The sequence below is a fragment of the Oncorhynchus gorbuscha genome, linkage group LG08 (assembly GCF_021184085.1).
Source record: "Oncorhynchus gorbuscha isolate QuinsamMale2020 ecotype Even-year linkage group LG08, OgorEven_v1.0, whole genome shotgun sequence".
Lineage (NCBI taxonomy): Eukaryota > Metazoa > Chordata > Actinopteri > Salmoniformes > Salmonidae > Oncorhynchus > Oncorhynchus gorbuscha.
In genome coordinates, this window is record NC_060180.1 from 16,641,628 (window position 1) to 16,695,674 (window position 54,047).

General features: G+C 44.2%; 1 protein-coding gene across 2 annotated transcripts; it reads right to left on the bottom strand.

Moving 5' to 3' along the window:
- Window positions 1-30,669: 30,669 nt before the first annotated feature.
- On the bottom strand, window positions 30,670-36,189 carry LOC124041258. 2 transcript variants are annotated; one of them, XM_046358634.1, is made up of 3 exons: window positions 36,155-36,189; window positions 32,225-35,997; window positions 30,670-32,116 (listed from the first exon to the last, which is right to left on the bottom strand). In XM_046358634.1, exons 2-3 carry the CDS (start codon window positions 35,269-35,271, stop codon window positions 30,961-30,963), a joined length of 4,203 nt encoding a protein of 1,400 aa, XP_046214590.1. In that variant the 5' UTR covers window positions 35,272-35,997; window positions 36,155-36,189; the 3' UTR covers window positions 30,670-30,960. The 2 variants fall into 2 exon arrangements, with proteins under 2 accessions (XP_046214590.1, XP_046214589.1); XM_046358633.1 differs by having other exon boundaries at window positions 30,670-35,997.
- Window positions 36,190-54,047: the final 17,858 nt, after the last annotated feature.

Consider the following 54,047-nt stretch of genomic DNA (forward strand, 5'->3'; position numbering starts at 1 on the left):
CATCCAACACCTCCCACACTGCCCCTACTCGGATGGTAAGAGCGTCTGCTAAATGACTTAAATGTAATGTAAATGTAAATGTGGACAGAGTTGGGCCTCTGGGGCTTGAGCTGACAGTTGACTTGGTAATAAAACCTAAAGACTGCATTCAGTTGACAAGGTGTGATGGGTGTAACCGAGATAGAGATAGGCTGGAGGAATAGAACAAAACCCTCATTGTTCCTAATCATCCTGGCACCTGGGCCGTGTTGGGGGTTAAAACAATACCTGGTGCAGATAACCAGGAGATTAACCCAAAGTGGCTTACGATGCCCCCCGATCTGCATGGGGGTGGAACCAGCCATGACTAAGCATTTTTAGTGTCAGCTATATAAGAAACAGGATTCCTCTGGAAGGTTAAGCTCTCGGCAACACAAACTTCTGAGTGTGCGGTCGACCAGCTTCATTGCTTGTTTGAATAATTGTCCAAATCTCTCTCAGTATACATGCCTTTCCACAACACTACTAAAAGGAACATGTTGACTGTAGTGTCTTAACACTTAGTACTTATTTATGTAATAAGAATGACTCGGAATACAAGCAATTGAACTGGAGCTTCACATTTACTCAAACGAGTTAGTACCAAAATAACATAGAACAACACTGCGCATGACCAAGGGTGCTCCATCCTTAAAGGGGACATCAGTAATTAACAGAACATAACATTGACAAAAAACATCATCTTTACTGATGACGTCTTACAGTGCCTTCAGAAAGTATTTAGATTCCTTGACTTTCTAAATGTTAAAGCTTGAATTCAAAATGGATAAAATATGTTGTTTTTGCACCCATCTACACACAGTAACCTATATAGACTATGTGAAAACACGTTTTAGAAATTGTTGCAAAGTTAGTGAAAATAAAATACATTAATATCTATTTTAAGTATTCACACCCCTGAGTCTTTGTAGAAGCATATTTGGCAGCAATTACAGCTGTGAGTCTTTAGGTAGGTCTCTAAAATCATTGCTAGATGACAATGTTCAGGTCTTGCCATATATTTTCAAGCAGATTTAAGTCAAAACTGTAACTCGGCCATTCAGGAACATTGACTGGCTTCTTGGTAAGCAACTCCTATTTAGATTTGGTATTTTAGGTTATTGTCCTGCTGAAAGGTGAATTCATCTCCCAATGTCTAGTGAAAAGTAGACAGAACCAGGTTTTCCTCTAGGATTTTGCCAGTGCTTAGCTCCATTCAATTTATTTTTTTATCCTGAAAAACTCCCCAGTCCTGAACAATTAAAAGCATACCCATAACATGATGAAACCAATGTATGCAGAGCTCCTGCCTTATCAATAGTGGTAAATATATCATTAACATTTGAGGGGCTCTGTCTTCAATATAAAGTACTTCAAATTGCATTGGTCACATAAACATGGTTAGCAGATGTTATTGCGAGTGTAACGAAGTGCTTGTCCTGTAGTTCCGACATTGCAGCAATAACAACAAGTAATCTAAGAATTCTACAACAAATACCTAATACACACAAATCTAAGTAAAGGGATGGAATAAGTATACGGATGAGCGATGACCGAGCGGCATAGGCAAGATGCAATAGATGGTGTAAAATACAGAATATACATATGGGATGAGCAATGGAGGATATGTAAACATCATTATTAAAGTGGCATCAATAAAGTGACTAGTGATCCATTTGTTAGAGCGGCCAATGAATTCCAGTCTGTATGTAGGCAGCAGCCTCTCTGTGTTAGTGATGGCTGTTTAACAATCTGATGGCCTTGAGATAGAAGATATTCTTCAATCTCTCAGTCCCAGCTTTGATGCAACTGTACTGACTTCGCCTTCTGGATAGTGTCATCACGTTGGCCTGGGGGGTTGGTTTATGACAGTCATAAATACCTCTTCCCCCCTTTTTCCTCTCTCTACTCTACTGAGGTTACATTTAACAAAAAACTTGGTTAACATAGAGATTCTGGGAACATCAGTAGGTGGGGGAAAATTAACTATATTCTGGTAATCCGAACAATTGAACATATGTGGTGGTACTTCATGAATATGATGTCAGTTCGGTTGTCATCTGAGAATTTCTCATCAATGACAAGATGACATAAACTCTACAGTGGAAGGTCTACATATCATGCCTGCCTGTCATGTGTATGCCGAAGAACTATCCACCTTCTCCACTGCTGTCCCGTCGATGTGGATAGGGGGGGTGCTCCCTCTGCTGTTTCCTGAAGTCCATGATCATCTCCTTTGCTTTTTTACACTCCGAGTGCCCTCACCTCTTCCCTATAGGTTGTCTCGTCGTTGTTGGTGATCAAGCATACTACTGGTTGTGCCATCTGCAAACTTGATATTCTAGTTGGAGGCGTGCATGGCCACGCAATCGTGGGTGAACAGCAAGTACAGGAGGGGGCTGAGCACGCACCCTAGTGGGGGCCCAGTAGAGATGTTGTTTCCTACCTTCACATTCTGGGAGGCGGCCCGTCAGAAAGTCCAGGACCCAATTGCACAGATCGGGGTTGAGACCCAGGGCCTCCAGCTTGATGATGAGCTTGGAGGGTACTATGGTGTTGAATGCTGAGCTGTAGTCAATGAACAGCATTCTTACATACAGTTGAAATCGAAAGTTTACATACACTTAGGTTTGTGTGTGTTACCTTTATTTAACCAGGCAAGTCAGTTAAGAACAAATTCTTATTTTCAATGACGGCCTAGGAACAGTGGGTTAACTGCCTTGTCAGGGGCAGAATGACAGATTTGTACCTTGTCAGCTCGGGGGTTTGAACTTGCAACCTTCCGGTCCAACGCTCTAACCACTAGGCTACCCTGCCGCCCCAGGTTTGAGTCATTAAAACTAATTTTTCAAACACTCCACAAATGTCTTGTTAATAAAAAACTATAGTTTTGGCAAGTTGGTTAGGACATCTACTTTGTACACGACACAAGTCATGTTTCCAACAATTGTTTACAGACAGATTATTTCATTTCATCACAAATCCAGAGGGTCAGAAGTTTACATACATTTAGTTGACTGTGCCTTTAAACAGCCTGGAAAATTCCCAAAAATTATGTCATGGCTTTAGAAGCTTCCGATAGGCTAATTGACATCATTTGAGTCAATTGGAGGTGTACCTGTGAATGTATTTCAAATCCTACCTTCACAGTCAGTGCCTCTTTGCTTGACATCATGGGAAAATCAAAACAAATCAGCCAAGACAAAACAATTGTAGACCTCCACAAGTCTTGTTCATCCATGGGAGCAATTTCCAAATGCCTGAAGGTGCCACGTTCATCTGTACAAACGATAGTACGCAAGTATAAACACCATGGGACCACGCAGCCGTCATACCGCTCAGGAAGGAGATGCATTCTGTCTCCTAGAAATGAATGTACTTTGGTGCGAAAAGTGCAAATCAATCCCAGAACAACAGCAAAGGACTTTGTGAAGATGCTGGAGGAAACAGGTACAAAAGTATCTATATCCACAGTAAAACGAGTCCTATATCGACTTAACCTGAAAGGCCACTGAGCAAGGCAAAAGCCACTGCTCCAAAATCGCCATAAAAGCCAACCTACGGTTTGCAACTGCACATGGGGACAAAGGTAGTACTTTTTGGAGAAATATCCCCTGGTCTGATGATATGAAAATAGAACTGTTTGGCCATAATTGTTATGCAGGTGAATGAGGACCCAAAAGCGACTTGGCGAAAACAGAGTCTTTAATCCAGTTAAAGGAAATAGCAATACTCCTAGACAAATCGGAGCGGTAAATAAAGCATAAAAAACAATTCCACTCGTAATCACGAGAACTGACTGGAGACTCGATAATAAACTGCAGGTTGCCTCGGGAAGGCACTTGACCGTAGCAGACTCAGACACCTGCTCACCACGCAGCATCTGAGGAAAACACGACACGACAGGGCGATACAAAGACACAGCACGGTGAACAATATACAAGGATCCGACAGGGCAGAAACGGAAAACAAGGGGAGAAATAGGGACTCTAATCAGGGGAAAAGATAGGGAACAGGTGTGGGAAGACTAAATGATTGATTAGGGGAATAGGAACAGCTGGGAGCAGGAACGGAACGATAGAGAGAAGAGAGAGAGGGAGGGAGAGAGAAAAAAGGGGAACGAACCTAAAAAGACCAGCAGGGGGAAAACGAACAGAAGGAAAAGCAAAATGACAAGACAATATAAGACAAAACATGACAGTACCCCCCCACTCACCGAGCGCCTCCTGGCGCACTCGAGGAGGAATCCTGGCGGCAACGGAGGAAATCATCAATCAGTGAACGGTCCAGCACGTCCCGAGACGGAACCCAACTCCTCTCCTCAGGACCGTAACCCTCCCAATCCACTAAGTATTGGTGACCCCGTCCCGAGAACGCATGTCCATGATCCTACGTACCTTGTAAATAGGTGCGCTCTCGACAAGGACGGGAGGGGGAGGGAAGACGAACGGGGGGTGCGAAGAAAGGGCTTGACACAGGAGACATGGAAGACAGGATGGACGCGACGAAGATGTCGCGGAAGAAGCAGTCGCACAGCGACAGGATTGACGACCTGGGAGACACGGAACGGACCAATGAACCGCGGAGTCAACTTACGAGAAGCTGTCGTAAGAGGAAGGTTGCGAGTGGAAAGCCACACTCTCTGGCCGCAACAATACCTTGGACTCTTAATCCTACGTTTATTGGCGGCTCTCACAGTCTGTGCCCTGTAACGGCAAAGTGCAGACCTCACCCTCCTCCAGGTGCGCTCACAAAGTTGGACAAACGCTTGAGCGGAGGGAACGCTGGACTCGGCAAGCTGGGATGAGAACAGAGGAGGCTGGTAACCCAGACTACTCTGAAACGGAGATAACCCGGTAGCAGACGAAGGAAGCGAGTTGTGAGCGTATTCTGCCCAGGGGAGCTGTTCTGCCCAAGACGCAGGGTTTCTGAAAGAAAGGCTGCGTAGTATGCGACCAATCGTCTGATTGGCCCTCTCTGCTTGACCGTTAGACTGGGGATGAAACCCGGAAGAGAGACTGACGGACGCACCAATCAAACGACAGAACTCCCTCCAAAACTGTGACGTGAATTGCGGACCTCTGTCTGAAACGGCGTCTAACGGGAGGCCATGAATTCTGAACACATTCTCGATGATGATTTGTGCCGTCTCCTTAGCGGAAGAAAGTTTAGCGAGAGGAATGAAATGTGCCGCCTTAGAGAACCTATCGACAACCGTAAGAATCACAGTCTTCCCCGCAGACAAAGGCAGACCGGTAATGAAATCTAGGGCGATGTGAGACCATGGTCGAGAAGGAATGGGGAGCGGTCTGAGACGACCGGCAGGAGGAGAGTTACCTGACTTAGTCTGCGCGCAGTCCGAACAAGCAGCCACGAAACGGCGCGTGTCACGCTCCTGAGTCGGCCACCAAAAGCGCTGGCGAATAGAAGCAAGAGTGCCTCGAACACCGGGATGACCAGCTAACTTGGCAGAGTGAGCCCACTGAAGAACAGCCAGGCGAGTGGAAACAGGATGAAAAGAAGGTTACTAGGACAAGCGCGCGACGACGCAGTGTGCGTGAGTGCTTGCTTAACCTGTCTTTCAATTCCCCAGACTGTCAACCCGACAACACACCCATAAGGAAGAATCCCCTCGGGATCAGTAGAAGCCACAGAAGAACTAAAAAGACGGGATAAGGCATCAGGCTTGGTGTTCTTGCTACCCGGACGGTAAGAAATCACAAACTCGAAACGAGCGAAAAATAACGCCCAACGAGCTTGACGAGCATTAAGTCGTTTGGCAGAACGGATGTACTCAAGGTTCTTATGGTCTGTCCAAACGACAAAAGGAACGGTCGCCCCCTCCAACCACTGTCGCCATTCGCCTAGGGCTAAGCGGATGGCGAGCAGTTCGCGGTTACCCACATCATAGTTGCGTTCAGATGGCGACAGGCGATGAGAAAAATAAGCGCAAGGATGAACCTTATCGTCAGACTGGAAGCGCTGGGATAGAATGGCTCCCACGCCTACCTCTGAAGCGTCAACCTCGACAATGAATTGTCTAGTGACGTCAGGAGTAACGAGGATAGGAGCGGACGTAAAACGTTCTTTTAGAAGATCAAAAGCTCCCTGGGCGGAACCGGACCACTTAAAACACGTCTTGACAGAAGTAAGAGCTGTGAGAGGGGCAGCAACTTGACCGAAATTACGAATGAAACGCCGATAGAAATTAGCGAAACCTAAAAAGCGCTGCAACTCGACACGTGACCTTGGAACGGGCCAATCACTGACAGCTTGGACCTTAGCGGAATCCATCTGAATGCCTTCAGCGGAAATAACGGAACCGAGAAAAGTAACGGAGGAGACATGAAAAGAGCACTTCTCAGCCTTGACGTAGAGACAATTCTCTAAAAGGCGCTGGAGAACACGTCGAACGTGCTGAACATGAATCTCGAGTGACGGTGAAAAAAATCAGGATATCGTCAAGGTAGACAAAAACAAAGATGTTCAGCATGTCTCTCAGAACATCATTAACTAATGCCTGAAAAACAGCTGGCGCATTGGCGAGACCAAACGGCAGAACCCGGTCCTCAAAATGCCCTAACGGAGTGTTAAACGCCGTTTTCCACTCGTCCCCCTCTCTGATGCGCACGAGATGGTAAGCGTTACGAAGGTCCAACTTAGTAAAGCACCTGGCTCCCTGCAGAATCTCGAAGGCTGATGACATAAGGGGAAGCGGATAACGATTCTTAACCGTTATGTCATTCAGCCTCGATAATCCACGCAGGGGCGCAGAGTACCGTCCTTTTTCTTAACAAAAACCCCGCCCGGCCGGAGAGGAAGAAGGCACTATGGTACCGGCGTCAAGAGACACAGACAAATAATCCTCGAGAGCCTTACGTTCGGGAGCCGACAGAGAGTATAGTCTACCCCGAGGAGGAGTGGTCCCCGGAAGGAGATCAATACTACAATCATACGACCGGTGAGGAGGAAGGGAGTTGGCTCTGGACCGACTGAAGACCGTGCGCAGATCATGATATTCCTCCGGCACTCCTGTCAAATCGCCAGGTTCCTCCTGAGAAGTGGGGACAGAAGAAATGGGAGGGATGGCAGACATTAAACACTTCACATGACAAGAAACGTTCCAGGATAGGATAGAATTACTAGACCAATTAATAGAAGGATTATGACATACTAGCCAGGGATGACCCAAAACAACAGGTGTAAAAGGTGAACGAAAAATCAAAAAAGAAATAGTCTCACTGTGGTTACCAGATACTGTGAGGGTTAAAGGTAGTGTCTCAAATCTGATACAGGGAAGATGACTACCATCTAAGGCGAACATGGGCGTAGGCTTGTCTAACTGTCTGAAAGGAATGTCATGTTTCCGAGCCCATGCTTCGTCCATGAAACAACCCTCAGCCCCAGAGTCTATCAAGGCACTGCATGTAGCACCCGAACCGGTCCAGCGTAGATGGACCGACATAGTAGTACAGGATCTAGATGGAGAGACCTGAGTAGTAGCGCTCACCAGTAGCCCTCCGCTTACTGATGAGCTCTGGCTTTTACTGGACATGAATTGACAAAATGTCCATCAAATCCGCAATAGAGGCACAGGCGGTTGGTGATCCTCCGTTCCCTCTCCTTAGTCGAGATGCGAATACCTCCCAGCTGCATGGGATCAGTCTCTGAGCCAGAGGAGGGAGATGGTTGCGATGCGGAGCAGGGAAACACTGTTGACGCGAGCTCTCTTCCACGAGCTTGGTGACGAAGATCTACCCGTCGTTCTATGCGGATGGCGAGAGCAATCAAAGAGTCCACACTGGAAGGAACCTCCGGGAGAGAATCTCATCTTTAACCACTGCGTGGAGTCCCTCCAGAAAACGAGCGAGCAGCGCCGGCTCGTTCCAGTCACTAGAGGCAGCAAGAGTGCGAAACTCTATAGAGTAATCCGTTATGGATCGATCACCTTGGCATAGGGAAGCCAGGGCCCTAGAAGCCTCCCTACCAAAAACTGAACGGTCAAAAACCCGAATCATCTCCTCTTTAAAGTTCTGGTAATTGTTTGAACAATCAGCCCTTGCCTCCCAGATAGCTGTGCCCCACTCTCGAGCCCGGCCAGTAAGGAGTGAAATGACGTAAGCAACCCGAGCTCTCTCTCTAGAGTATGTGTTGGGTTGGAGAGAGAACACAATATCACACTGGGTGAGAAAGGAGCGGCACTCCTTGGGCTGCCCGGAGTAGCAAGGTGGGTTATTAACCCTAGGTTCCGGAGGCTCGGCAGACCAGGAAGTAACAGGTGGCACGAGACGAAGACTCTGGAACTGTCCAGAGAGGTCGGAAACCTGAGCGGCCAGGTTCTCCATGGCATGACGAGCAGCAGACAATTCCTGCTCGTGTCTGCCGAGCATGGCTCCTTGGATCTCGACGGTAGTGTTACGAGCGTCTGTAGTCGCTGGGTCCATTCTTTGGTCGGATCCTTCTGTTATGCAGGTGAATGAGGACCCAAAAGCGACTTGGCGAAAACAGAGTCTTTAATCCAGTTAAAGGAAATAGCAATACTCCTAGACAAATCGGAGCGGTAAATAAAGCATAAAAAACAATTCCACTCGTAATCACGAGAACTGACTGGAGACTCGATAATAAACTGCAGGTTGCCTCGGGAAGGCACTTGACCGTAGCAGACTCAGACACCTGCTCACCACGCAGCATCTGAGGAAAACACGACACGACAGGGCGATACAAAGACACAGCACGGTGAACAATATACAAGGATCCGACAGGGCAGAAACGGAAAACAAGGGGAGAAATAGGGACTCTAATCAGGGGAAAAGATAGGGAACAGGTGTGGGAAGACTAAATGATTGATTAGGGGAATAGGAACAGCTGGGAGCAGGAACGGAACGATAGAGAGAAGAGAGAGAGGGAGGGAGAGAGAAAAAGGGGAACGAACCTAAAAAGACCAGCAGGGGGAAAACGAACAGAAGGAAAAGCAAAATGACAAGACAATATAAGACAAAACATGACAATAATGACCATTGTTATGTTTGGAGGATAAAGGGAGAGGCCTGCAAGCAGAAGAACACCATCCCAACCGTGATTTACAGGGGTGGCAGCATCATGTTGTGGGGGTGCTTTGCTGCAGGAGGTTCTGGTTCACTTCACAAAATATATGGCATTATGAGGATAGAAAATTACGTGGATATATTGAAGCAACATCTCAAGACATCAGTCAGGAAGTTCAAGCTTGGTCGCAAATGGGTCTTCCAAATGGACAATGAACCTAAGCATACTTCCAAAGTTGTAGCAAAATGGCTTACGGACAACACAGTCAAGGTATTGGAGTGGCCATCACAAAGCCCTGACCTCAATCCCATAGAAAATGTTTGGGCAGAACTGAAAAAGCGTGTGTGAGCAAGGAGGCCTACAAACCTGACTCAGTTACACCAGCTCTGTCAGGAGGAAAGAGCCAAAAGTCACCCAACTTATTGTGGGAAGCTTGTGGAAGGCTACCTGAAACGTTTGACCCAAGTTAAACAATTTAAAGGCAATGCCAATCAAATAATAATTGAGTGTATGTAATATTGTGGTGAAATCCTGCACGGAATCTTCACCGTGCGCTGCCACTTTAAGAGTACATCAGCAGTAAAGAAGGAGGAAATAAAGATAGCTCGTTCAGCTCTTTGGGGAGGAGCTCTTGGGTGCAGCGACAGTTTGATTGTGTGTGCTATGCTGCAGAAGTTTCATTTGTTTTCAGCGTGTGTAGATTATAAAGTATTTAACTCAATCATCGGTGTGACCGCTCTAGGTCGTGGTTGTTTTTGTTTAGGACCGCGCCGATTATGGATCGCATGGATTAGTAGAAACATTGTTGCAAAGCTTTAACCTCTCTAGGGTATGCTAGCGTCCCACCTGACCAACATCCAGTGAGATTGCAGAGCGCCAAATTCAAATACAGAAATACTCATTATAAAAATTCAGAAAACAAAACATATTTTACAGAGGTTTAAAGATTAACTTCCTGTGAATCCAACCACGCTGTCAGATTTAAAAACTGCTTTACGGCGAAAGCATACCTTACCATTATTTGAGAACATAGCCAAGCAGACAAATAATTAAAAACAGTAACCAGCCAAGAAGAAGAGTTACACAACTCAGAAATAGAGATAAAATGAATCACTTACCTTTGATGATCTTCATATTGTTGCACTCAGAATAGTTTAATTTACTAAACAAATGTTCCTTTCGTTCAATAAAGTCTCTTTATATCCAAAAACCTCCTTTTTGTTTGAGTTTTCTTCAGTAATCCACAGGCTCAAACGCAGTCAAAACAGCCAGACAAAAAAAATCCAAATTGTATCCGTAAAGTTCATAGAAACATGTCATACGATGTTTATATTTAATCCTCAGGTTGTTTATTAGCCTAAATTATCTAGAATATTTCAACCGGACAATAACGTTGTCATTATAAAAGGTAAACAAGAAAGGCACTCTCTCAGGATTGCGCATGAAAAAGCTCTGTGACACATCCACTCATTCAGACTGGTCTTACTCCCTCATTTATCAGAATCCAAGTCTGAAACAATTTCTAAAGCCTGTTGACATCTAGTGGAAGGAATGGGAACTGCAATTTCAGTCCTAAGTCAATGAAAACTGTAATGGCATTGAATATAAAACTAAAATAATAATTTAAAAAACTACTTCCTGAATGGATTTTTCTCAGGTTTTCGCCTGCCAAATCAGTTCTGTTACTCACAGACAATATTTTAACAGTTCTGGAAACTTTTGAGTTTTCTATCCAAATCTACCAGTTATATGCATATCATATATTCTGGTCCCGAGTTGCAGGCTGTTTAATTTGGGCATGGTTTTCATCCAAAATTCCGAATGCTGCCCCCTTCCCTAGAGAAGTTAACATGCATGCCTGAAGACCACAGCTAAGATCTCGCTTGTTCCCTTTCTCTCTTTCTCTTCCCTCTATCGTTCCAGTGCTTTACCCTGCAGCAGACTTTATATTTTCAAATGCACTTCCTATTGAAGTTCATTAGAGCTGGACTATTATTGCCCTACCAGAAGTATTTGGGTGGACATTTTAGTTAAAAGGGAGGCTGCTTGCAAGTTGTGTATTGTTATTTGAACTGTATTGAGGTGGGTTGTACTAATGACATATGGCCGAGAAGATTGTGGACATTTTTAAGGCCTTTGTTGTGTCTATGAACACCACCCCACATTCAAACCCTCTGCACTCCTCCACTGGAAGATAATACATATTACTGCAAATCCTCTGTTGATGACTGGGTTCTTTCTTGTATGAAGTTGCTGTTCAATTGCTCTACCATTATTATTATTATTATTATTATTATTGTATGAGGTATTTTTTTGGGGTTACCCCTGTGCTGTGATGTGGGTTTTATATGGTGTGTATTCTCTTTTCTCTACACTGGCTATCTGGTAAACAGGCCACATTCTAGGCAATCTCTTCTGCTGATGTGTGTGGGTCTGGTAGTGGTACTCTCTCTATTCTACTCTTTTACTTTCGGCATGGTTAATACCTGCCTGGCGTCCAAACAAAATCTTTCTTTACCCCTCTCTAATAAATAGCGCTACAAACTTCTGTCACGATAATTTTTAGTCCCAATGATAATAACTGACAATCAATAGCTCTGACCAATTCCCGAGGTTTGTAAGACCATGTGTATAATAATAATTAGTCAAAGACTCAGTTTATGCAAAAGGTTAGTACAGTTTATTCAGAGAACGTTCTAAAGTCAAGAATACAAAGACATTCATTTTATAGCTGCGCACACACTTCCACACAAACAGTAGGTATCCTACGCACATAGTGTCCTGCTACCCAGCCGACAAAGATTAGGGGAGGCCGTGAGAATCGCTCCCCATCCTCCCTCAAGATAGGGAGACCCCTCCCTCAAGATAGGTCGACACTGAATCTTGCTCAGACAGTCTGTTTTTAAGATACTATAATAGACATATTGTACAGATATATTGTTATACCGTAATTCTGCCTAAAAACTACACTCACGGATGTATAATTCTACTGACTAAAACCACACACATAATTAAAATAGTCTCATGATTCTAATCAATTCCATACAATCATATGGTTTCAGGGTGGAATATTCTAATCATTCATTTAAACATATAAATCCCATTAACAACTTCTGACCCACTGGGAATGTGATGAAAGAAATAAAAGCTGAAATAAATCATTATCTCTACTATTATTCTGACATTTCAGAGTAGAGTGAGTAAAATAAAGTGATGATCCTAACTGACCTAAAACAGGATTAAATGTCAGGAATTGTGAAGAACTGAGTTTAAATGTATTTTCCTAATGTGTATGTAAACTTCCGACTTCAAATATTGGTATTCCTCTTGTCCAGATGGGATAGGGCAATGTGCAGTGTAATTGCGATTGCATCGCCTGTGGCCCTGCAGGGGCGGTATGCAAACTGAAGTTGGTCTAGGGTGGCCGGTAAGGGAGGTGATATGATCCTTGACTAGTCTTTCAAAGCACTTCATGATGACAGAAGTGAGTGCCTCGGGGCTGTAGTCATTTAGTTTAGTTATCTTTGCCTTCTTGGGTAGAGGAACAATGTTGGCCATCTTGAAGCATGTGGGGACAGCAGACTGGGATAGGGAGAGATTGAATATGTCCGTAAACACACCAGCCATCTGGTCTGCGCATGCTCTGAGGACGCGGCTCGGAATGCCGCCTGGGCCAGCAGCCTTGCGAGGATTAACACGTTTAAATGTTTTACTCACGTTGGCTATGTGGAAGGAGAGGGGGGGATTGTTAGTGGGCCGTGACGATGGTACTGTATTATACTCAAAGCGGGCAAAGAAGGTGTGATCCACGTGATCAAAACAGTTTTGAAGCGTGGATTCTGATTGATCAGACCAGCGTTGAATGGTCCTAGTCACTGGTACATCCTGATTGAGTTTCTGCCTATAAGACGGTATGAGCAAGATGGCGTCATGGTCAGATTTGCCGAAGGGATGCGGGGGAGGGCTTTGTATGCATAAGGTCCAGTGAAGTTCCTTGAGGGCCGTCTTGGTGTCTGCTTGAGGGGGAATTTACACCGATGTGACGCTAACTGACGTGAATTCTCTTGGGGATGATATGGCTGGCATCTCTCTGGAAGCCAAACCTTGCTCAAATCTTCATCTACCTTGTTGTAGAGAGAGAGAGAGAGAAAAAGAGAGAAAAAGAGAGGAAAAAGAGAGAAAAAAATACATTTGTCAAAACAGAAACATTTTACTTCTGGCTAGAAATTAATAAGGAAATGATCTCATCAGAGCAAGGTATCCTCATGTGTGCTTTAATCTCCCTAATTGAAAGCCATACTTTAACAATGACAGCTTCTCCATCCTAAAGGGGGAGATCAATCATTTCTAGGCACAGGGACATGTACTATTCTATGGCAACCTAATGCCAGGACTGGAAAATAACCTGACACTCTTAGCACACAGGGGGACAAACAACTAACCGGAGGTGACAGCATTCCATCCCAAATATCCCTTCCTAGACACAACTATGACAAACAACCAACAAAAACAGGTCACAAATCCTGCAGCTCTGTCGCACACTGGGTCTAGGCCAAAATAAAAACAGGTTTTAAGAAATGTTTGCAAAAAAAAAAAAACATAAATATCTTACCTACATAAGCATTCAGACCCTTTGATATGAGACTCGATATATATACATGTATATATACAGCACCAGTCAAAAGTTTGGACACCCAAACTCATTCAAGGGTTTTTCTTCATTCTTACAATTTTCTACTTTGTAGAATAATAGTGAAGACATCAACACTTTGAAATAACACATGGAATCATGTAATAACCAAAACAAGTGTTTAACAAATCCAAATATATTTGAGATTTGAGATTCTTCAAAGTAGCCACCCTTTGCCTTGATCACAACTTTGTAGTTCTTGGCATTATCTCAACCAGATTCACCTGGAATGATTTTCCAACAGGAGTTCCCACATATGCTGAGCACTTGTTGGTTGGTTTTCCTTTACTCTATGGTCCAACTCATCCCAACCCATCTCAATTGGGTTGAGGTCAGGTGATTGTGGAGACCAGTTCATCTGATGCAGCACTCCATCACTCTCCTCCTTGGTCAAATAGCCCGTACACAGCCTGGAGTTGTGTTGGTTCATTGTCCTGTAGAAAAACAAATGATAGTCCCACTAAGCGCAAACCAGATGGAATGTTGTTTCGCTGCAGAATGCTGTGGTAGCCATGGTGGTTAAATGTGCATCTAAATAAATAAATCACTGACAGTGTCACTAGCAATGCACCCCCACACCATCACACCTCCTCCTTCATGCTTCATGGTGGGAACCACACAAGCAGAGATCATCCATTCACCTACTCTGCATCTCACAAAGACAGGGCATTTGTATCCAAACATCTCAAATGTGGACTCATCAGACCAAAGGACAGATTTCCACCGATCTATTGCTCGAGTTTCTTGGTCCAAGCAAGTCTCTTATTATTGGTGTCCTTTAGTAGTAGTTTCTTTGCAGCAATTCGACCATGAAGGCCTGATTCAGTTGAACAGTTGATGTTGAGATGTGTCTGTTACTTGAACTCTATGAAGCATTTATTTGGGCTGCAGTTTCTGAGGCTGGTAACTCTAATGAACATTCTCTGCAGCAGAGGTAACTCTGGGTCTTCCTTTCCTGTGGCGTTCCTCATGAGGGCCAGTTTCATCATGGCGCCTGATGGTTTTTGCGACTGCACTTTAACGTTCTTGAAATGTTAGAAATTCATGTCGTCAAGTAATGATGAACTGATATTTCTCTTTGCTTATTTGAGTTGTTCTTGCCATAATATGGACTTGGTCTTTTACCAAATAGAGATATCTTCTGTATACCACCCATACCTTGTCACAACACAACTGATTGGCTCAAACACATTAAGAAGAAAATAAATTCCACAAATGAACATTTAACAAGGCATACCTGTTAATTGAAATGCATTCCAGGTGACTACTTCCTGAAGCTGGTTGAAATAATTCCAAGAGTCTGCCAAGCTGTCATCAAGGAAAAGAGTGGCTACTTTGAAGAATCTCAAATTTAAAACACTTTTTTTTGTTACTACATTTTTGTTTCTACATGATTCCATTTGTGTTATTAATAGTTTTGATGTCTTCACTATTATTCTATAATCTAGAAAATAGTCAAAATAAAGAAACACTCTGGTATGAGTAGGTGTGTCCAAACTGTTGACTGGTACTGTACATATGTACAACAGCTAGCAATATCTGTACCACAAAGCAGTTGTGAGCATTCTAGACATTCTATATAATACTACAACATCAGTCTAACTGAATATGGATGTTGTAAACACACCTACACACCTACAACAAGCATGTTTATGGCTAGCACATCATGGAGTCCTAGAAAGATTTAGTAGATTTTAGTAAGATTTTAGAAAGAGCTTGATGTTGATGTCTCTGCATATGTTGATGGGATCGGACTAAATTGAACACAGTTACGTTAGTCTCTGCGGTAGTTAGTTGGCTGGCTAAAGGTTAGCTAACGTAACCTAACAAAGCTAACGTTATCTTACAAAGTTACAAATTACATCGCTAAATAGCAGCTGCCTAATTACCTTTATATATTTTTCAGAATGTCTATTCAGCGTATTATGAAAGCTAGTTACATTTTGGTTTAGATTTAAACAAATGTAGTTCACCAGCTAGCTAGTTAGCTATGTAACCTCAGCGTGACTTATTTTCTGCTGCACTGATGTTGGCTGATTGGATATCTACCTTTATGAAGTGCAGGGGAAATCAATGGAATAGCATCCCTTGTCAATGTTCGACAACATGGCAAAAACACATCAGTTGAGACTGCTGAGAAGCAGAAAAGCATGTATTTGCATGTTGTGAAGAAATAAAAAAAATCTATGACACATATGATATGTTAATAACATATTTTTGGCCACATATAGTGAAATAGAGCAGCGGTGAAGTTTCTCTTTAATGGCAGCTGAAAATAAAGGTCTCTCAACCTGGACGGAAAATCCTGTCCAATGTTTCCATACTCCAGTCTCCATACTTCATTCTCACTCAGCACCAAAGCTGCCATGGTCAGAGCCTCTTATTTCTGTCTGTTCGAGTGCAGCATAACCTCAAGGTGTGTGTGTGTGTGTGTGTGTGTGTGTGTGTGTGTGTGTGTGTGTGTGTGTGTGTGTGTGTGTGTGTGTGTGTGTGTGTGTGTGTGTGTGTGTGTGTGTGTGTGTGTGTGTGTGTGTGTGTGTGTGTGTGTGTGTGTGTGTGTGTGTGTGTGTGTTGTGTGTGTGTGTGTGTGTGAGATAATTGTTTGGAAGGTAAGAATACTTTTTTGGAAGGTAATTACGGTTCTACAGAGAATCCTTCTGAATCTGAATCTTTTAATTGGAAAAACATCTGTATTTTTAATAGTGCCTGGGCAATAGTATTTCCTTCAGTGTTTAAACTTTAACATCAGGAGTTTGAGTAATCTGATATTTTTTAAAAGATAGGTGTGGGAATGTTTTAAAACTGTAGCTACAGTCTATGTATAAAGTATTCAGACCCCTTGACTTTTTCCCAATGTTGTTACATTACAGCCTTATTCTAAAATTGATCAAATATATATTTGCTCTAATCAATCTACACACAATACCCAATATTGACAAAGCAACTGTTTTTTGCAAATTTATAAAATATAAAAACAGAAATACCGTATTCAGACCCTTTACTATGAGACTCTAAATTAAGTTCCGGTTCCTCCTTTTTCCAATCATCCTTGATCATCCTTGATGTAAAGGCACACACCTGTCTATTTAAGGTCCCACAGTTGACAGTGCATGTCAGAGCAAAAAAACAAACCATGAGGTCCCACAGTTGACAGTGCATGTCAGAGCAAAAAACCAAGCCATGAGGTCTAATGAATTGTCCTTAGAGTTTCGAGACAGGATTGTGTCGAGGCACAAATCTGTGGAAGGGTGCCAAAAAATGTCTGCAGCATTGAAGGTCCCCAAGAACAAAGTGGCTTCCACCAAGACTCTTCCTAGTGCTGGCCACGCGGCCAAACTGAGCATTCGGGGAGAAGGGACTTGGACAGGGAGGTGACCAAGAACCCGATGGTCAATCTGACAGAGCTCCAGAGGTCCTCTGTTGAGATGAGAGAACCTTCCAGAAGGACAACTATGTCTGCAGCACTCCACCAATAAGCCTGTAAGCCTGTAAAATAACAAAATGTGGAAAACGTCAAGGAGTCTGAATACTTTCCGAATGCACTATATATTTTTACACATATCTGCCATTCCCTTAGTCATTGTACATATACAAGGGGTGGAAGGTAGCCTAGTGGTTAGAGCATTGGGCCAGTAACCGTAAGGTAAAAAGCTGTTGTTCTGTCCCTGAACAAGGTAACCCACTGTTCCTAGCAGTCATTGTAAATAAGAATTTGTTCTTAACTGACTTGCATAGTTAAATAAAACATACAATACTGACATAGATCAAATCAAATGTTATTTGTCACATGAGCCGAATACAACAAGTTTAGACCTTACCGTGATGTGCTTACGTACAAGCCCTTAACCTTTATGGCTGCAGGGGCAGTATTGAGTAGCTTGGATGAAAGGTGCCCATATCAAATGACCTGCTCCTCAGTCATAGTTGCTAATATTTGCATATTATTAGTAGTATTGGATAGAAACACTGAAGTTTCTAAAATTGTTTGAATTATGTCTGTGCGTATAACAGAACTCATATAGCAGGCAAAAACCTGAGAAATTCCCACTCTTGTTTTTTTTCTCGAGATGGCATATTTTCAACCAAGGTCTCATTAAACTTACAGCGAGATATGGATGGGTTTTCACTTCCTACCCTTTCCACTAGATGTCAACAGTCAATAGAACTTTGTCTGATGACTCTAATGTGAAGGGGGGGTCGATTGACACAGGAAATAGTCACCACAGCCATGAGTGGACCATGCTTTCACCAGGCGCGTTCACAGGGGAAGGACTTGCGTTCCACTGCTTATCTGAAATAATTCTAATTCTCCGGTTGGATTGTTATTCAAGATATATGTAAACAACATTCTAAAGATTGATTCAGTACATCGTTTGACATGTTTCTACTGACTGTTACGGAACTTTGGACATTTCATCACGTTATAGTGGACGAGCTTTGTGACTTTGGAATTGTTTACCAAATGCACAAACCAAAGTAGCTAATTGGACATAAATAACAGACATTTTCGAACAAATCAAGCATTTATTGTGGACCTGGGATTTCTAGGACTGCATTCCGATGAAGTTCATCAAAGGTAAGGCAACATTTATCATGCATTTTCTGGTTTCTGTTGACTCCAACATGGAGGCTAATTTGGCTACTGTTCTGAGTGCCATCTCAGATTATTACATGGGTTGCTTTTTCCGTATACTTCATTTGAAATCCGACACAGCGGTTGCATTAAGGAGAGGTCTATCTATAATTTCATGTGTATAACTTGTATTATCATCTACATTTATGATGAGTATTTCTGTTGAACCGATGTGACTATGCAAAATCACTTGATGTTTTTGGAACTAGTGAATCTAAATAGGCAATGTAAACTCAGTTTTTTTAATATAAATATGAACTTTATCAAACAAAACATGCATGTATTGTGTAACAAGAAGTCCTATGAGTGTCATCTGATGAAGATAATTCAAGGTTAGTGCTTAATTTTATCTTTATTTATGCCTTTTGTGAATGCTATATTTTGCTGGAAAATGGCTGTGCTTATTGTGGTTTGGTGGAGACCTAACACAATCATTTGTAGTGCTTTCGCTAAAAAGCCTATTTGAAATCGTTTATATTTGAGTGATGTGGGATTGTGTAATTTTTACTCTGTATTGAGTAAAACACTCAACCATGCCCATCAATATCATATTAATGATAATTTGATTAATCTTGCACTACAAAAAATATATAACAAACACTTTTCTAAACAAATCCAATCTTTTAGATTAATTTCACCCATTATTGTAATAGTTACAGGTGAGATGATTTTGGTAGTCCCATGAATCATTCATCTGTACCCTGGCAGTCATTCTAAATTTAGGAAGTTGACAGTGCATGTCAATAAAACAAAATGTATTTTTGGATATCCTGACTCTGGATGGATTCCAATAGTAATTACACATCACTTTGCAAATCAGCATTATCTGACTTGCAGGCCAGATGTGACATATACAAAGGGAGTTTTCTAATGCTGCTATGTTAAGGTACAACTAGCCCTGCAAAGAAAGGCTTTATGAGATATGTAATGTATTGTCATAAAGAGTTTGATTTGAAAGGCGATACGTCTGCTGGAATCATTCAGAACCCTTAAAAATTGTTATCAGTAGAGCCCATTTTAGAGGTGTCAGGAATTGGTTACGAACCCAGGTCTCCGGAGTGAGAAACAGTCACTAAACCAACTGAGCCACGAATAGTCAGCAGAACCCAGAAGATGAGGCAGACACAGCAGTACTTGAGACGGTGTATTTAATGAAGTAAAAAGTGAAGTTCTTCAGGAAAACATGTAACTCCACAACCTCAAAAGGAATTCCACAAGAACAAAGGTAATCCTCCAAGACAAAAAGGTAAATCCACAAGGTGGAAGGTATAGCACAAAAAAGCCTCAAAAGATACTTAAAAACAAACAAACAAGAACAAAAAACAGAATTCCACAAGAGAGTCCACCGGGATCAACAAGAGTTCACAGAGTACTAGGGCTGGGTGCTAACATACAAACACAGAGCAAAGAACTGAGTAAAACAAAGGGTTTAAATACAATCAGGGGAAACGAGGCACAGGTGCAAATAATAATGGGGATCAAGGGAAAAGAAAAGGTCAAAAGGCACAATGGGGGCATCTAGTGACCAAAAACCGGAACAACCCTGGCCAAATCCTGACAAGAGGAGAACCTTTAGAGGATAAAATAGTTATTGGTAGAATAACTATTCATATAGGGTTCTAGGCATAGATGGTTCTAGGTAGAACTATTTACAGGGTGTTACCTAGCACCAAAAATGTTTCACCTATGGGGACAAATCGAATAACCTTATATGGTTCTACTTTGCACCTTTTTTCAAGAGTGTAACATAACTGGTATCGTAAAAAAAAAGTAACTACAGAAAATTGTTACAGAAGATTGGTATCTTGTCAAGTTCCTCCAATGTGACTAGACAATGAGTTTTGTGATATCCCTCTCCCAAAAAAATATGTTAAACTATACGCGACACAAACAAATCTTGTGAAGGTCTAATTACACAGGACAAACTATGGTTGGCAATTGATTCCTTGCAGACGTGGAAAACCCTTGGCCTTGATGGCATTCAAATAGAGGGACTGATCTCTATCCTACTACAGCAGGAGCCAGGGGGGGGAAAGGCCCAGTATAATACAGGAGGGCCCTCACCCTTCAATGTTGTATTGCAAAAATATTGACTAAATGTATTGCTCATAGAATTCCAAAGTTCCTACCAGACAATTTTCATCACGATCAGACGGGATTCTTAAAGGATATTGTAGACACCATTAGACCTAATTGAAAACTATGAGAATGGAGGGAAACCAGATATCATCTTTAAAGCAGATTTTGAGAAAGCCTGCGTAACAGTACATCTACAATCTATAAGTGCCTGGATTTGTTCAACTTTGGAGAATCTTTCATAAGATGGGTAAAAGTCAAGTACCACAATCCTTTATGTCAAATAATAAATAACAGTTACTTCTTTGGGAACTAAAACAAGGTTGTCCTTTGTCACCTTATTTATTATGTCCATTAAACTGTTAACTATACAAATCTGATGTAATGATATTTTTGATCTATTTAGATTTTTTTCATACCATTGAATTTTAATACCCAATATTTTCATACCCAATGTTGTCTTTTTGCAACATTTCCAGAAATATTTTCTACAAACTAGATTTTACAAACTAGATTTATAGATTCTACAAACTAGATTTTTTCCCCTAGGGGAAGTAGATAAAGGGCATCATTGCCAAAATCCCCAAGTATCCCTTTATCTTTAACGTTTTCAAGACAGGGTAAAGTAATTGAGAATTGTTGAGAAGAGAAACACTGAATGGTAATACACAACACAGAATGTGAAAAACAATGGTGTCTTGCGCTAAAATTTCCCAAACTCTCTCTAGGGCTCATTCCAGAACATAAAAACAGTCTCTAACTGAATCTTTCTACAACAAATTTCGAGTCCTATTTTTTCCATTATTGTATTGTTTCACGCTGCTAAAAGTGTATTTACTATTGGGTAATCTCCCCAGGCCTACCCAAAGTCTCGTATTAGAGACTAATTGGGTAGGGCAAACTATGTTGGCCTACGGCCCCATTTTTATAATGTGAAAATTCTCACGACCCCAACCACAGGAAAAAAGTGATGTAAAGCCCATTATTCAATCAATATAGCCACGCAGCGCACTGAACCCTGTGCCATTTCAAGCTTGGGAAGCGTGAGACTCAACCATATGTCCTGGTGAATAGCATCCCCGGACATGTACCGAACAGAAGTCAATGCATGGCCATCTCGGCCCGCACAGAGCACGTCCGTTTGGAGAGCATAAACTGGGGAATTTCTGAGTCGTTCAGTCAATGTTTCCTTTTGAGTGATAGCAATAGCATCTATATTTCACAGTATTATTTCACAAAGGTGTGAAAGGTATGTACAAAGGTATGTGCCTTTGCCTCCCCATACATTGTTTTTATTATATCAAGCTGCAGGCAGAAATATCAAATCTCTGCAATAGTGTATGGCTTGTCCTGTACTATACAATAGCTAACCTCAAACTATGCTTTCTGGGCTCTCTCAGAAACAATCATGGCCTTTTTTAAATTGTACCTGTTGCTTAAGCATCGATCACAGCTATTGCGTCATTGCTTTTTGGTACACAAGAAGTACATTCATTTCCAATGGAACTATGCATTTTCCTTGCAGCATTGCGTTGCAGAGGCGTTGCAGTTGCATGGCGCACTGTGTGGTGCATACGTTCCAACATATGCATCAAATTTTATGCGGCGATGGCTTGACAGAAATGTTAGCAGAAGGTGAATGTTGAACTTTTGAACTTTTGTTGCACACATATCTAGATGATGCTGCATACCATTTTGAGCCATGACGCTGTAGGTGTGAATAAATTAATCTTACTTTGGGTTTGTTAACATGTTCCTTGTGCATGATGTTAAGGTGCCGTTTAAGCTGGTTAGGCTTCATGCTCTCACGTGAGAGGATATTTCATACAAGATGCATTTTGGCTTCTCTTCATTGTTATCAATTATGCTAGTAAAGCCCTATTCGAGAAAGTTTCGTCATGTTTTCTAGCACATTTTCTGTTTTTGTGCAATTCAGTTGTCTCTGAATTCACTTGATGTACTAGCTACCGAACTTGCCAAGGATGCCGGTCTAAGAAAATTGTCCATTTTGCAGCAGGCATTCAGGTATTTAATGATTCAAGTGCAATGGTCAACTGCAGCCTTTTAACACGATCTAACGGTGCTCCCTCACTGGTGTCAAATTTGAGATGTTTATCATTTTAATTTATAATTTTGGGTAAACCACATTACAACGATTTTGAGATATAAAGAGGATATTATAATTATTTCTTAAATAAAAATAAAGACATTTACCAGGCTTCTGGTGATTCTCTCACAACCCCATATTCATATCAAGCAACCCCACATGGGGGTAGTTTGGGAGCTGCTTGAGAAGAACCTAGTGGTGATGCTGCTACTCTGCAGTCTGTACCCATGCATGCTCCATCTAAACTGTGAATCGTAAATAGACTTATACAAATGACCATTCAGTGTCATACTCGACAGTGCCTTTACACTCGAACCCGTATGTATACGGGTTGAAAATAATGCCTAAATATGGGAATGCAGTGGCTGTCAAGGCTCTGCGCTTCACAGCGCTGTATGGGTTTTGATTGAAAGCCGTTTTGAACTTGAGCACCCCACGCGACAAGAAGTTGCCCCCATCCCTCCCTCTAATCGAGCAATTTTGCTAACAAATTCATGTCTGAGTGAGGGAAAGGCTGTAAATGAAGAGGATTCAATGTATTTGGAAATATGAGAGTATTATAATAAACACAGCTTTGATGTCATACAAGCAAACCAAACACCCTTGAGTCCAAATGTGCACTTCACATTCCATATCATAAAACCCATGCCATATACAGTGACAAAGTTTATGGTCACTGTGTTTGATTGAGTTACAAGATTACATGGTGTCATTGCCTGGGTTGTTCTGAACAGAATGAGCCTGTCTGTCTATTTAAAAGAAAATTCACTGAGGAACACATACCTGAATTCATGCATGACTCCTTTCTATGTGCACCAAAATGATGATCCGGTTCTCTGAATAACCCTGTCAAAGCCTAACACTGTAAGATTGCATTTTAAAACTTAGCTAGTCATGTTGACAATAGAACAAGCTTTCAAATGATGCCTACCTGACCCTGATTGCAATTTATAATGGACCGATTTTGGATTGCATAAACAGCAGTCATTGTGTGATGGGGGGGGGGGGGGGGGTGCAGGGTTGTGTTCCAAACGAAACAACTACAAGTGTGCTTGCTCTAGTTCCTCAATGGCACAGCTAGGGAAGGTAAAAAAATTACTTTATAGTTGAAGACTCTTTTTTGAGTCATAAAGGTGCATTGAAATTACTGTGTGGCCACTTGGAGACACCAGTCCTCTTACTCAGACACTTTTTTTTTGTCTTATGTTGCACCTACCCCACATTTTCCAGAAAATGTATTGTTACTGAATGTATCCAAAAGAAAATCTGATTTCATTATCAACAAATGCAGAGAGAAGTATAGTACATGTAAAATGCACATACAATCTACAGTGTAATGTTTGGATGCAGTCGTGTCAGGTGAACTGTTGTGTCCTCAACTTTTCCTTTCAATTGAAACCATGCTTATGTGTATGATTTTCATATTTCTTCTGTAAGAAACATTTCAATTTAGCCCTATCTGTTACACGGAGTGGAACAGGGGAACCCAAGAGAAGACTCCGATGAGGAAACTGGGATGAAGCAATCAAGGTTTTTATTGAAATACAGGGGGAAGATGGAGTGCAGGCCAGGGGAAGCTTGGGCGGGTTGCAGGAAACCAGGTGTGGAGGCTGAGGCTGAGCGAGAGGGGTTGGGACAGGGTGAGCAGGTCCGGAGGGGAATCCAAGGGAGTAGTAGAGTGGGGATTCCAGGACAGAGTAGGAGGATGACGAGATGTGGGACTGGAGACATGGACCAGTCAGAGTGGGCAGAACTGTAGTGGAGAGGAAAACAGTGTCAGTCAAGGGAAAACAGGGACAACAGGATCTAAACAGGAACAAATGGCTAGAACCATAGACTGACTGAGCAGAGATTACAATCTGGCAGCATGGAAGTGGCAGGGCTGAGTATTTGTAGAGGTCTTGATTATGGAACAGATTGCAGCTGGTGGGGATCTGCTCTGACTCCAGCACACCTGTCTCCGCCCACACAATCACACACACACAGAGAGGGATAGGGAGAGAGTACTGGGGAAGTGGCGGCAGGTCAAGGAGACACAGGATGAACAGTAGAGGGCGTTGCAGGAGCAGATGTGACACTATCCAAATAGGCCAATTTCCATGACTTTAAAGGGTTAACCTCATTATGGCTGTCAGGTAATTTCCTAGCTGCGAAATGTAATCAGAAATAATTGCAGTACTCATTAGGGTATTATAAATGTTTAAAACCATAGTATCGCTACAGCCTCATTCACATCAGATGTACTAAACATATCCCAGATTCAAGATGAGAGGGTTCCTCATGTAGGCCTAACTTGTCACCATTCACATTGACAGTCCTTCAGATTCCTACCTTCATTCCATTAGTGCTGTCATGACGTTGCCCTCTTTGAGTACAGCGAGCACCATCCCCCGCTCTCTGCTTCTACAACCAGAGTGCTGTGGTTAGAGGTTGTAAATTCCTCAGAAGACCCTGCCTCATGGCCTACACAGTATTAGAGATAGGGTAAACTTTCACAGAGGACAAAGGAAATCCTTCCACCTCACAGAACTTGAGGTACGAACAAATTTCATGTTCCAGAGAGTGTAAAGTGTAAAAGATCAATGAAGAATCCAGCTACGAACTAGTCTGTTTGGCACACCTTGGGAAGCTCAAGAGAGATGGTGTGGCCACATTACCATAACACTGTTTATATAATAGCGTCAGATATGAGGTTTACATCTAATTGTTGTATAAGATGAATGAGTGAGTATGATACTGTTTGTATAATTGTGTAATATGATTGTGGACTGTTTAATGAAGAGAAATACAATTCCCTTTTGATTTGAATTAAATCAGAGGACCGTCCCTGAGCCCAGTTAGGGTCAGACATCCAGGGACAGCCCCTTTTCTGCCATTCCAAATAAAACACAACTTTGAGAAGTTATCAGGAGACCAAGCTTACCTCAATTACGAGAGGGCTAAAGGTGTAGACCATTGCTGAATTTTTTTAACCATACCACGCGGTTAAACTCTTAGACTATCGATACCGACAGAATAAGAACAAGTCTTTGATATTGATTACTAATCTGCAACTAGGAATTCGGCATCATTGAATGCGAAGAACGACAACCACCGAAACATCCATTCTATAACGGATGTCACTTTGAACTATCCCCTCTAACCAAGACAGAGAGAGAGAGGGAGAGAGATGGACAATTCTACAAAAGAAAGACTTTTCACCAGCGATTAAGACGACACACTGAGCGTAAATATATATATTGATTGCAGTTGTTCCCGAATGAGTGAGCGTTCATGTGTAAGGGATTAGCATTTTAATTGTTATAATTAACTCTGTAGGGACTTCTTAGTCGACCCCCGTTGACCCTTTGTCTAACAAGCCGCCATGCCGGTTCAGCCCACTAGGGCACATTCTATTATTTCATGTAACCATATTTACTGTTTGTTTATGCATTTCTGTGAATTACTTAATTAGTAATAAATAAATGATTTAAGACAATTGATGTATGGATGACTCATAGTGAAGACTGGATTCGTGCAGATAACCAACAATTTACTAACGTGAGGTAAAATAAATAAATCATTAATCAGAAGACTAATGGTCAGATATGAAAATATCTGAAAGGTTATATTGGGAAATTATAACTTTGTAATCTGAATACTTTCCTTGGTGCCCCAACATCCTAGTTAAGGCAGAGATGATGAAATGGTTGATGTGGGTTGGCTTGTGGTGAAAGTACCACATGGTGTACTCACTCTGAGAGAATCTTCAAGGCCATGATAAAGTCAAGCGTTTAGTGTTTATGTCCATAAAGGGACGAGATGACTTTCTTAAATGCCACTTATAGAACCATTTGGCCAAATTGATAGGGTTCTGAATAGAATGGCTTCATAACAACACTGAGAGCAATACAAAGGAAGAAAGAGAATAGCACTGTCGTGTCCTTACTATCATTAAACTGGAGACTTCATTTTTATCAAAGATTCTCTGTAATTAGTTACTCGATTAAACTGAGTAGTCGTGTAACTGTAATTAAGAGCTACGGATAGAAGGTGTTTATATTTATTTATTTTATGCCAAAGCATTTTCCTACCCCTCTCTGAACTGCAGATTATATCAGTCTGAGGCACCGGGGGGAGAAAAAAGATTCACTAAAATCTTCACTTTAGGGGTATTATGTCCTTACACCAACGCAGGGCTGCCCTGATCAGAGGTAATACCATAATAAAAGCATGCTTCTCGGACACTACAGTGGTAATGCCAGGAAAGGTTAGAGAATTATTCTAAGCCCTGCTGACTAGCAATGGGAGACACACACCAAATTCAGAGCAGCATACACGAGCAACCCTGTAAAACATCATCCCTCAGGTATACAAATTAATTGAGTGTTAAGACAGATGGTGCCTTGCCCCGGCAATCTCATTCTGCACTAAAGGGAGAGAAGGAGCCCATTTCCTTCATAACTGATGGGCAATAACATAAAAAAGGACAGCTTGATGAAATTGATTTACTCAATTGAAATATAAGCATGTTGCACAGCACAGGTCAGCTTCTCAGCAGTTTACGAGAGTGTGGGATAATAAATTGGTCTGTTCAGATAGTCCAGAGGGAGGGGATAACCAGGTTTTGGCTGATTCATGACAGTCATTTGGCGTCCCTCTGATCTTGCTTTCCCGACGAGTCCAGGGTCCTGAGCTTTGGTCTGAGGCTGGTCTGAACTACATTAGCCTCAATAGCTAGGTTTCTATCCAATTGGCGACACATTTTCATGTGAATATGATAAAATACACATAAAAACAATATGCACATTTTCACCAGAGATGTGTTTCCATCAAATTGACTTGATATACTTATTTTGGGAAGCTCAAGAGAGATACTGTTTTCCACCTTAATTTGCAAACAAATAAATAATACATTTTCTGGATTTTTTTTCTCATTTTGTCTGTCATAGTTGAAGTGTACCTATGATGAAAATTACAGGCCTCTCTCATCTTTTTAAGTGGGAGAACTTGCACAATTGGTGGCTGACTAAATACTTTTTTGCCCCACTGTATATACCTTATAGAGTTTAATTTGGGGGATTGTAACTCTTTAAACAACCTCTTCATGGTGCGCAGAATCCTAATGAGTTAATTGTTACATGATTAATTTAATCGGATAACAATTAAAAATAATTAGTGGATTAAATAAATAACAGTCATCAGATTAATGAAAGTAAAGTTACAACACCTTTCATTTGTCTCTGCCTACAAATTGTCCTCCTAAAAGGTAGGCTATATCCTATAGGCCTATGTAAAATGTAGCAAGTGCTATTCTTACTGCTTCAAGTTCAGTAGCCATATCTGCGTGATTAGGTGCACGTGTGGTCTCAATTAAATTGAGTCGTCTATAGAATATGCATAGGCGGAGAAGCACAGGGCAGTTATCTTTCCAAGGAAATGTACTTCCTAAATAGGCCTTTAATTTGGCTATAGTTTACTACATTGCCTAGAAAGGCCTAAATATTGATCACCCGTATTTCTCCATCTGAAAATCTTCACACTCCTAAAATGTAGGCTATAAAATAGAGAGAGTGCAACTCTGCCTTCTTCAAACTACATCTTGTATATTGGCTGATCTAGCCCAGTAATACAGATAGCCTAATATAAGGGCCATGCAAGAATCTCTGGTAATTTAACCTATTTCTTAAGTTATTGTTGCACATTTGATATTGCCTATAGGTCACATATGCCTAGAAAACATTGCGTTTGGGGTGTAGCATATAATGTTTACATACCCTACATTACTCATCTCATATGTATATGTATATACTGTACCCTATATCATCTACTGCATCTTTATGTAATACATGTATCACTAACCACTTTAAACTATGCCACTTTTGTTTACATACCCTACATTACTCATCTCATATGTATATACTGTACTCGATACCATATACTGCATCTTGCCTATGCCGTTATGTACCATCACTCATTCATATATCTTTTTGTACATATTCTTTATCCCTTTACACTTAGTAGTAGTTTTGGAATAGTTAGGTTAGATTACTCGTTGGTTATTACTGCATTGTTGGAACTAGAAGCACAAGCATTTCGCTACACTCGCATTAACATCTGCTAACCATGTGTATGTGATAAATACATTTGATTTGATTTGATTTGATGACGACCTGTACTGTGCACCATGACAATGATGCCTGTAATGTTAATCTATTTATTACTATGTCAGTGTGAAAAGTAGGGAATTAACTAGGAAACTGACAGATCAGTAACATTACATGACCATACTGACAAATAAAAACTCACATTGCAATGTCAAAATATCAATCTTCAGTCCTTTGGCCGTTGTTTGATTCAGGTCTAGTGTGATTGAGGCAAAAAAGAATAGCTAATGTTTGCCAACTTTTGGCCACCTCTCTCTCTAACTGAACATCAACTAGCGAAAGCTAGCCAAGTTCCTTTAATTCTGTTGAAACGGGACAAAACAAAGGCTGCAAAACATGTCCATACAAACAGATATCAGATAGAGATATGAGGTGGCTATGATTACTATCTGTCAGATAGCTAGATGCTAGAGCTGACCTCGCTGTGGCAGCTACTAGTTAGCGTAGATAATTCATTCACCTCAGTCAAGGGGGGATGAAACATTAGCTAACGTTACACATCATTTACAATACTAGCTCAGCTCTGCGAATAAACACTAGTTTAGTTTTTTTCTGTTCAGTTAAACAGCAGTACCTTGCCCACTTATCAGTGAATTAAAGATTAGCCAGTATCTTCGCTTCTTCCTTTTAATACTCGGTGAAAGTGCGCAACACATACACACTGAACTACGCTCAACTATCTTGTGCTGGTCCAGCAAGCCTTCCAGAAGCTTTGCCTTCACTCAGCCTGTCAGCCCTCACTGTGGAGTCCACATAGTCCAAAATCCAAACGTCTGGATTTAGGACCACAGTGAATTAATTATTCAAACAGCCTACCAGACCACTCCGAGGCATCCACATGGTTCTAAAGCACACCGTTGTGGCCTTTTGTATCACACTGTAATGATAAGAATGCAATTTCAGATTATTTTTTTGGGGGGGGGGGGCATGACCCGTCCTGTCCCCAGTGAAAGTTGTGCCCCTGGAGCTATGCACAGGCAAAATCCTAGAGAAAAACCTGGTTCAGTCTGCTTTCCAACAGAAACTGGGAGACAAATTCACCTTTCAGTAGGACAATAACCTAAAACACAAGCCCAAATATACTGTTAACAGGAGTTGCTTACCAAGACGACATTGAACGTTACTGAATGGCCTATGTCTTAAATTGGCTTGAGAATCTATGGCAAGACGTGAAAATGGCTGTGTAGCAATAATCAACAACTAACGTGACAGAGCTTGAATAATTTAAAAAATAATCATGTGCAAATATTGTACAATCCAGATGTGCATAGCTCTTAAAGACTCACAGCTGTTGACTCAGGGGAATGAATACTTATGTAAATTAGATACTTCTGTATTTCATTTTCAATATGTTTGCAAACATTTAAAAAAACAGGTTTTAACTTTTCCATTATGGGGCATTGTATGTAGATAGGGGATCCATTTTGAAATCTGGCAAAATATTGAATAAGTAAAGGGGGTATGAATACTTTCTGAGGGCACTGTATTTGACTGTGATATGTGGTTGTCTCACCTCGCTGTAGCTCCCTTCAGTAACCACGAGCTCAACCGTTCCTTGATTTTAACTGGCGGCTTTATTCTGTAGTTTTAGTCAGAATTATCACCTTCCGTGAGAACTATAAAGTAAATGAAAAATACAGTTAAGCACACTCTTACAACCTTATCTTACGAGTGACTTATTAGCTTGGTATAACTCTGAAGTGCTTACATACATAACAGTTTAACCGGCGTTATAACAGGTTCAGATTAACACATGAATAAAGGAACAAATACCTCATTGGCTGCTTATTACAGAAGGGAGGAAATCAAACTTCACACTTATTATTCCTGGCATGAATTCACACTTCATCCTAACATACTCTTCAACGTTTATGAACTACTCCCGATGACATGAAAACTTAGCTAACGCAGCGCAGGATTGCCTTCCCTCCAAAGGTGTGTTGCTACAATAACGATCCCCGTTACAACAGTATTAGCTACGTAGTTCCGCTTGTATTATCATTTCCCCCGCACAGCGGACACATAAACAATTCAAACAAAAGACAACGAGATATCCTGTAAGTCTAACTGTCAGTTACACTCCCACCAATCACCGGTGATTTCTGTGAAAGAGGTCTGCAGGTTTCTTGATCGGCTTCCAGGAGGGTGACTGTCTTATGGATGGGCCTCTCCAGATAGGTGGGTTTGGTGATGCATTTACCTCCCTCATCTAGGGTTGAGTCGCTGATCAGTAACTTGAATCTTCTCACCCGGCCATCCTGTCCCGGGTACACTTCTGTAACCTTTGCCAATTTCCACTGGTTGCGTGGTGCAGTATCATCTTGCAAAATGACAATGTCATTAATCCTTGTGTTTCTTCTGTCCTGTCTGACTCCATTTCCGTCTGTGTTGGAGGTTTAATTGTTCTGAGGTATGAGCACTCTCCATAACCTGAGGTACTAGCGTCGGAGAAGTGATGGAGCTCATAACTCTGCACCTCCTTGAAACTTGATGGCAAGTAGCTTCGTTGGATCCTTACTTCAGACAAGTTTTGTAGACCTTGGAGCCAGAATTCCCACTGGGAACTTAGGTCATCTGGAAGGGGGTCATCCCAGTCGATTTTGTCACGACACATCCGCTGCAAGATCTGCTTCCCCACCAGGACAAAGGGTGCCACAAACCCAAGCAGATCATATACAGAGGCTACTGTAGACAACACTCCTCTTCTTGTGAGTGGGCGTTCCTTGACAACTACTCTAAACTGGAACTCGTCTGATGCGACACACCACAGTACACCAAGCGCTCTCTCCATGTGTGGTTCACCCAGAGCCATATCCAGGTCTTTGGCACCCTTGGCACGTTCTTCCTTGGGAATTGTGGCTATAACTTCCTTGCTGTTAGAGATAAACTTGTGCAACCGAAGTTTGCCGATGCTGCAAAGCTCTCTTGCTTCTTTCCCCAGCTGGGCCGCTTCAGCTTCAGACGATACGCTCGTCAACCCATCATCAACATAAAAGTTCCTTTCTATGAACTGGATAGACTTCTCGCTGAAGCTTCCTTGTCCTTCGGCAGCAAGATGTTTGAGACCATAGTTGGCGCAACCAGGAGATGAAGCTGCGCCGAACAAGTGGACCATCATACGATACGCTGAGGGTTGAGACTCTAGATCTCCGTTCTCCCACCAAAGGAACCGTAGATAATCTTGGTCTTCTGCTTTCACATGAAACTGGTGGAACATGCACTCTACGTCACACATGATTGCAACTGGACCCTTACGAAAACGACAAAGGACGCCCAGCAATGTGTTTGTCACCTCTGAACCGGTAAGATGATCATTCAAGGACGTCTCTCGAAACTTAGCTGAGCAGTCAAAGACGACTCGTATCTTCCCAGGCTTTTGTGGGTGATAAACTCCATGGTGCGGGATGTACCATGCTGGATGCTTGTTAATTTCCTCTTTAGAGACCTTCTCAGCATCTCCACAAGCTATAGTCTCTTCCATGAATGCTGTGTAGTCCTTGTAGTACTGCTTGTCTCTCCTTAGCCTCCTTTCCAGGCACTTGAGTCGGTGAACTGCACATGTTTTATTGTTCGGCAGATTGGGTCTTTCTTCCTTAAACGGCAGCGGCATCTCATAATGTCCATTGTCCTTGCGTCTGATGCCCTCTTTCATTTTCTTCAGGAACCGGATATCCTCTTGAGATATGAGGTCCTCTTCTGCAGCTCTCTCGTTGAAGTCAGATTCAAGCGTCTTGATAATGTCCAGTGTTGTGATTACCTCTCTTACATGTGTTCTACAAACATGGTGTACTTGATTTGTGAGGTTGGAAGAAGATTGAAGGCTTGGCATCACCTGTCTAACGATAACCCGATGACTCACTCCAATAGGGTCGCCATAGTCGATACATGGATTTCCATAGCCGACTATGCTCCAGCCAAGATCTGTTCTCTGAGCAAAAGGCTGATTTCCCTTACCAGACACAATTTCTCTTGGAAGGAGAGCCTGGGAGCAGTTGTAGCCAATTAAGAGACCGACATCACAGCTCTGTTGAGGAGCAATCTCCTCTGCAATGTGTTCAAGATGAGACCATGCTCTTGCAGTCTCTGGAGTAGGAATATGATCTCTGTTTGCAGGAATAAACTCTCTCGAGTAGGTCGTTGGCAGAGGGATTTTCTTCTCCAAGTAAAACCCTCTAACCTGCAAACCAGACAGCTTCTGGCAGGGCACAGTGGTATTTCTTGAAGCCATTGTAGAGAGTTTCAGTTGGACTGGCTCCTTCCTTGTATTGAGAGCCTTTGTTGTCTCTTCAAGGATAAAAGTGGTGTCACTCTGGGTGTCAAGAAGTGCATACACAAGAACTTCACGATCTGGCTCACTTGTGGTTGACACCCATACTGGAATGATTGTGGAGGTGTGAGTGTTAATGTCCCTTACGACTCTGTTAGATATGGCCTCACTTGACGCTCTTGTCCCCTTATCTCGTGGGGGCTCTGTCTTCCTATCCCTTAACCTTTCTTTACTACGATCTTCGTGCAGGCAGGATGGATGCCTCCTCTGACACGTGTCGCAGGTGTTCCTGTTATCACAATCTTTCGATCGATGCCCAGGCCTTAAACAGCCAAAGCACAATTTATTCTCTTGAACAAACTTCTGTCGCTCTGCGGCGGGCTTATCCATGAACTTCCAGCATTTGTGGAGACTGTGACCTGACTTCTCACAGAAGACACAACTAGTAACAGTATCTTTCTCATCAGAGTTAGTTGCTAATACCCTTGCTCCGGGGTTTTGAATCCTTGGCGTCTTAAGTTTCCCATCTTCACTTGGTTTCAAAGCATGAAGGGATGTTACAGGATTGCAAGCAATCTTGGCTTCTCTCGTGAGAAACTTCACAAACTGACTGAAGCTAGGAAAGATCTCCGTTTCTTCTAAGATGTCTGTGACCTTTCTATTCCATCTTGAAGTTAGCCAATCTGGAAGTTTAGCGAGGATCTTTTGGTTTTCATTACAGTCATTAAGCACCTCCAGGCCCTTATTCTGAGACATAGCAGCTTCACAGCTGCGAAGAAAGTCTACAAGGTCTCTAAGTTCAAGACTGTCCTTGGATCCTATCGTAGGCCATGCATTGAGCTTATCTCTGAAAGACTTGGCGATGAAGAATTTGTTTCCGTACCTTTCTTCAAGAATGGTCCAAGCAGCATGGTAGGCTGATTCTGTTCCTAACATAAAGTAACTTTCGATGGCTTTCTTGGCAGGCCCACCGACATATTTTCTTAAGTAATATATCTTCTCAGTTGTTGGTATGTTCTTCCTGTCTATCAGAGTCTGAAAAGAGACCTTCCAGTCAGTGTACGAGAGAGGCTCTCCATTGAATGTTACTGGTTCTGGTATGGGGAGGCGGCTTTCACTGATTGATTCCGCTAGTAACCTGAACATGGTCTTGGTGCCATCTTCTTGCTGTGTGCTTGTCACAACATGTTGTGGTGAGAGACTGTGAAATGAGCCACGTCTGTGCGTGACTTCTTTCACAGATTTGCAGTTAGAGAGTAGTTCTCTCTTTTCGTCCTCTGAGTTTTCATCTTGCTCATACACTTGCATTCGCGCCTTGGCAGCATTTAGTTTCTTGAGCACTTCTAGGCGCTCTAACTCTCTACGCTTGTCTTCTAGTGTCCTTCGTCTGGCAGCATTTTCTACCTCTAACTTGACTCGCAGCCTAGCTTCTTCTAAGCTGCGTTTCACAGCCTCAGCTTCTTGCTCCGCTGTCCTCTTCTTATCTTCATCTTCGAGTCGCTGAAGCTCTTCTAGTTGGCGTTCTTGCTTAACCATTACTTCTAAAGCTGCTTGATTAGCAGCAACTTCCGCCGCAGCCTCTTGTCTCTTGACAGATGACACGCTTGAGCGTCTGGAGTTGACCTTTGAGTTGCTTTGAGACTGGGAGGAAGCACTTGAGGGCTGATAGTTGAGACTTGACTTATGTGAGAGTTCAGACATGCACAAGGAATTGCTGTCCTTCCAGTGCAACTCTATCTGGTTACTTTGACCTTCTTCCCTGCCTTTTAAATGACACCTTACAGTCTTGATAATAGACATTGTAACTGCTTCACAAGTATCAACTCTGCGTCGTATATCGTTGTCGGGAATGTCGATTTGACGCAAATTTACGTAGACAAGGTTTAGCTCTGTAGAGGTATGGCTAATCTTGTTTAAGAGGTCTTCTAGTAGGTCTTCAGAGCAACAGCCTGTCAGTGACAGTTTTGCTTCCTTTACCAGAGCCTTCCACTTCTCATAGCTGACCCTGAAACGATGTTCGAGCTGTCTCCACCTTTCGTCGCGCAGTTCTCTGCCCTTTTCAGTTAACCTGCGGACCCTCTCACCTTTTCGTGGCTCTTGTTGTGCTATCTCATTAGCAGCCTCTGTATCATCATTCACTGGCCGAAGTGACTCCACACCAGTCTGGGCCTCTTCCTGCTGTTCTGTTTGTTCTGATGAAGGCTCAAAGTTTGCGAGGTGTTGCTGCAGCTGCTCAACTTGACCCACCCCATCTCTATCACCTTTAGTGAAACTACCTCTTTCTGACATTCTAAATCAAGTCAAATCAATTCTAGCTAAGGTTTGGATAAGTGAGTAGGTAATTTATACTCTAATTCACTGTAATTTAAAACTCAGTACGTGGTATAAACATGTATAATGCTTGTAACAAAGGCTTGAACAAACACCTTACCAAACAATTACACTATTAACTTACATGTGAATATATAATTAATAGGTGTACGCTGACCCTTAATGTTTGTGACTATATATATATTTTTAGTAAGTATCAAATAATATTTTTCAGTAATACACATACCAGTGATACATTAAGATAGAAAGAGCAAATGCATAATACCAGAGTATTTATGAAATAGACAACTATCTCCAGTCCTTACGAATTGTAATCTTAAAGTCTCTTATTAGCTGTTCACAAGGCTAGGACCACCTTCAAACACCTTGACTTGTACTTGCGTGTCTGACTTTCCTGTTAGTCTTGACCTTATGTTGCCTCACGATGCTTCCTTATGTGGAGATTTTCTTCTTAGTTTGCAGGTAGGTGCAAAACTCTTATCTGGCAGATGACAGGGTCTACCAGGATTTGGGAATCTTGTAGACGTTTTACAGCTGGATGTGATTCTTCTTTCTCTCTTGCTCGTGAAGAGCATTGAGTTCTCACTGTAGCTCCCTTCAGTAACCACGAGCTCAACCGTTCCTTGATTTTAACTGGCGGCTTTATTCTGTAGTTTTAGTCAGAATTATCACCTTCCGTGAGAACTATAAAGTAAATGAAAAATACAGTTAAGCACACTCTTACAACCTTATCTTACGAGTGACTTATTAGCTTGGTATAACTCTGAAGTGCTTACATACATAACAGTTTAACCGGCGTTATAACAGGTTCAGATTAACACATGAATAAAGGAACAAATACCTCATTGGCTGCTTATTACAGAAGGGAGGAAATCAAACTTCACACTTATTATTCCTGGCATGAATTCACACTTCATCCTAACATACTCTTCAACGTTTATGAACTACTCCCGATGACATGAAAACTTAGCTAACGCAGCGCAGGATTGCCTTCCCTCCAAAGGTGTGTTGCTACAATAACGATCCCCGTTACAACAGTATTAGCTACGTAGTTCCGCTTGTATTATCATTTCCCCCGCACAGCGGACACATAAACAATTCAAACAAAAGACAACGAGATATCCTGTAAGTCTAACTGTCAGTTACACTCGCTATCTTACATTGATTGCATTTACTGTAAGTCACTCTGGATAATAGCTAATAACTCAAATGTTAAAATGATGTTGTTTTTACAGTACGAAAAAGTAAGTATTGATGTCCCAAATGAATAATTTGTACAATTATTTATAAAAAATAAAGACAGTGTAAAACCTAGCAGTACTTGTTATTTCTCTGGGAGAGGCGGCTATATAGAATTTTGCAAAAAACATTCTTATTTTTCTGTCTGAAATGAAAACATCATGTGGAAGACTATAAGCAAATACATCTGTCATTGAACAACCCCATGCCATGATTAGATAGTGTCATGTTTTGTCATTGGTTATCATGTCTTGTCTCTGTGCTTCCCTTCTATTCGTTTCCCTCTGCTGGTCTTATTAGGTTCTTTCCCTCTTTCTATCCCTCTCTCCCCCTCCCTCTCTCCCTCTCTCGCTCTCTCTCTATCGTTCCGTTCCTGCTCCCAGCTGTTCCTCATTCTCCTCCCATGCAGCTGGGAGGTATTCGCATCTCGACTAAGGAGAGGGAACGGAGGATCACCAACCGCCTTGGCCTCTATTGCGGTTCTGCTGGACATTTTGTCATTTCATGTCCAGTAAAAGCCAGAGCTCATCAGTAAGCGGAGGGCTACTGGTGAGCGCTACTACTCAGGTCTCTCCATCAAGATCCTGTACTACCTTGTCGGTCCATTTACGCTGGACCGGTTTGGCTGCTTCATGCAGTGCCTTGATAGACTCTGGGGCTAAGGGTTGTTTTATGGACGAAGCATGGGCTCGGAAACATGACATTCCTCTCAGACAGTTAGGGAAGCCCACGCCCATGTTCGCCTTAGATGGTAGTCTTCTCCCCAGTATCAGATGTGAGACACTACCTTTAACCCTCACAGTATCTGGTAACCACAGTGAGACCATTTCCTTTTTGATTTTTCGTTCACCTTTTACACCTGTTGTTTTGGGTCATCCCTGGCTAGTATGTCATAATCCTTCTATTAATTGGTCTAGTAATTCTATCCTATCCTGGAACGTTTCTTGTCATGTGAAGTGTTTAATGTCTGCTATCCCTCCTGTTTCTTCTGTCCCCTCTTCTCAGGAGGAACCTGGTGATTTGACAGGAGTGCCGGAGGAATATCATGATCTGCGCACGGTCTTCAGTCGGTCCAGAGCCAACTCCCTTCCTCCTCACCGGTCGTATGATTGTTGTATTGATCTCCTTCCGGGGACCACTCCCCCTCGGGGTAGACTATACTCTCTGTCGGCTCCCGAACGTAAGGCTCTCGAGGATTATTTGTCTGTTTCTCTCGACGCCGGTACCGTGGTGCCTTCTTCCTCTCCCGCCGGAGCGGGGTTTTTTTTGTTAAGAAGAAGGACGGTACTCTGCGCCCTACGTGGATTATCGAGGGCTGAATGACATAACGGTTAAGAATCGTTATCCGCTTCCCCTTATGTCGTCAGCCTTCGAAATTCTGCAGGGAGCCAGGTTCTTTACTAAGTTGGACCTTCGTAACGCTTACCATCTCGTGCGCATCAGAGAGGGGGACGAGTGGAAAACGGCGTTTAACACTCCGTTAGGGCATTTTGAGTACCGGGTTCTGCCGTTCGGTCTCGCTAATGCTCCAGCTGTTTTTCAGGCATTAGTTAATGATGTACTGAGAGACATGCTGAACATCTTTGTTTTTGTCTACCTTGACGATATCCTGATTTTTTCACCGTCACTCGAGATTCATGTTCAGCACGTTCGACGTGTACTCCAGCGCCTTTTAGAGAATTGTCTCTACGTGAAGGCTGAGAAGTGCGCCTTTCATGTCTCCTCTGTCACATTTCTCGGTTCTGATATTTCCGCTGAAGGCATTCAGATGGATCCCGCTAAGGTCCAGGCTGTCAGTGATTGGCCCGTTCCAAGGTCACGTGTCGAGTTGCAGCGCTTTCTAGGTTTCGCTAATTTCTATCGGCGTTTCATTCGTAATTTCGGTCAAGTTGCTGCCCCTCTCACAGCTCTTACTTCTGTCAAGACGTGCTTTAAGTGGTCCGGTTCCGCCCAGGGAGCTTTTGATCTCCTCAAGAAGCGTTTTACATCTGCTCCTATCCTTGTTACTCCTGACGTCACTAAACAATTCATTGTCGAGGTTGACGCTTCAGAGGTGGGCGTGGGAGCCATTCTATCCCAGCGCTTCCATTCTGACGATAAGGTCCATTCTTGCGCTTATTTTTCTCATCGCCTGTCGCCATCGGAACGCAACTATGATGTGGGTAACCGCGAACTGCTCGCCATCCGCTTAGCCCTAGGCGAATGGCGACAGTGGTTGGAGGGGGCAACCGTTCCTTTTGTCGTTTGGACTGACCATAAGAACCTTGAGTACATCCGTTCTGCCAAACGACTTAATGCACGTCAAGCTCGTTGGGCGTTGTTTTTCGCTCGTTTCGAGTTCGTGATTTCTTATCGCCCGGGTAATAAGAACACCAAGCCTGATGCCTTATCCTGTCTCTTTAGTTCTTCTGTGGTTTCTACCGACCCCGAGGGGATTCTTCCTGAAGGGCGTGTTGTCGGGTTGACTGTCTGGGGAATTGAGAGACAGGTAAAGCAAGCACTCACTCACACTGCGTCGCCGCGCGCTTGTCCTAGTAACCTTCTTTTCGTTCCTGTCTCTACTCGTCTGGCTGTTCTTCAGTGGGCTCACTCTGCCAAGTTAGCTGGCCACCCCGGCGTTCGGGGTACGCTTGCTTCTATTCGCCAGCGGTTTTGGTGGCCTACTCAGGAGCGTGACACGCGCCGTTTCGTGGCTGCTTGTTCGGACTGCGCGCAGACTAAGTCAGGTAACTCTCCTCCTGCCGGTCATCTCAGACCGCTTCCCATTCCTTCCCGACCATGGTCTCACATCGCCTTAGACTTCATTACCGGTCTGCCTTCGTCTGCGGGGAAGACTGTGATTCTTACGGTTGTCGATAGGTTCTCTAAGGCGGCACATTTCATTCCCCTCGCTAAGCTTCCTTCCGCTAAGGAGACGGCTCAAATCATCATTGAGAATGTGTTCAGAAATCATGGCCTCCCGTTAGACGCCGTTTCAGACAGAGGTCCGCAATTCACGTCACAGTTTTGGAGGGAGTTCTGTCGTTTGATTGGTGCTTCCGTCAGTCTCTCTTCCAGTTTTCATCCCCAGTCTAACGGTCAAGCAGAAAGGGCCAATCAGACGATTGGTCGCATATTACGCAGCCTTTCTTTTAGAAACCCTGCGTCTTGGGCAGAACAGCTCCCCTGGGCAGAATACGCTCACAACTCGCTTCCTTCGTCTGCTACCGGGCTATCTCCGTTTCAGAGTAGTCTTGGGTACCAGCCTCCTCTGTTCTCGTCCCAGCTCGCCGAGTCCAGCGTTCCCTCCGCTCAGGCTTTTGTCCAACGTTGTGAGCGCACCTGGAGGAGGGTCAGGTCTGCACTTTGCCGTTACATTACAGGGCACAGACTGTGAGAGCCGCCAATAAACGTAGGATTAAGAGTCCTAGGTATTGTCGCGGTCAGAGAGTGTGACTTTCCACTCGTAACCTTCCCCTTACGACAGCTTCTCGCAAGTTGACTCCGCGGTTCATTGGTCCGTTCCGTGTCTCTCAGGTCGTCAATCCTGTCGCTGTGCGACTGCTTCTTCCGCGACATCTTCGTCGCGTCCACCCTGTCTTCCATGTCTCCTGTGTCAAGCCTTTTCTTCGCGCCCCGTTCGTCTTCCCTCCCCCCGTCCTTGTCGAGGGCGCACCTATTTACAAGGTACGGAAGATCATGGACATGCGTTCTCGGGGACGTGGTCACCAGTACTTAGTGGATTGGGAGGGTTACGGTCCTGAGGAGAGGAGTTGGGTTCCATCTCGGGACGTGCTGGACCGTTCGTTGATTGATGATTTCCTCCGTTGCCGCCAGGGTTCCTCCTCGAGTGCGCCAGGAGGCGCTCGGTGAGTGGGGGGGGTACTGTCATGTTTTGTCATTGGTTATCATGTCTTGTCTCTGTGCTTCCCTTCTATTCGTTTCCCTCTGCTGGTCTTATTAGGTTCTTTCCCTCTTTCTATCCCTCTCTCCCCCTCCCTCTCTCCCTCTCTCGCTCTCTCTCTATCGTTCCGTTCCTGCTCCCAGCTGTTCCTCATTCTCCTAACTACCTCATTTACTCTTTTCACACCTGTCCCCTATTTTGCCCTCTGATTAGAGCTCCTATTTCTCCCTCTGTTTTCCGCTTCTGTCCTTGTCGGATCCTTGTATGATGTTCGCTGTTCTGTGTCCTTGTTACGCCCTGTCGTGTTTTACCTTCTTCAGATGCTGCGTGTGAGCAGGTGTCAGTGTCAGCTACGGCCGGTGCCTTCCCGAAACAACCTGCAGTCTGTGGTCGAGTCTCCAGTCATTCCTCTCTACTGACGAGTGGATTTCAGTTTTCCTGTTTTGTTTTCACCTTGATAATATCCAGGATTATCACTTTTGTCTAGAACTGGAATAAAGACTCTGTTTTCGTTAAGTCGCTTTTGGGTCCTCATTCACCAGCATAACAGATAGTGAATAAACACACCAATCTATTTCACAATTGCTTTAAACAATAAAAGCTTATTTACCAACATTTCTGAAAATGGATATATAGCGTTATGGAATGAAACTCTTATTCCAAAACGGTATATATCCATAAATATTTTGTTTATGTGTTCCCCCTCCTGCTGGGTGCATAAAACATTGGCTTCTGACAGCCTGTCTAAAACGCAGGGACGAGTTGCAGCGACCTGACAACATGCAGTGGAGCAGTACGTTTTCCCTTTGATTTTATGCATTGCGGTGCTGAGGGGCAGGTGAGAATGGAAAAGAGGATGCTGCCCAGACACAGATGCATTTGGCTCCAAAGAGAAGCAAACATAGTACAGAATTGATCAGTTTTAACCTCCTGTAAAGGTCATAATAATTACATTTACATTTACATTTACATTTAAGTCATTTAGCAGACGCTCTTATCCAGAGCGACTTACAAATTGGTGCATTCACCTTATGACATCCAGTGGGACAGTCACTTAACAATAGTGCATCTAAAACTTAGGGGGGGGGTGGGGTGAGAGGGATTACTTAACCTATCCTAGGTATTCCTTAAAGAGGTGGGGTTTCAGGTGTCTCCGGAAGGTGGTGATTGACTCCGCTGTCCTGGCGTCGTGAGGGAGTTTGTTCCACCATTGGGGGGGCCAGGGCAGCGAACAGTTTTGACTGGGCTGAGCGGGAGCTGTACTTCCTCAGTGGTAGGGAGGCGAGCAGGCCAGAGGTGGATGAACGCAGTGCCCTTGTTTGGGTGTAGGGCCTGATCAGAGCCTGGAGGTACTGAGGTGCCGTTCCCCTCACAGCTCCGTAGGCAAGCACCATGGTCTTGTAGCGGATGCGAGCTTCAACTGGAAGCCAGTGGAGAGAACGGAGGAGCGGGGTGACGTGAGAGAACTTGGGAAGGTTGAACACCAGACGGGCTGCGGCGTTCTGGATGAGTTGAAGGGGTTTAATGGCACAGGCAGGGAGCCCAGCCAACAGCGAGTTGCAGTAATCCAGACGGGAGATGACAAGTGCCTGGATTAGGACCTGCGCCGCTTCCTGTGTGAGGCAGGGTCGTACTCTGCGGATGTTGTAGAGCATGAACCTACAGGAACGGGCCACCGCCTTGATGTTAGTTGAGAACGACAGGGTGTTGTCCAGGATCACGCCAAGGTTCTTGGCGCTCTGGGAGGAGGACACAATGGAGTTGTCGACCGTGATGGCGAGATCATGGAACGGGCAGTCCTTCCCCGGGAGGAAGAGCAGCTCCGTCTTGCCGAGGTTCAGCTTGAGGTGGTGATCCGTCATCCACACTGATATGTCTGCCAGACATGCAGAGATGCGATTCGCCACCTGGTCATCAGAAGGGGGAAAGGAGAAGATTAATTGTGTGTCGTCTGCATAGCAATGATAAGAGAGACCATGTGAGGTTATGACAGAGCCAAGTGACTTGGTGTATAGCGAGAATAGGAGAGGGCCAAGAACAGAGCCCTGGGGACACCAGTGGTGAGAGCGCGTGGTGAGGAGACAGATTCTCGCCACGCCACCTGGTAGGAGCGACCTGTCAGGTAGGACGCAATCCAAGCGTGGGCCGCGCCGGAGATGCCCAACTCGGAGAGGGTGGAGAGGAGGATCTGATGGTTCACAGTATCGAAGGCAGCCGATAGATCTAGAAGGATGAGAGCAGAGGAGAGAGAGTTAGCTTTAGCAGTGCGGAGCGCCTCCGTGATACAGAGGAGAGCAGTCTCAGTTGAATGACTAGTCTTGAAACCTGACTGATTTGGATCAAGAAGGTCATTCAGAGAGAGATAGCGGGAGAGCTGGCCAAGGACGGCACGTTCAAGAGTTTTGGAGAGAAAAGAAAGAAGGGATACTGGTCTGTAATTGTTGACATCGGAGGGATCGAGTGTAGGTTTTTTCAGAAGGGGTGCAACTCTCGCTCTCTTGAAGACGGAAGGGACGTAGCCAACGGTCAGGGATGAGTTGATGAGCGAGGTGAGGTAAGGGAGAAGGTCTCCGGAAATGGTCTGGAGAAGAGAGGAGGGGATAGGGTCAAGCGGGCAGGTTGTTGGGCGGCCGGCCGTCACAAGACGCGAGATTTCATCTGGAGAGAGAGGGGAGAAAGAGGTCAGAGCACAGGGTAGGGCAGTGTGAGCAGAACCAGCGGTGTCGTTTGACTTAGCAAACGAGGATCGGATGTCGTCGACCTTCTTTTCAAAATGGTTGACGAAGTCATCTGCAGAGAGGAGGAGGGGGGGGGGGCGGAGGATTCAGGAGGGAGGAGAAGGTGGCAAAGAGCTTCCTAGGGTTAGAGGCAGATGCTTGGGATTTAGCGTGGTAGAAAGTGGCTTTAGCAGCAGAGACAGAGGAGGAAAATGTAGAGAGGAGGGAGTGAAAGGATGCCAGGTCCGCAGGGAGGCGAGTTTTCCTCCATTTCCGCTCGGCTGCCCGGAGCCCTGTTCTGTGAGCTCGCAATGAGTCATCGAGCCACGGAGCGGGAGGGGAGGACCGAGCCAGCCTGGAGGATAGGGGACATAGAGAGTCAAGGGATGCAGAGAGGGAGGAGAGGAGGGTTGAGGAGGCAGAATCAGGAGATAGGTGGGAGAAGGTTTGAGCGGAGGGAAGAGATGATAGGATGGAAGAGGAGAGAGTAGCGGGGGAGAGAGAGCGAAGGTTGGGACGGCGCGATACCATCCGAGTAGGGGCAGTGTGGGAGGTGTTGGATGAGAGCGAGAGGGAAAAGGATACAAGGCAGTGGTCGGAGACTTGGAGGGGAGTTGCAGTGAGGTTAGTGGAAGAACAGCATCTAGTAAAGATGAGGTCGAGCGTATTGCCTGCCTTGTGAGTAGGGGGGAAGGTGAGAGGGTGAGGTCAAAAGAGGAGAGGAGTGGAAAGAAGGAGGCAGAGAGGAAAGAGTCAAAGGTAGACGTGGGGAGGTTAAAGTCGCCCAGAACTGTGAGAGGTGAGCCGTCCTCAGGAAAGGAGCTTATCAAGGCATCAAGCTCATTGATGAACTCTCCGAGGGAACCTGGAGGGCGATAAATGATAAGGATGTTAAGCTTGAAAGGGCTAGTAACTGTGACAGCATGGAATTCAAAGGAGGCGATAGACAGATGGGTAAGGGGAGAAAGAGAGAATGACCACTTGGGAGAGATGAGGATCCCGGTGCCACCACCCCGCTGACCAGACGCTCTCGGGGTGTGCGAGAACACGTGGGCGGACGAAGAGAGAGCAGTAGGAGTAGCAGTGTTGTCTGTGGTGATCCATGTTTCCGTCAGTGCCAAGAAGTCGAGGGACTGGAGGGAGGCATAGGCTGAGATGAACTCTGCCTTGTTGACCACAGATTGGCAGTTCCAGAGGCTTCCGGAGACCTGGAACTCCACGTTCATGTCAACAGAAAGCATTAATTACAGCTTACCAACAGCTTTTGACCTCCCTTAGCATACATAAAAGGATAATGTAGAGTCAGAAAAGACAGATGTGAACTTTGACCTTTGGCAAATACACACTTTATACTGTACCAGATTTACAGTAATTAGAGAGCCATTGCTGAACTTTCAGAAGCTGTTAGAACATATATGTCAAAGTATCAACTCCCTTCCCAAAGAGATATCCTGATCTGTAGTACCTATCAACTACAGTGTTATTGACTCCGACAACTGATTTGCTGCAGTGACTGCTGGGTTCCCCTATGTCTCAGTACCTTATTGGTCAATTAAAGAGAGTATGTTAATTAAGTTAGATAATTTGACAAATAATAATAATGTAATAGCAATGTAATAAGATGAAAACAATCATACTGTTATCTCAGCAACAACATGTTTACTGTAGAGGTGAAACAGCATCATTATATTTCGATTAAGAGAGCGGTATGAAACATATTTTGAACACGTTGAATAAAAAAGCAAGCATATCTTTCAGAAAGGAATATTAGAACAGAAACGGTTAATAACTATGACTGTTATATGAATTGGAATTTCAAAGCAATTTCACACTGAATAGAGTTATGTCAATTGAACCCGTTTGCTGAAAAAGAGAGCCAAGTAGAGTTCATCTTGAGAAAGGTTTAAGATGGTGGTTGTTCAAGATGAGACACACTGCAGATATTTTCTGAGGCGAAGCAGACAGAGAGGAATCAATGAAGGATAATTAATAAAGAGAGACTGACAGAAACATTTGGAAATTGGCTCATGATGAAATAGAGAATGGAATGAAAAGATTACATTTGCATATATACATAATTACATCACCCTTGTTCTCTTTACTCAAAAGTGAAGGTTCAATGTAATCTCTAAACGCACTGTGGCCTAATGCTTCTCCCGTATAATGATGACAAATAGGCAGTTCCATTTAAGCTGTTGAAAAAACAGAATTGATCCAATTATTTGCCGGTGAGCACTAAATGAGCCTGAAATCAGTACCATTATTCATCACCAGCCATTGATTTGTTGTCCCAAAACGTCCCTAAAAACCTGCAGGCTACGAGTGTGTAGATGCACGCAAGCATTTAATTAATCAGGCAGCGGGCGACCAGTGCCCTCAACATGCCTGGTTTTACTTGTGCCTATTACTCTTGTAAACATGAGTCATATTGCCACTTTCCTTAAAGGACACACACCCACTTGTGGCTCCACATTGGTTTGGAGAGGAAGGAACAATTTCCCCCACATAGTGAGCATTTAATTGGAAGAGTGCATCTGGTCCATAAAGGACTCAGCAGCTCCAGTCAAAGATTATTTCAGCGTTGAGTTCTTGTCCACTGTCTTAAAACGCTTTATTGTGATGAATAGTTTAGTTAACTACAAGAACAATTATCACCGATTGTATAATGTTTTATACAGACAACACACTGTTGAGACTACTGATGCGTTCAATAAATACACACACATTTTCAGTCACACGCACACACACACTCATACACCAGAGGAGGCTGGTGGGTGGCGATATAGAAGGACGGTCTCGTCATAACAATGTTTTAATATATTTTTTGATTTAATGAACAAAGTTATGCAACACCCAATTCCTCTGTGTAAATAAGTAATTGCTCCCTTACTGTGTACAAAAAAAATAATAATCAACTCGACATGAAAATGGCTAAAAAACAACACATTTGAAGTTTTGGAATGACCTAATCAAAGTCCAGACCTAGTTCCAAATGAGATGCTGCGGCAGGACTTCAAACGAGCAGGTCGTGCTTGAAAATCCACAGATGTCACTGAGTTAAAGCAGTTTTGCATGGAGGAGTGGGCAAAACTCCTCCACAGCGATGTGAGAGGCTGTTCAACAACTACAGGAGGTGTTTGGTTGTAGTCACTGCAGCTAAAGGTGGCACAACCAGTTTGAGTGTAAGGGGTCAATTACATGCTTTAAAAAAATGTAACTAGGCAAGTCTGTTAGGAAAAAATTCTAATTTACAATGACGACGTACCCCAGCCAATTGCGCGCAACCCTATGGAACGCCCAATCACAGCCAGATGTGATGCAGCTTGGATTCAAACCAGGTACTGCAGTGACACCTCTTGCGCTGAGATGCAGTGTCTTAGACCACTGCGCCACTCCGGAGACCTGTAACGTCGTTCTTCGTTTGTGGAAAGAGTGTCGGACCGAAATGCAGCGTGTTTGTTACTCATGATCTTTAATGAATGAAAACGGAACGATACATGAAATAACTCAATACAAAAACAACAAACGGAACGTGAAACCTAATTACAGCCTATCTGGTGAAACTACACAGAGACAGGAACAATCACCCACAAAATACAAAGCGAAACCAGGCTACCTAAATACGGTTCCCAATCAGAGACAACGAGAATCACCTGACTCTGATTGAGAATCGCCTCATGCAGCCAAGCCTATACAACACCCCTAATCAGCCGCGATCCCAAATACCAATACAAACCCCAATACGAAAAACAACATATACCCATGTCACACCCTGGCCAAACCAAACATATAACAAAAACACAAAATACAATGACCAAGGCGTGACAGAACCCCACCCCCCCTAAGGTGCAGACTCCCGGACACACCTCAAAACCATAGGGAGGGTCCGGGTGGGCGTCTGTCCATGGTGGCGGTTCCGGCTCGGGACGTGGACCCCACTCCATTAAAGTCATAGTTCCTCCCCTTCGCGTCCTGGGATAATCCACCCTCGCCGCCGACCATGGCCTAATAGTCCTCACCCAGAACACCACTGAACTGAGGAGCAGCTCGTGACTGAGGGGCAGCTCGGGACTGAGGCAGCTCGGGACTGAGGGGCAGCTCGGGACTGAGGGGCAGCCCGGAACTGAGGGGCAGCCCGGAATTGAGGGGCAGCCCGGAACTGAGGGGCAGCCCGGAACTGAGGGAAAGCCCAGTACTGAGAGGAAGCCCAGTACTGAGAGGAAGCCCAGTACTGAGATGAAGCTCAGGTAGGTAGTAGGCTCCGATAGATCCTGGCTGGCTGGCGGATCTAGAAGATTCAGGTTGACTAGCAGATCTGGAAGAGACTGGTTAACTGGCCGATCTGGAAGAGACTGGTTGACTGGCCGATCTGGAAGAGACTGGTTGACTGGCAGATCTGGAAGAGACTGGTTGACTGGCAGATCTGGAAGAGACTGGTTGACTGGCAGATCTAGCTGCTCTATGCAGACTGACAGCTCTGGCTGCTTCTTACAGACTGACAGCTCTGGCTGCTTCTTACAGACTGACAGCTCTGGCTGCTTCATGCAGACTGACAGCTCTGGCTGCTTCATGCAGACTGACAGCTCTGACTGCTCAATGCAGGCTGACAGCTCTGACTGCTCCATGCAGGCTGACAGCTCTGACTGCTCCATGCAGGCTGACAGCACCCTGCAGACTGGCAGATCCTGGCTGACTGGCACTTCTGGCGGATCCTGGCAGACTGGTGGATCCTGGCTGACTGGTGGATCTAACTGATCCTGACAGACTGGCGGCGCTGGGCAGACTGGCGGCGCTGGGCAGACTGGCGACGCTGGGCAGACTGGGAGCACTGGCGGTGCTGGGCAGACTGGGAGCACTGGCGGCGCTGGGCAGACTGGGAGCACTGGCGGTGCTGGGCAGACTGGGAGCACTGGCGGCGCTGGGCAGACTGGGAGCACTGGTGGCGCTGGGCAGACTGGGAGCACTGGCAGCGGTGGGAAGACTGGCGACGCTGGGCAGACTGGCGACGCTGGGCAGACTGGGAGCACTGGCGGTGCTGGGCAGACTGGGAGCACTGGCGGCGCTGGGCAGACTGGGAGCACTGGTGGCGCTGGGCAGACTGGCGACGCTGGGCAGACTGGCGACGCTGGGCAGACTGGGAGCACTGGCGGCGCTGGGCAGACTGGCGGTGCTGGGCAGACTGGCGACGCTGGGCAGACTGGCAGCGCTGGGCAGACTGGCGGCGCTGGGCAGACTGGCGGTGCTGGGCAGACTGGAGACTCCGGCAGCGCAGGAGAGGAGACAGGCTCTGGCTGCCCTTAACAGGCGATGCGCACTGGATACCTGGTGCGTGGTGCTGGAACTGGTGCTACAGGATCGAGAACACGCACAGGAAGCCTGGTGCGGGGAGCTGCCACAGGTGGACTGGAGTGTGGAGGTGGCACAGGATGGGCTAGACCGTGAAGGCGTACTGGAGATCTTGAGAGCAGTGTTGGCACAGGACGTGCAAGGCTAGTGATGGGCACAGGAGGCCTGGTGCGTGAGGCTGGCACCAACTTCACCAGGCGACTAACACTCACCTCAGGTTGAGTATGGAGCGCTAACTCAGGTGCTATCAAATCCCCGACACGATCCGTCGGACGAATATCGTATCATTACTCTCTCCTCCACTTTCCCCATTAACTCCTTCACAGTCTCTGCTTCGCTCACCTCTAACACCGGCTCTGGTTCTGGTCTCCTGTTTGGCTCCTCACGATAAACAAGGAGAGTTGGCTCAGGTCTATCTCCAGACTCAGCCATACTCTCCCTGAGCCCCCCCATTTTTTGGGGTTACTTTCGGGTTTCGCTCTTCGCCGCCGTGTTCTCCTTTTCGACTCCATTCGCCTATAGCCCTCTTCGCATTGCTGCAGCGAATCCCAGGCGGGCTCCTGCACTCTCTCTGGGTCGGCCGCCCACCTGTCGATTTCTTCCCACGTCGTATACTCCATACCTCTGCTGTCCATAACGTCCTCCCTTCGCTGTTCAAGCTGTCGCTGGCGGTGCCTGTTAACATGCTGCTCGGTCCGTGAGTGGTGGGTGATTCTGTAACGTCGTTCTTCGTTTGTGGAAAGAGAGTCGGACTGAAATGCAGCGTGTTTGTTACTCATGATCTTTAATGAATGAAAACGGAACGATACATTAAATAACTCAATACAAAAACAACAAACGGAACGTGAAACCTAATTACAGCCTATCTGGTGAAACTACACAGAGACAGGAACAATCACCCACAAAATACAAAGCGAAACCAGGCTACCTAAATACGGTTCCCAATCAGAGACAACGAGAATCACCTGACTCTGATTGAGAATCGCCTCATGCAGCCAAGCCTATACAACACCCCTAATCAGCCGCGATCCCAAATACTACAAACCCCAATACGAAAAACAACATATAAACCCATGTCACACCCTGGCCAAACCAAACATATAACAAAAACACAAAATACAATGTCCAAAGCGTGACAAGACCAAGTGTTGCATAACTTTGTTTATGAAATAAATGAAATAAGTATGTAATTGTTGTGTTATTTGTTCACTCAGGTTCCCTTTATCTAATATTAGGTTTTGGTTTAAGATCTGATGACATTAATTATCAAAAGAAATTCACAAATTGAGAAAATTAGGACGGGGGCGATTACTTTTTCACAGCACTGTCACTCACTTGATTCAACTTATCAATTAACACAATAGGAAAACCTATGGAATTTTAATAAAACAAATATAATACGTACAATACGGCTGACCAGAATAAAAATCCCTTTATGATTCTTCAAAGGGATCTTTAGAATGAGAAAGGTTCTTTATAGCACCGTTTTCTCCATAAAGATTTTATAAAGAACCATAAAAAGGGTTCTATATAGCCCCAAAAAAGGGTTGTAACCATAATGGCTCTTTATAGAACCTTAGGAAAGGGTTCTTCATAGCACCATACAGGTTCCATTTAGAACCTTATAAGCATGGTTCTTTATTGAACCTTCAAAAAGGGTATTTTGTGGAACCAAAAATGGTTACAAGCCAAATAACTCCTATCTGGTACTATTTAGAACCATCATTTTTGCACTGTGTATAATGAGCCTGTCCTCCTGTACCTCCACCCAGCAGGCCCCAGAGAGAGAGAGAGAGAGAGAGAGAGAGAGAGAGAGAGAGAGATGACCAAATAGGCCTGTCCTACTGGGGAAAGTTCCATTTACAGGTCAACCTGAGGTCAGACAGGGCAGGTCAAGACACAGTCCCGCCACTGCTTCTGGGAATCAGTCAGCGCTATGGGACATACTTACACCAATGTAACACCTGGGGCCAGATCCACTGGGATGATCCAAGTAGATATGAAATGTACTCCGTTTACAATAATGAATGGCTCACACTTTACAAGTGATGAGAGTATGTGAGTGTCAAGTCATGACTTAACAAACAGGTGATGCACAATCACATTTCTCTGTATTTCTCTCATTTCTCTGTATATATCAATGATGTTGCTCTTGCAGCGGGCGATTCCCTGATCCACCTCTACGCAGACGACACCATTCTATATACTTTTGGCCCGTCATTGGACACTGTGCTATCTAACCTCCAAACGAGCTTCAATGCCATACAACACTCCTTCCGTGGCCTCCAACTGCTCAAATCGAATCAAATCAAATCAAATCAAATTGTATTTGTCACATACACATGGTTAGCAGATGTTAATGCGAGTGTAGCGAAATGCTTGTGCTTCTAGTTCCGACAATTAAGTGATAACCAACAAGTAATCTAACTAACAATTCCAAAACTACTGTCTTATACATAGTGTAAGGGGATAAGGAACATGTACATAAGGATATATGAATGAGTGATGGTACAGAGCAGCATACAGTAGATGGTATCGAGTACAGTATATACATATGAGATGAGTGTGTAGACAAAGTAAACAAAGTGGCATAGTTAAAGTGGCTAGTGATACATGTGTTACATAAGGATGCAGTCGATGATGTAGAGTACAGTATATACATATGCATATGAGATGAATAATGTAGGGTAAGTAACATTATATAAGGTAGCATTGTTTAAAGTGGCTAGTGATATATTTACATCATTTCCCATCAATTCCCATTATTAAAATGGCTGGAGTTGGGTCAGTGTCAATGACAGTGTGTTGCAGCAGCCACTCAGTGTTAGTGGTGGCTGTTTAACAGTCTGATGGCCTTGAGATAGAAGCTGTTTTTCAGTCTCTCGGTCCCAGCTTTGATGCACCTGTACTGACCTCGCCTTCTGGATGATAGCGGGGTGAACAGGCAGTGGTTCAGGTGGTTGATGTCCTTGATGATCTTTATGGCCTTCCTGTAACAACGGGTGGTGTAGGTGTCCTGGAGGGCAGGTAGTTTGCCCCCGGTGATGCGTTGTGCAGTCCTCACTACCCTCTGGAGAGCCTTACGGTTGAGGGCGGAGCAGTTGCCGTACCAGGCGGTGATACAGCCCGCCAGGATGCTCTCGATTGTGCATCTGTAGAAGTTTGTGAGTGCTTTTGGTGACAAGCCGAATTTCTTCAGCCTCCTGAGGTTGAATAGGCGCTGCTGCGCCTTCTTCACGACGCTGTCAGTGTGAGTGGACCAATTCAGTTTGTCTGTGATGTGTATGCCGAGGAACTTAAAACTAGCTACCCTCTCCACTACTGTTCCATCGATGTGGATAGGGGGTGTTCCCTCTGCTGTTTCCTGAAGTCCACAATCATCTCCTTAGTTTTGTTGACGTTGAGTGTGAGGTTATTTTCCTGACACCACACTCCGAGGGCCCTCACCTCCTCCCTGTAGGCCGTCTCGTCGTTGTTGGTAATCAAGCCTACCACTGTTGTGTCGTCCGCAAACTTGATGATTGAGTTGGAGGCGTGCGTGGCCACGCAGTCGTGGGTGAACAGGGAGTACAGGAGAGGGCTCAGAACGCACCCTTGTGGGGCCCCGTGTTGAGGATCAGCGGGAGGAGATGTTGTTGCCTACCCTCACCACCTGGGGCGGCCCGTCAGGAAGTCCAGTACCCAGTTGCACAGGGCGGGGTCGAGACCCAGGGTCTCGAGCTTGATGACGAGCTTGGAGGGTACTATGGTGTTGAATGCCGAGCTGTAGTCGAAGAACAGCATTCTTCTTAAACGCTTCTTAAACGCTAGCTCTTAAACGCTAGTAAAACCAAATGCATGCTTTTCAACCGATCGCTGCCTGCACCCGCATGCCCGACTAGCATCACCACCCTGGATGGTTCCGACCTTGAATATGTGGACATCTATAAGTACCTAGGTGTCTGGCTAGACTGCAAACTCTCCTTCCAGACTCATATCAAACATCTCCAATCGAAAATCAAATCAAGAGTCGGCTTTCTATTCCGCAACAAAGCCTCCTTCACTCACGCCGCCAAGCTTACCCTAGTAAAACTGACTATCCTACCGATCCTCGACTTCGGCGATGTCATCTACAAAATGGCTTCCAACACTCTACTCAGCAAACTGGATGCAGTTTATCACAGTGCCATCCGTTTTGTCACTAAAGCACCTTATACCACCCACCACTGTGACTTGTATGCTCTAGTTGGCTGGCCCTCGCTACATATTCGTCGCCAGACCCACTGGCTCCAGGTTATCTACAAGTCCATGCTAGGTAAAGCTCCGCCTTATCTCAGTTCACTGGTCATGATGGCAACACCCATCCGTAGCACGCGCTCCAGCAGGTGGATCTCACTGATCATCCCTAAAGCCAACACCTCATTTGGCCGCCTTTCGTTCCAGTACTCTGCTGCCTGTGACTGGAACGAATTGCAAAAATCACTGAAATTGGAGACTTTTATCTCCCTCACCAACTTCAAACATCAGCTATCTGAGCAGCTAACCGATCGCTGCAGCTGTACATAGTCTATTGGTAAATAGCCCACCCATGTTCACCTACCTCATCCCCATACTGTTTTTATTTATTTACTTTTCTGCTCTTTTGCACACCAATATCTCTACCTGTACATGACCATCTGATCATTTATCACTCCAGTGTTAATCTGCAAAATTGTAATTATTCGCCTACCTCCTCATGCCTTTTGCACACATTGTATATAGACTCCCCTTTTTTTCTACTGTGTTATTGACTTGTTAATTGTTTACTCCATGTGTAACTCTGTGTTGTCTGTTCACACTGCTATGCTTTATCTTGGCCAGGTCGCAGTTGCAAATGAGAACTTGTTCTCTAGTCTACCTGGTTAAATAAAGGTGAAATAAAAAAAAATAAATAAATAAATAAATAAATAAATAAATCATAATGCATTAACAAATCAAATGGTGTAAGGAACGTTGATCTATTCTGAGAAATTTGATGGTGTGGAAAGATTCCCTTCCCCCTATAGATGAGCCAAATTGAAGCTGTCATGCAGGTGAAAGAGGACCCAAAAGCGACTTGGCGAAAACAGAGTCTTTAATCCAGTAAAGTAAATACAAACAAAAAACACAACTTTCACTCGAAATGACGAGGACAAACTGGAGACTCGATCTTGAACAGCAGGTGAACAGCAGGTTGCCTCGGGAAGGCACTTGAACCAGACAGACTCAGACACCTGCTCACCACGCAGCATCTGAGGAAAACACGACACGACAGGGCGATACACAAACACAGCACGGTGAATTCTAGACAAGGAACCGACAGGACAGGAACGGAACACAAAGGAAGAAATAGGGACTCTAATCAGGGGAAAGGATCGGGAACAGGTGTGGGAAGACTAAATGATTGATTAGGGGAATAGGAACAGCTGGGAGCAGGAACGGAACGATAGAGAGAAGAGAGAGCGAGAGAGTGAGAGAGGGAGGGGGAGAGAGAGGGATAGAAAGAGGGAAAGAACCTAATAAGACCAGCAGAGGGAAACGAATAGAATGGG

Bases quoted from the DNA above. Each gene is read 5' to 3' on its own strand.
- LOC124041258 (XM_046358633.1), bottom strand. From the start codon at position 35,271: ATGTCAGAAAGAGGTAGTTTCACTAAAGGTGATAGAGATGGGGTGGGT.